Below are 53,812 nucleotides of genomic sequence, written 5' to 3' on the forward strand. Positions count from 1 at the left end.
CCTCGTTCAATTTAGTAACCTCGTGCAAGTTAGACCTGTTCCCATATTACATATATGTATTAATTTTAGTCAATTTACTTTTACCAAAAACAATAGGAATATACAAGGACTATTCCTTGGACAAAACAGGTCTCAACAAATTTAATTTCGGAGACAAAGTTAATATTAAATTTACTTATTTACACAAAGGCAACGACGTTTCACCCCTTGGGGATCTTCAGGCCTGCAAAATAAAATAAAAATATGACGATGGATAACTAAAAGTATATAGTAATGCAAGACATTATAATCAAATTCAAATTAAAAATCATAACATCAATACAGTATTATTACTAGATAATTAAATTAACAAATTAAAAAAAAAACAATAATAATGAAAAAAATAATAAATTTTAAATAGCATTTATACTTACAATAGTTGATATGTTTTATACAGATTTAGATTTAGCTTATAACAGCACAAAACAAAATTTCATTTAACAAATAAGGGTACAAGCAAAAACAAAAACAAAAATAAGTGATAAAAGTTTTAAATACGCTAAGTTTTAAAATAAAATTTCCTAAAGTGTGGGCAGGTGTAGAAGAGCTCCTGTCTTTTGTTAAAAATTCGTTTCTTGTTAGCAAGTGCTATTTCAATTTTTTCCAGGTTGCAAGTCTTGCAGATTTTACCTATATTTTTTATTTCTCTAATCTTATGCATGATGCTCCACCTTAAATCGTAGCAAGTGTTATTGTTTTTTAATCTCCAAATGTACTTGGAAAGTTCTGTTCCCTTGTTATTTTCATTCCTAATATCACTAATGTGTGCATACCATCTCTTTTTGAATTGGCCTCCCGTGAATCCTATATATTCTTTTGTTTCGATCTGACTAGTGATTGTCGCCTTATATACAAAATTCTCCTGCAAGCATTTGCCACTTAAGGGACAGGAGTCTTTGTCGCGGCAGTTGCACGTCTTATTCTCTTGGTCGTTCTTATGATTCAATTTACTTAGTATCTTCTTGCTGTGGCCTTGTTATTAATGATTTAACATTTTCATACAACAATACGATATTTTGCAATTGCTTCTGTTGAAGATTTTTTTCATGCTCTCTGTTTTGAAGTGTTTGTCAATTAGATCTAAGAATTTTCTTCCAATGTTAGTTTTAACTGAGTTGCAGTATGGGGGATTAAAGAACATAATTTTTCTTGTTCGTTTACGTTTCTTTGTGTCAACAGGGTTAGTTTTGTTTTCATATTCAAGTTTGTGTTTGAAGTTTGATTGGAGTAGCGCAGCTTGATAGCTGTGCTTTGCATTATCAAAGGTTCTTTGGTCTGTAGACAGCCTATTTAACCTTGTCTCTATCATTTTGGGTAGGTGTTTCTTGATTATCGTCGGGTGGTTAGAATTATTGCTGATATATCTGATTGATGAGTTTTTTTTTTCTGTATGGCATATGACAACTGTTGGTTAGGTCTAATGTGATGTCCAAGAAGTTGCATCTAGTCATACCAATTTCCATTGTGATGTTGAAACCGATGTCTTTAAAGATCTTTATCGTTTGCTTTTTTATGTTCTCAAGGTTTTGGTTGTTTTTGTGCTTGATGATTGCCAAACCATCATCCCTATATAGGTCTATCTGGTTTGGCATGTATGTATTCCCTAATCTATCAAGAATGTATAGGCCAATAAGGTCGCATAACTCAGCTCCGAAGTATGACCCCATAGGGACGTCGAAAGATGATTCTTGATTTTTCTTGGTCCACACTTTTCCATCGTAGGTGAGTACTGAATTACATGTGTGGGTTATGATGTTCACTTCTTCTTCACTTATCTCTGTAAATTTTCTTGCAAATTCTATTGCATTTATAAGGTGTGTCAGGTTGATGCTCGGGTAAAACTTTTGAATGTCAAAGTTAACAAAGCATTTGCTCGATTTTTCATTTATATTATTAAACCATTCTACAACTTCGTATATATTCTTCCATTGGATTATCGTTGTCTTCTTCTTTATTTGATTTACAGTATTTTCTAATATGTTGTTGCTTATTTTACCTAGATGATTCTTGCTTGGGTTGATAGTTCTGCATTCGATGTTGAGTGGGAATCCTTTCTTATGGTCTTTAACTGTAAGGAACGCATCTACTGTAGAGAATTTAGGTATTTTCTTGTTTTTGAAGCTGAAACATTTAGAAGATATTATTTCCTGGGATTCTTGGTTGATTTTGTCTATGATGTTGTTATCAGACACTCTGTATGTAGAAGTAAACAGTTTTTCATTAGCCTGTTGTATGACTTTGCGCTTGTGTTGTACATATTTCTACTTTTGTCTGCGAATACAATCAGTTTATCTCAATTGAATAAATTTTTCAGGTTTTTCCTTAAGTTTTGTTGAAATTTGGGTATGAATTTATTGAATTTAACTTTGCGGATCATGTCAAAGAGGTCTTTTTCAAATTCCTTTAATTCGTTGCAAAATTAGGCTGATTTAGAACTTTTGAGTATAGATGTTTCAAGATGTGTGGCTTCAGATAAGTCATCTTTATTATGAAAAAACATTTTCCATCTCATTCTATTTATCAATTTTGATGCCGCTTCGTATAACTTTATAAGATAATCTTTTCTGTGTGAAAATTGTATATCCTTTAAACCAGTGCTTCTGAACCTTTTTCTAATGGCGGAACCCTTTTCCAAAGTTAAACTTTTTCGCAGAACCCCTAATTTTAATTTTACATAAAATGTTTAATTAAATAATTGTTCTTCTTTTAATTTCGAAAGGCTTCGCGAAACCCTAGGGTTCCGCGGAACCCCATTTCAGAAGCACTGCTTTAAACTATAGTCAAATGTAATTTTTTCTAAGTTATCCATCGTCTGTGCTGTTAGAATAAAGAGTGCTCAGTTCGTTAGTGAAGAGCTTAATAGGTATATGCAAGTATTCCTTGGGCACAACAGGTCTCAACAAATTTAATTTCGGAGACAAAGTTAATATTAAATTTACTTATTTACACAAAGGCAACGACATTTCACCCCTTGGGGATCTTCAGGCCTGCAAAATAAAATAAAAATATGACGATGGATAACTAAAAGTATATAGTAATGCAAGACATTATAATCAAATTCAAATTAAAAATCATAACATCAATACAGTATTATTACTAGATAATTAAATTCACAAATTTAAAAATAAACAATAATAATGAAAAAAATAATAAATTTTAAATAGCATTTATACTTACAATAGTTGATATGTTTTATACAGACTTAGATTTAGCTTATAACAACACAAAACAAAATTTCATTTAACAAATAAGGGTACAAGCAAAAACAAAAACAAAAATAAGTGATAAAAGTTTTAAATACGCTAAGTTTTAAAATAAAATTTCCTAAAGTGTGGGCAGGTGTAGAAGAGCTCCTGTCTTTTGTTAAAAGTTCGTTTCTTGTTAGCAAGTGCTATTTCAATTTTTTCCAGGTTGCAAGTCTTGCAGATTTTACCTATATTTTTTATTTCTCTAATCTTATGCATGATGCTCCACCTTAAATCGTAGCAAGTGTTATTGTTTTTTAATCTCCAAATGTACTTGGAAAGTTCTGTTCCCTTGTTATTTTCATTCCTAATATCACTAATGTGTGCATACCATCTCTTTTTGAATTGGCCTCCCGTGAATTCTATATATTCTTTTGTTTCGATCTGACTAGTGATTATCGCCTTATATACAACATTCTCCTGCAAGCATTTGCCACTTAAGGGACAGGAGTCTTTGTCGCGGCAGTTGCACGTCTTATTCTCTTGGTCGTTCTTATGATTCAATTTACTTAGTATCTTCTTGCTGTGGCCTTGTTATTAATGATTTAACATTTTCATACAACAATACGATATTTTGCAATTGCTTCTGTTGAAGATCTTTTTCATGCTCTCTGTTTTGAAGTGTTTGTCAATTAGATCTAAGAATTTTCTTCCAATGTTAGTTTTAACTGAGTTGCAGTATGGGGGATTAAAGAACATAATTTTTCTTGTTCGTTTACGTTTCTTTGTGTCAACAGGGTTAGTTTTGTTTTTATATTCAAGTTTGTGTTTGAAGTTTGACTGAACAATTAGTATTATTTAAAAAGTAATATACTAAACTTAAATAACTAAACTTTTATTCTACATATTTTACAAGGTTTTTCTTATAAGATAATTATGTCGAATTCGGAAAATACAACTTGACTGTTAAAAATAAGTAAATTAAAAAAATAGTAAAACTGATTTAGTAAATTATAATTATTAACTAAAATCATTTTTTGTAATTTTTATTTACAGCGATATGATAAATAAACCGTCACTATAAGGTTATGATAAACCTTACTTTTTATAAAAGTACAATCTAATTTGAATAATTTGTTTTAAAGTTGCTCTTAGTTTATTCTGCTTTACTTTTTAATGGTTGGCATGTAAGTATTATAAACTTAAAAGAAGATAAAATTATAAAACTTTTTACCAAATGAATAAGGTAAAGATGAAACTTTTAAATGATGAAACTAACTTACAAAGAAGAAAAAATTTAGTAACTTTATATTTCTAATTACTTAAATTTAAAAGTTTAGAGTACAAAGAACTCTAAATATCTATTTTTTATAAACTAATTCTAGCTGAAAGTAGCAACGTTAACATACTTTTAACTTTAAGATTGCTATGCTGTTTGCAATAAAAATATATAACAAATTGTTACGTAATTAGTTAAATTTGAGTTCCTCTAAAAAAAAAAAAGATATTTTATAAGTAAAACTAAACAGTAAAACTCGAAAATAATAATACTTGAATTTAAAAATTGTTTATAAGTTTTTTTCAGATATTTTGAATAAAAAAAATTATATTCGCAAATTATTTTTTATCGTAAAAATATAAAATTTGAAAACAACATAAAATGTAATGTATATATACAAGCATAATATTGAAGATTATTTTTAACTATTGTTTATCTCCAATTCATTGTTTTTATAAATTAGTTTAGTCTACAAGCAAATATAAATTATTACGCGTCTTCTAACTTTAACTTAATGTAAGAGCAATGTTTTATAACAATTTTGTGTATTTTAAAGCTTTAAGCACTATTTGTAAGTTTTTCAAAGCCTGCTTAAATTGTATTTAAAACTTGAAATCTATATAGTTCTAGTTGTGGTATTTGGTTTACATCAGCATTTTAAATGTACTTAGATATTAAATATTTAAGTCTACCTACATTTTGAAATAGTAAGTAGTAAAAATATACTTTTTTTTAAGTGGTAAAAAAAGGAAAATTTTTTTTTTTAGGTTCTTTTATAAAGCCCTGCTCAGTTGTTTACTATGGTAGGAATAAAAATAACATTACAATTTGTACAATACAAAATATTTACAACAGTTGTTATTAAAAACTAAACTTAATCAACAAAAATGCTACTTATCGAAAAATTTAGATCAAATAAATATTAAAACTGTCTAATCAAAGTATTTATATCTTGAAACTTCTTTTAGATTTTTTAAGTAAAAACGATGTTTGTTTACTTTGTTGTAAATTGGACTAGTATCATCTTATTGTCTTTACACAATTAGGACTAATGACTAACTGTTCTGATATAGATAATATTTTTATGGCGCTATTTATTAGTTATTTGAGATGAGCCGTAAATGCGAAACTTAACATCTTTAACGGAAAAAAAGATTGAATGTTTTTTCTGTTGTATTTTATTTTTAGTTTTTCAGAATAATATAACGTGGTGTCTTTTTAAAGACAAAAAGTAATTTAAAGAACTATTAAGGATTTTGGTGCACTAAATAAAAGTACTTTGTCTGAATAAACTGATCATATGTAAAAGTACTAAATAAATTCTAAATTATGAATTATAATACACTTCTTAACTTTTTGTACAACGGTTGTAAAAACTTATTACTATCATCAAAACCTAACTGTTCAAAATATAGGTTTAATTGTTTGCTAATAAAAGATCCTAGTGAAATAACTTAACTGGAATATAAATAAAACAAATTGTACAGTAATCTTCCTTTATTGTACCAACATATGTTTCTGTGTGTTAACGAATCAACACACTTTAATTGGGTTCTGTAAAAAAAATTATTACTGTAATGAAAGAATAGAAGCATAGAATAAAGTAGGTTAAAATAAAATATTTTCTACAGATGATAGTTAATAATAGGTAAAATACTTTAAAATATTAAATCCGACTGTTATAAAACTGTATAATGTTTGTAATTATTAAGTCTAAAACAAGTAAAGTAAGCTAAAATACACAACAAAACAACAAATTATAATATAAACAAAGCACTCACGTTAAATAGGAAGGATAACTGACTCAAATTTACTGTTGTTAATCAATGAACGAAATACATTCATTACATCTATTAATTACGTCACAATATAAATGAGGTTATTTTAACTATTTAATTTGTATTGCAGAGTTTGTAAATTTAGTTTTTATGTTTGTAATCTATTTTGAACAAAAATAAAACATCAACCATTGGTTAGTGAATCAATAAAATTTAATAAAACTTAACAACTGAGCACACAACCAACGGTTCTTCTTCAAATAACACCTTGGCGCTTTCTCACCTTCCATGTTTTTCATTCACCTTTCACATACAAACACACATTAACTTAACATATATTAATATAATTATATATCCTAAGTAATATATAGTTTTATTCATTAATTATTTATATATCTATTTCACACAAGTCACTTTCTATTCTCCGACATTTCATATATTCACTTACCCTCCTACTATAATTCATCACACCTTTATGTGTAAAGTTCCAAGTTTAATTGGAAGCCTGTATTCAAATCACAGATAAACCGTTCTTTTTTACCTACTACGCCCAAGAGAGCTAGTAGGTTTTTTTTACTGCAGGTTTATACTTAGCATATGACCACCTTGTTATTTTACATTTTAACTTTCATATATAACACAGTTTACTTATTAAATATTTAAAATATCTGTATGGGATGTTTAATTTAAACACCCGACTGCTACTTTATCAATCAATCAATTATTATTTTTTTTTTTTTATATTTTATAATTATTAAACACAGTATATATGTAATTTAAGTCATTGTGATTTTATGTATGTCTCTGCAACTTAAATATCGGTCAGTACTTTGTAAGCTCAATAATAAGTTTGGTTTTTTTCATGTTTTGATTTCTCAATTTTTTTTGTGTTTTGATTTCTTAAATTTTAATTTTTTTCATTTTTGATTTTTACATTTGAACTAAATCTGCTTCCTAATTGTATATAACTTTGATTTAATCTTTACAAGCTTTTGATATATAATATACATGTTACATCGAGTTTCCGTGATTTTTACTGTCTTCGCCGTTGTTAAGTTTTACTAAATTTTATTGATTCACTAACTAATGAATGTTTTACTTTTGTTCAAAATAGGTTACAAACATAAAAACTAAATTTACAAACTCTGCAATACAAATTAAATAGTTGAAATAACCTCATTTATATTGTGACGTAATTAATAGATGTAATGAATGTATTTCGTTCATTGATTAACAACAGTAAATTTGAGTCAGTTATCCTTCCCATTTAACGTGAGTGCTTTGTTTATATTATAATTTGTTGTTTTGTTGTGTATTTTAGCTTACTTTACTTGTTTTAGACTTAATAATTACAAACATTATACAGTTTTATAACAGTCGGATTTAATATATTAAAGTATTTTACCTATTATTAACTATCATCTGTAGAAAATATTTTATTTTAACCTACTTTATTCTATGCTTCTATTCTTTCATTACAGTAATTATTTTTTTACAGAACCCAGTTGAAGTGTGTTGATTCGTTAACACACAGAAACATATGTTGGTACAATAAAGGAAGATTACTGTACAATTTGTTTTATTATCAAAACCAAAATTTAATAAGTTTTTAACGGTAAAATTTTGATTTTAAAACCAATTAAACAGTAGACTATTAAATTTATTATTAAAAAAAAAGAAACTTTAGTTATGTGTTACTCCTACTGTGTTATCTTGAGTATTAATTCTTTCTATAGTTTAAACAACTCTACTAGTCCTTTTTAATGCATTTAATACCTTTTTAATTGCAATTACTAGAAATATCCTCATTTAATATGCCTATATTGATTTGTTAATGGAGATATTTTTTATTATGAAGAAATTGATTTTTATAAATAATTAAGGCCATAATACCAATTACAAGTTGATATAATTTACAAAAGTAGAATGGTCAAGTATTTGTTTAAAAACTGCATTCAAAAGTAGTAGCAAAAAAATATTTTACTTAAAAACTGAAACAATAAGAAAACAAAAAAAAAGTAACGCTTAGTTTAAGTGCAAATATAAAGTTCGATAAAAAAAATGTTTTTATCTTCAACGTTTTTAAAGATAAGAACATGATGTATTTCTTAATAAAATTTTATGTATACCGGTTTTATTAAAAACTCCTCACAAAATAACTGAACCAAGTTTTCGAGGTTAACAACATTTATTTTTGGATGTTTTAATTTAAGAATAAGTAACAGCTTAGTTTAAAGAATTATAGGAGTCTTATAAATTTCATACCTCCTTTTAATATATATAACAATTAACTTACTTATATACTAGTTGTGTCAAAAAAATTGCTGTTATGTTATTTTAAAGTAAGATTTATAAATAATTCGCAAATCGGTCCAGGACACAAGTCAATTGTTTTTACTAGTGATTTTTTTCAATTTGAACAAAATGTTGCAATAAACTGGTAGATTTTTAAACCATCGTTTATTTATTTTAAAGTAAGTTAGCATCTATAATATAAAGTTGGTTATAGTTATAAAGTTTTCATTATTTCATCATGTAGATTTAGAATACAAAATATTTAAATTTATATTTATTATGAGAAACATTTCAAAAAGTAAAAGTTTATTTAGGTTATAAGCAGAATAAAGTCTTTAACTAATTTTTTCAATGTTGTATAAAATTCTTGATTTAAAATTATACAATGTATAACTGGGTATTTAGTTTGTAAATTTAAACCTACTTTAAACATAAAACATACTATGAAAAAGATACATTTTACAAAAACTAAATCTGTATAATAATTTATCAGTACTATGAAATTTCTATAATTATGTTTTTATTAATTATAATTATATGGTTTTTTTTTATAGCCTTATTTCACCTAAACAATTTGGTTTTTTCCCTAACCGAACAATTTCAATAATTAGACTGCTTTCACTCATGGTTGGTGTCTTTTTTAAGCAATAAGTCTACTAAAGTAATTTATACAGATATCCAAAAAGTTTTTGACTCTGCCTCTCACTTCAAATTAATTAAAACATTATTGCAGTACAACATTCATAACAGTCTAGTTAGTTGATTCAAAGAGTGTTTAAACGATAGAACTCAAAAAGTAGTAACTATTAACACATTTTCAGAATTTTTACCTTTTTTTGTGAAATTCTTCAAGGAGGAGTTATTAGACCACTTTTATTCATTATTTACGTAAATTATATAGCTTCAGAAGTTAATGTTAGCAGCAAAATTAACCTCTTCGCAGATGATACAAAACAAAAATAATCATTTTAACACAACTTTACCAAGTTACTTAGATAAAATTTAAAATTGGCCAAAGGAAAGAAAAATAAACTTAAACCCTAGTAAATGTCAAGTTCTAAAAATTCAAAAAAATACTACTATGTCTACTTTTGACTTAAAAATAAACAATACAAACTAATCTTCAACTATTGTGTTTAATATTTTGGAATTTTTATTGCTGAAAATTTAAAATGGAACCACCATATTAACTACCATTACCGGATTGCATCAACTACATCTTTTTAAGTTTTAAAGAGCTTTAAGTCTACAGATTTAAACATCTTTTAAAAGTTGTTTTTCATATATATTCGTCCTACTTCTTGAATATTACACACCAGTATATTTTCCATACTTAAAAAAAAATATATCAACCATATAAATATGTTCAAAAAAAATATACCAGATTAATTTTCAACCGCTGCAGTATTTATTATACGTCTTACCTTGATAGACTAACAAATTTAATATTAAATCTGTAGAATACAGAAGACTTGAATTTGATCTCAACACTTTTTTTAAGCTAGTTAAAGGTGAAACTACAATTAATATACGACCAATTTTTGAACCGTATAAAAGTAATTACTTTATGAGAGGAAAAAAAAAAGGACATGCAAACACTTTTTCAATAATGACGCTTGGCATAACTATTTATTTTATCGGTCAGTTGAAATATGTAACAAACTTCCATATGAATTAGTTTCTTGCAAAAAGATTAAAGAATTTCGATTAAAGTTAAAAAATTTGATTTAAATAAAATGTTTGCTATTAAAATTAATAAGTAAATTTTATTAAGCGTTGATTCAATTTTAAGACTTAGTTTAATACAAAGTTTTATTTTATTAGCAGCGCCTTTCCTCTTTGATAATGAGTCCCTTTTTAATGTGTTCGATGAATATTTATCTGGCAAGTCTTTTGTTAATGTGCCTGGGGCTTTGGGTTTTTTGTTTTTGTTGTTGGTCAGTGCATTTAAATATTGATGTTTCTTTTTCACATGTTTTTGTACCTTAATTCTGAAATTGTACATTTTCGATTGTATTGATTATGCCTTGGCAAAGCAATATAAATAAATGAAAACATCGTTTTAACAAATGTGCAGAACAACTAAATTTTGATAGTTATGATTGGTACATCGGGTTGATGTTTGTTCAAGAAGAGAAATGGGTCTTAAACTTTATGTTGCTGTTTTGTATTTTGAAATTCTAGAGTGTTCTAACTGACTTGGATAAAATTGATCATATTTTGATGTAGAAGTGATTCACTAAGCTGCCGCGTTCTGCAACAAAATCACCGAAATGATTGACTTGAGCGTCCCAGTTTTCATTTAGTGAGAGGCTGGAAGTTGATATTGGAGTGGAAAACTGTGTGACTCTTTTTGTTGTTGTTGGATCTGACGGATAATTGAAAGTGTTAATGATGAAATTCCTTTTAAGGAGGAGAAAAGATAAAAGTTTTCTATATCAAAGCGTAAATAAATTAATTAGTATAAAATTGTGTGTTAAAAGTTTTGCTACTTATATTAATCTATAAATTTAAGACTAAGTTAATTTTTTTTTTTTTCAACAAAATAACCTTGTTTTCCTATTTTTATTCTTCATCTCTTCGTTATGTGTCTTTCAGTTAAAGTTGCCTAGGTTTTAATGCCTGGGTCCATCGTATTGACAATAAAATTGTAATAATAACATATAAAATACATTTCGAAAACAAAATAGATAAACTTAATGAATTTAAGTATACAAAACACTCTCATAAATGATTTGAGTCTTATTAATAATGAAAATAGTCAATTCATTAATATTATCTTAACTTTTTTCTAAATAGTTATTGAGTAAAAAAAGACAAATTAGGTACTTCATTAAGTTGATTCAAAAATATACCTACAAGAGTTTAAGAATTAAATAAAAGTGATTCTATTAGTTTTCTTTTAAGATTTGTAGAAGAACTGTAACAAAAGGTTTTGGAAATAAAGTCTTGTATAGTTTTGGCGTAATGTAAGCCAAAAGTTAAATACTTATAACATTTTTTGAATAACACACCGATTAAAACTATTTTTAAAACCTTTATTTCGATTACAGTGTTAAAAAAATTGTTTTGATAAACTTCTAATAATTTTTTTTATTGCAGACTATGATTAAAAATGCAAAAAAATAAGAAGGTTGAGGGTAACTTTGAAAACTACAGAGCTTGAAAAGATCCTTTAAAAACAACTTTAAATAATTTCAAAAAAAAAAAGTTCTTCCATATTTTTTTTTTTCGAATATAGTTAAGTTTAGTTTTTTTTGACGTCAATTTTGCCAAATATAAAAAAAAAAGACTGATGGGCAAAACCACAAAATTTTAGAAAGTTCAAAGAACTTAACTTTACTAATTGTGACTGCTTATATAAAAACTTCACGATAAAAGAGACTTTAACCAAAATTTTTGTTTTGTTACGTTATTTGTACCTAATTAAAACGAAAATATTTAAAAAATGACTGATTTTAAAAAAACTAAAGACCCTGTCAATAGAATGAATGTTTTATTTGTTAAAATTATTCCTTTATAAAAAAGGGTTCTCCGATAAAACAAAAATATGAATGCTTTTTATTGTAAAAATTTGGTAACTAACTAAAAGTAAATTTTATTCATTTCTACTTTCTAAAGTTTATGACTTATAAAAACAAAACGGTCTAAGTATTTTTTTGTTATTCAACGTAAACTTTTATATAAGTCGTGAATATTACACTAAATACTATTTTGTTTTTATATTTGTGTTGATAATCTAACTATTAATATTTTACTTCTTCAAATTTACTTTCAATTCAAAAAAATAATAAAAGCAACTAGTATCTTGGTTAAAAGTATAAAAAATTATTTAAATTTATAAAACAGATTTTATATAAAACTTTATCCTAATAGCCTTTCTTTTTCATTGCCTAAAATCACGTATAATCTAATAATGAATAGTTAATAATAATTATTATAATGTAAAAGAAAGTATAATATCCCGGACAAGACGTTAAAAGGTTACCATTAAGGTGTACGACTCGATAACCGAAAGGTTCTTCGTGCACTAGGTCCTAGGACCAAAAATTTTGAGCGTCTTTTTTTTCTTTCTTTCAATAAACTAACACAGTGTATAACTTTGGTTTTACTACTAATGCAACAGTAAGTATTACAGCTAGTGTGAACTTAGTTCAATATGTATCTGACATTGCAGTAATTTGTATTTTTTAAAGTATACTTTAAGTGTTTGTTTAGTTTTTTTCATTTTTGAATTTATCCTTGTAAGGAGTAAACAAGTGAATCATCAGATGAAAATGGAGAAAACTCCAATGTAAATAAGGATACTAATTCAGATTTCTCGATTGATGACTCCTATTTGAAAGTTATTGACCGAAAAAATTGGCAATATTTCAAAAATATAAAGTTTTCTTTAAAATATTAGAACACTAAACCATATAGTTTATCAAATTAAGAATGTTTAGATGTATTAAATTAACAAAAATCCAAAATATCCTTTTTTTTTTCTTTATGCTTCAGAACGCTTGACAATTTGATTTACAATTAACAAAAAAGATAATTCGAGCATGACATTTTAAATCCAACAAACAAAAGTTTTACATGTATTCAGTGTTCATTTTGTATAACAACATTATCACTCTGGCAACCCTGGGCTCTATAACTAACCCAATAAACCCCTAACTTAAGTAAAACCATTGATGATTTAAGCTAAATAAGCAAGCTATAGAACTTTGTATGAAATATGCTTTATGAGCATAAAACATATAAAAAGTTATTGCTCTCCGAAACGTTTTAAGTTTCCCGATGAACTACTTCTATCACAGGCTTAAAAAGGAGTCAGATTTGTAATAGTTTTGGGTAATTTTTTGACTTTGATGGATCACTCGGTATGGTATCGGGAGTGCGAGATGTTTTCATAGCAAACTTTTTTCAATGGGTTTTAACGAAATGGTCTTATTATTTAAATTAAGTATTCTCTTAGATCTTTGGACCAAACTTTTAGAGAGTATTTTTGTCGTTCAATAAACAACATAACATTCAATTAAATATATGTTTTATACAATGACATTTATATACAGTACTTTATTGTAGAACAAAATGGTCTTACTAAATTGAGTCTAACGATTGAATATTAAGTTTTAATATATAATAAAACTACAAATACAAAAATAATGTTACGATGCTCAAGTCACTATTATTTAGACGGCTTTTTGCAGTTTTCACCTTTTAATTATGTTGTAACAGTTGGGTGCTCACGCTGTTTTCTTGTAGTAGCGCAGCGCTTTGTTTGACACGGGACGTGAAGCGCTGGTATTGTCGATTCAGATCAGTCAGCGCGATGAGATTTAAAATAACGACTTCAGAATCGAAAAGTGTGCAGTAGAAATAGATCTATTTATAAAATACTAATTGCTAGAATCAGCTGAAGTAGAGCCTTTGGTTGTGGGTTTGTATACAATTGTAAATAAAGATGTTAAAGACATAAGTAATCATATTATGATAATCAGTGATAATCAAGCATATGATAATCTAGCATTTTATGGTGGAATTCTGTCTGTCAGTTGCAAATCTAAGGCACTTCTGATTGAGTAAAATTCTATTAAATTTTCTTTAAGTTTCGACTATTATTTTTTTGAATATATTTTTTATAAATTTGCGTAAGGTAGGTTAGGGATTGAAATAACCTTTATAAAGTTTTATTTAAGAATTTATATGCAGTCAGTTTATTTGTTTGGAATAACATAGATGTCCTTTAAAACTATATATGTTTGCGATTTTACATTAATGGTTGCTTTAGTCGTATTGATAAATAATTTTCCACACAGCTTTTTGAGATTATTATATTGTATTTTTTTAATGTCAATTATATAAGTTTGAATAAAATTCAAATTATCAGTTAGCTAACTTTTGATTTTAGTTACTGAAAAAACAACTTTAAGAATACTTTTTAAATTTAAAAATTAGTTTAAAACATAGAGTACCAAAAAGTTTAAAATAACTACAACAAAATAAAATAATAATAAATAAAATAAGTAACTAAAGTGTATCGCTAAAAAAATGCATGTACATTTTTGTGCAATGTGCATTGTGTAGTGCATAAATAAATCAGTCTTAGTTTGATCCTTAATTTTTTTGACTTAAATTTGTCTTAGACAATGACTTTAGATTGTATCCAAGTGGTGTAAGATTCGATAACCGAAGGGTTTTTTCGTTCACCACGTCCTAAAACTAAATATTTTAGCGCTTTTTTGTCGTGCAATAAACAATACATACTTACAAACACTTGCCAAACACTTTGAAGCCGTTTGACTCTGAGAATAAAGTTTAAAGTAAGAGGGAAATCCCCATTGACGGCAAACTCAGGCTAGTTGTAAATTATCCTTTTAGAGTTTACAGTCAGGCAAGTTTTTTGTAAAAATTACTTAATGTTTAATTAAATTTTAATAGTTGGCTATTTAAAAGCAATATTCTACAAATTTTATCCTTAAAGTTAGGTTTTCCGTAGACTAAGACCACTCAGGCTAATTATAAATTTGTAAAAATCTCAGACTAGTTTTTTTTTTCAAAAATAATAAAGTATAAATTATATTGGTTTTTTAATTAAATATTTTTACTTTAGTCCTTCCATAAAGAACCTCTTAAGGTCTCTGACTTTGTACCCTCATATCTCAAAAACTAAATTAAACTTTACAAAATGGTAAAAAACAACTGCTAGCCAAGTAAAGGATATTTAAAATAAGATCAATATGTAAAAAATTACCTTACCCCCTATGCTTTAACATTAAATTTGTATTTAAGTAACATAGTCTTATAAATCTTAATGAATAACTTGAGGCATATAACTTTTGTATGTTATTTTAAATTTAAAAATTACAATGATATATATTAAAAAAGATAAGAAATATTTTGTTATAAATTTCTTAACATTTATTTTTTTTAATAGGCTAAAATATTTTTTTTAATATGAGCTGTTCCTCTGAAAATCAAGTGATTGCTGTTTTTGTTAGTAAAAGTTTAACAAAAGAAGAAGCTAGCATTATTATAAAAAGCTTGACAAAAAAAGAGTACCCAGAAAATAAAAGCTGGCAAATTGATAATAAGTATTACAAGACTAATGTAAATATTTGTATGTATGATAAAAATTTTACTGACTTTGTAACTGAAAATGAAGTTGAAGCAGCAATTGTCTTTTTTAATTCTAAAAAAGACAGTTTATCAGATATAGAACTTCTTACCAAAAAAGTTGATTGCTGGTCTCCTTCTATAAAGTTGATGATTTGTGAAAGTTTAGATGATGATAAAGATTCTAAATTCTTACACAGGCAACCTGTGATAAATTTGTGCTTAGAACAAGAGTTTGAGCTTATTGAAATGAAGCCAGAATCTGAAGAGTTTGAAGAAGATGATTATGGTGTTTGCAGATTAAAAAATGCTCTTGAAGCTCATACATGGCCTCAAATGATATTAAAGAATTCTAATTTTGTCAAAAATTCTACTATTAGTAATGAAATAAGCACAAAAAAAGAAACGGAATCGAATAATGAAGAAAAAGAAATCCAGGATTCAACAAGTGATGATAAAGATATAGAATCAGATTTAGATTCATTTGATGATTTAATGTCTAAAATGTATCTTTTCAAGGAACAACTACATTTGAAAAGCCGTGAGGAAAGACTAAAGTTTGCTGAGGATGCTGTAACAAGTATATGTGAGAAACTTTTAGCTGAAGAAGATGAATTAGTGTGAAATACATTTTATTTTATATAGTCAAAATTTATTTTTGTTGTTTTTTTGTTGAATTTTTGCTCAATAACTATAACAAAACATTTACCTTACTAAAAAAAAAGTTTTAGTTACAGCTATAGAAAATGCAGATTCTGGCTAGATGAGCACCTTATTGATAAAAAAAATTATATGCTTCTATTCTTGATAATTAAATTTTTCTAGTTGAATGAACGAATCATTTATAATGTTACAGGGCTGTTATTTACTTCAGCTAGTTTAACTAATGTTTTACCATGTATTTTTTAAAGTTTGCCAAGATTACTCAATTTGATTTTTGTAAACCTTAGCTAATTTTTAACTTAATGACTCTAAAATTTTGCTTATAATTATGTTCTTTTTTTAATTGATTTATATTTATAGTTATACAAATCTGAAAATAAAATAACAGTTTAAATTCTTCTTTTTTTGTTACTACTACTATAATTAGTTTTAGTTTCTTTGTTATATGCTATAATTAAATTCTTGCTATTTAGTAATGACTTAAGATGAATTTTCTAATGTTGAAAAAAAAATGTTTAAGGCTTTATTTTAGTTGTATTAGTTAGTTTTAAGATATTTTTAATTGAACATTTTAGAACTAATTACATAAAACTTTTATAAAGTTGCTGTTTATTTAAATGATCTTCTATTAAGGTCATGGGGGTCAAAAAAAAAATTTCATAAAAATTAACATTGACACTTATTTAAAAGCTGAAAGAAAAAACTATAAGAAACTTTTTACAGTACAAAAAAACGTATTATTTTTGAGATATAACCAGTTTTAAAAAAAGTTTCTGATACAACTGTATGGAATAAAAAAGTTTTATGCATAATTTTCTCTCAATTTTTAAAGTTTAACTAAAAATTTATCTCCTCTCTTATTTATTAAGTAAACTACAAAAAATGTTGTTTTCAATACAATGAACAATTTGTAAGGAATCAATTTAAATGAATTTGTTAAAAAAAACACCTAAATTTTATAGAATATATTTCCTAGAAGTTGTTCAAGTTTTATAAAAATATAGACGGAGATAGTTATAAAACAATTGCTTAAAAATTGTAGGAGGAGATAGATTTTTATTCAAATACACTATTTTTGCCTTTTTAGTTTGCACCTTCCATATGAAAACAATCAAATTCTCCAACTTTGAATGCTTAATCTTAAAAGTAACACTGATTTAAAAATAAAGTATTAAATATCTTGTAGCTTAAAATGTGATACAAAAAATAAGACTGACTTAAAAAAAATACCTTCTTTATGGTCTTAAATTGTAACTTGTAAATTTATACTTTTATTGCTTTTAAAATTTAATTAGTGCGTTTTGTTTTATTAGTTTATAATTACTATTTACATTGCCTTCTTATTTATAGGTTTATTGATGGCAAAATAATTAAAAGAAAAAATATTATACTTAAAATATTGAAGTATTTTATTAAATTCATGCAGTCTTAAAATTAGGTGTACACATGATATACTTATTTATTTTTTTTTCTGATTACATGTTTTATTTTATTTAATACTTGATAAAGTTTAAAAAATAATATGGTTATGATTCATATTCTAAAATTTGTACTTAACTTTAAAAGAAGGTCTTTTATATTAATTTTCTTTTAGTAAAGTACTCATAATTAGTTGAAACCTATGTTGTCTGTTGCTGATCTTTCAGAATCTTTAGGGGTTCCAATACCTGGTGTCAAACTTCTGCTTTCAGTTCTAATAAGTAAGAGTTTGTTTAAATACTAAAAGTGTTAAATAAAGCCCCATTTTTTCTATTAAAGTTTTAAGATTTTGATTGATACTTTACGGAGTATAGTCAATAAAAGTTAGTATATTTAAATTTGATACTTTTTCTTTTAACTGTTTGCTATTGTCAAATTGATATAAGTAAAAGGGGCCCAACATTTTTTTTACAAAATTAACATAGACTCTTATTTCAAAGCTTAGAGTATATATTTTAAGATACTTTTTATAGAATAAAAAATTCAATTAACTTTTGAGATATAACAAATTTTGTAAAAAGATTCCAATACAACAATACAACAATCAATAATTTTCATGGCTAGTTTTCTCTGAATTAGAAAAATTTACTAGAAATCTATCTCCTCCTTCATTTTAAAACCAAGTTACTTCAAAGTTTCAGTACTTTTCAATATTGAAAAAATCTTGTAGGAAGTAGATTTTTGAAAAAAGGCATTAAAATAAATTTAAGACCAAAATTTTGATTAAATTGTTTTTGTTTATTTTTTTTTTACAAATAATTAAATATCTGTTTCCTACAAGTGGTTTGAAATTTTTTAAAGATTACTCTGAAAAAGTTTAAGATTAATTGCTCAAAAACTAAAGGAGGAGATAATTTTTTAGTGAAATAGTCTTTTTTTGGCCTTTTAGTTTGCTCCTCCCATATAGAACCAATTGAAATTTGATCGCTTATATCTCAAAAGTTACTTTGAATTTTAACAAGAGGTAAAAAGTAACAAGTAGCTTATTTATTATGTAAAAAAAAAGTATAATTTAAAAAAAAATGTTTTGCCCCCCTCTATTCCTTTAAATTTATTTTCAAAAGAAGTTTGGTAAAATATAACTATTTTTTATTATTTTATTGATTTTAGAGTTAGCTTTATACCTAACTGGTTTATTATTCTTTAAAGTTTTAGTAGTTGAAAATTATTTGTAACAACTGTTTTATTTAGTTATAAATAAATATTGTTTACTCTTTGTATTTCAAATTTCTTGATTTTAACATTGAATAATTCTTAAAAGTAATTTGTTTATTTGTAATGAATTTTATATATTAACTAAAAATTTTAGGCTATTTTATCTCCATATTTCATCACAAGTTTGTTCATAAATTTTCACCTAAAATCCAACACTACTACTTTATCATATCCTCTTCAGTCCTCTACTATTGGAACTACGGTTTGTAAAAACTTTGTATCACCAAGAAAATTAGTTTGTATTAAATTATATAAATGTAAATACGTTTTATAATGAATAACAAAGCATAAATTTTACAAATGAAGTTACTTATAATTTTCTTTAATAAGATTAATTGAAGTTTTACTATATACATGACAGGTATTGATATTCAACATGCATACCTGTGTGTAGTAGTACAATGGATTTTAATAAATTCATTAAATGGAAGCCTACTTTGTGCTGTAATTTCCTTTATTTTTCAAATGGTTAGCTTTGATACTGTAAACTAACTAGTTTAGTTCAATTTATTAGTGTTTTTATCTCAATCACAAAGCGTGTTGGCTTTAAATAAGTTAGTCTGGTGTTAAAACTATTACAAAACTTTTTTAATTTATGCACTAGTGTTTTATTTTAGACTCAAACATCAAATCAATTATAAAATAGTTATTTTCTTTGCTTATAGCACTATTTAACTTAACTATTTTATTGTATAACTCACTCACTTTTTAACCCTGCAGCTAAAGATATTTTAGAGATATATTTTTGATTATTTAATATTAATGTTCTATGTGTTTAAGTGCTAGTCTAGTACTATATAATGATAAAATAGCTCACTTAATTATTTAATAGATTGAATTTTGCTACTAACATATTTTAAAAGATATAGGCTAGATTATTTTTGCTCTTGTATGATTTTAAAAATTAATAAGTAAATGATATGAATCTTTTCAGACATTTTATGTAATATAATTAAAAAAGTTTGATTGTTTTTTATTAAAATTACTTTTTCAACTAAAATATTTTTATGTTTAAATAAGTGAAATAAAATAGATATGATTAAATATTTTTTTTTAAATCTTTATTTTTATATAAAGTTTATGCTAAATGTTGGTTTAATTTTTTAACTCTACATTTACTTTACATCATTCAGACATACTTGATTCTGGGCTACTATTCATTCACATCTGATGACTACGACATTAACTGGCTCATGCCACATTGCGTGCTTACATTGAGATTAATTGGTTAGTTGTTAACATACTCTTATTGTTTGGAAATTTTAAAGTATTTCATTTGTTTTACTACTTTAATTTACACTCTTTTTATACATAAAAGTTTTTAATTATTTTTTGGCGTAGTATTTTGAATTTAAGTTACTTATCAGGGTAACTGCTATGTTCTTAAGTTTTGTATATATGTCAAACTATCAATTATTGACTTCTGTAAAAAATGGTCTACTTAGAAAAACTATAAATTATTTTTTTTATAAAGTTTTCTGAAATATTTTACCTATTCTAGTTAAATTGTTGAGATAAAAGTCATTGTAAAATAAAGAGTTTATTTATTTTTAAAGTTCAATGTAAAAGCTAATGAAAAGTTAATCTTTAAAATTAACAACTTATAAAAACTTTATGTATGCATTAGTTTGTAATTTTATTTTTTATTAAAGAAACATACTAAGTACAAAAATAATTTTTTGCTATAATAGCTACGTTTATTACCTGCAATTGTTAAGTTAATTGAAATGTACAGTCATATATTCTAATGATAAGATTATTAATTCCTGTATATTTATTTTTGTTTTAAACTATAAAATTGTTAATAAAGTTTTTTTTGTCTACTGATTGTAAATTATTTAAATACATTCATTAATACTTGAATTAATTTTCAAAAAACAAGTTTAAAAAAATTCAAATAATTAGCTTTAGTAGAGGAATAAATTTACACTCAGTTATTTATAGTTATTTTTTTCTTTTTATTTGTTTTAATACGTGTAACTAATCAACAAAATTAATTTAAGCTTGTTCAAAATAATTATATACTTTAAGAAACTTTAGCTATACATAGTTTAAGGTAAAATAATTTTACAATTTTTTAGGTCTTTGTTTTGACGTCTACGATGGACATAAAGATGAAGTAACGTTCTTTTTTTTTTAGTTTTTATATTAGTCAAAATGAGTTAACAAAACTTATAATACTGATAAAGTTGAACTATTATTTTATTGGATGTCGTTTATTTTTAATATTTTGAGTAATGTTGTTAAATATTTTAACTATACAATTAACACTGTAAATAGATTGTTGTTTATGAAAAGTTTTCAACTAAAATAGCCTTTAAGTAGTTTGAATATTAAGTTTTGTACAAAGTATTTCTAGTCATATTTATTACAATTGTTTACTACAATTACAACTGTAGTTTTTAATATGTGAATGTTATGGTTTAAATTAAATGCTAATTTTATCAGTTTTTTATTCCAAAAAATATAGGTTTTGATTTTCAGCTTTAAAATAAAATAATATCATGTTTAGAACACATAGTTTTTGCTTGTTTATTCAAAATGATTTTGTCAAACTATATTTCAACATAATTTGTAAACTAATATATATAAAAACAAATTTTTCAGTAATCTTCCTTTAATGTACCAACATATGTGTGTTAACGAATCAACACACTTCAACTGGGTTCTGTAAAAAATAATTACTGTAATGAAAGAATAGAAGCATAGAATAGAATAACTATTTTATTAACTATTATCTGTAGAAATTATTTTATTTTAGTGAAAAACATGTATAAATCCACTTTATTCTATGCTTATATTATTTATATTCCAGGGAAGTTACTTCACTAGGACCTTTTATTAGCAAACGATTAAACCTATATTTTGAACAGTTAAACTAATATATAGTCATATTAATTTTAAAAGTAGTTAATCATAAAACCTTTTGAATTATTAGGTAAAAACATTCATTTAAATTCAAGATTTACAAAAAAAAACATTTTAAAATTTTATTTTTGACTTTGAAAATAAATGTTAAGATTAAAAATACTTAAAGTTTCTATTGAAACAAACAAGTAAAGATTAGAGTAAATTTTTTGTCACACTTTCCTAAGTACTTTATTTGAATTTTTTATAGATATTACATCAAATGTAAGTACTTTTTTTTTGTCGAAAACTATCGAGTTTTTTTAATAAGATACTTCAGAGGTACCAATAATGGAACTAAATGTAAACTTGACAGAAACATGTTACAAAAGAACAAGAAGAAAGAAAAATATCTGACTTACCTGGCCTGATAGAAGTTCTGGCATTTTCTTTTTTTCCCACTGGATTCTTAGTTGGACCTCAGGTTAGTTTTTTTTAATGTTTCTAAGAATTGAATTTATATAAAAGCTATCATTATTTTGTTATAAAACAAATCATATCAATTGCTACAATATAAAATCAATTATTTTAGTTTCCACTTTCTCAAGTTCGTCTATTAGTAGAAGGAAATCTTGTTAGAAAGGATGAGAAAAGGTAATTTTTAAAGTTTTTTTTTAGTTAATATAAAAAAAAAAATTTACAAACTATTTTAACTAAAATTAAAATTTTGTTGTTTTTTCACTTTGAAAGAATCTGTATTGTAATATAGTAGATCCAAATTCTTTTTGAAACGTTTATCAATTGCTTTAAATAACATTTAATTTCAAACACATTAGAAAATTTTTAGAATTATCAGAGTAACTTAAGCTATCTTTAATTAGTTTATATATTTTAAATTTAGATGAAAGTTCAGTGACTTAATAAAAGTATGTTAGGTTTATAATAAAATTTTTTACAAATTTACCGTTATATTATAGCATGAAAGTGAACTATTGGTTTTAACTAATTGTTCAACCCAGGGGTCGGTAGCCTTTTATAAGTCTTAATTTTTCTTGAAAAAATTACTCGTAGGCCACATTGTGTGATAAGACGCGCTGCAGGCCACAGTTATTTTTGATAATTTAGTTATCAATATAAAGGTACTTTTTTACTTTTAAACCGGAAATGTGATAAAATAATCAATCATAAATCTTTTATATTTTGCGAATGTTGAATTATGTATCGAGTTGTAAGTTTTTTTTACACATATTTTTGGTAATAAATAAAAAAGTTTTTATCTAAAAAGTACATCGCAGAGCTCCAGATTTTATTTTGCTGGAGCAGTTTTCCGACACCTGAATTAACCGGTAATCTTAGACTAATTTAAGTTCACTCTGACAGATTTTTGAAGCTAAATTTTGACAACTGTTTACAAAATCTTGACTACAAAGTAAATCTTATGTATTTTAATAAATGTTAATTTATACATAATAACCACAAACACCTTTTTGTTTGTTAGTTGAATATAACTGAAATTAGTTTTTTTTTTGTTACTCATAATTCTCATGCTTAACCAAACATTATTCTTCAGCTCTAAAAGGTATGTAGAAGCAGCAAAACAATTGTTTCTTGGAATATTCTTTCTACTTTTGCAAACTGTAGTATCAAGCACCTACAATGAAGGGTTTTATACAACGCCTGGATTTAATGTTAGTATTATTTTTTTGTTTATAAAACCCTATATAAAATAAAAAGTAATAGTTTAAAATGTTAGAAACTATAAATGATTTTTTTATTTATTATATTTCTAAATTAAGGCCATAGGGGGGGGGGGGGGGGGGGTCCGACTTTTTTTTTTACAAAAAATAACTTTGGCTTTTATATGAAAGCTTTAAATACAAACTACAAGCCTGTTTTTATAGAATTTAAAAATATCATTTAACTTTTGAGATATTTTATTTTTTGTAAAAAGTTTCCGATACAAAAGTATGGATCGTAAATTTTTCGGGGTCAATTTTCTCGGAAATTTTAAAACTCACTAAAAATCTATCTCCTCCTTCATTTTTTGACCTAGATACTTCAAATTTTCAGGAATTGTTCCTTTTAATATTTTGAAGAATCTGAATGTTTGAATTTTTGAAATTTTGAAAAATAAAAATTTTATCCACAAAAAACTAAAAAAAAGGGTAGTTTTTTGACAATAATTTTTTTTTTACTCAAAATTTAAAAAATTCCTACAATAGATCTCTTTAAAGTTTAATGATACACATTCTGTAAAAATTTGAGAAAGATTACTCAAAAAATGAAGGAGGAGATAGATTTTTAGTGAAATAGCCTTTTTTTGCATTTTTAGTTTTCGCCTTCCATAAGGAACCTATTGAACGCCCTTTCTTTGATCGCTTATATCTCAAAAGTTACTTTGAGTTTTTTTAAGCGGTTAAAAGTGTCTGATAGCTCAGATTAAATTCTACAAAATAAGATCAAGTTGTAAAAAACAAAGTGGACCCCCCCCCCCCCCCCCCCCCCCCCCCTATGGCCTTAACACACTTTTTTTTGTAATTAGAGTACTTTAGATCTTTGTTTTGTACTTAAGAATTCGTAAGTGTTTTAGTTTTCAAAACTGTAATTACATTAACTAATTTAATGTTTATTTTTTCAGAAACTTTCCTTAATTGAACGATCTTTGTTTGTAGCAATTACTGGATACTTCACACTGTTAAGATATATCACTGTATGGATGATTAATGTTGGTTTATTTTTTATATGAAGGTTTTAAAAACAAATGTTATAAAAGCTTATAAAGTTATTTTTTTAATCTAAATTCTTTTAATACAGCTTAATTTTTTTTAGTTTAAAATTATGATGATATGATAAATTTGTTTAACAAAAAAAAGACTAATTATTTAGTTTTTGTATAATTCATTTAAGTCTTAATATTCTGAGATTAATTGTTCTTTGACCACACTAGATGTTTTTATACTTACAACCTTTTATATGAGTTTTTTTTTAATGTAAGTTATAAATTTTATGTGCTAATAAATTTTTTTGCATTGTAAGCAGAAAACAGTTATAAAAAGCATTATTTCAATAATACGCAGTTTACTTTCTATGTTCAAAATATTAAACCCATATTATATAACTAATTATTAAATGTTTATCCCCTTTTTACTACTTACTGATTTCTATTTTTGTACAAGTTTTAAATGTGTTATATTTTTAATCATTATTCTAAATGTGTTACTTTAGTAACAAAATTTAATTGAATAAAACACAAAACTGAAACATTTGAAAATATTCAACCTAAATTAGGTAGGTTTATCCTTAATATTAACTTTAAGAAGTATTTTGAAATACATATTTTAATGTGTTGTAGATATTTGTTAATTACTTTTATTGTGGGTATTTTTAGATTGAATCTAAGTATAAGATTAAAAACTACATAAAAACATCTTAGCTGTAAAGCTTTACACTTAAACTTCTTTTTATCTTTATAGGAAGGTTCCTGCATCATAATTGGCATTGGTTACAACTATGATGTCACAAAAGAAGTAGGCAAATGGGATGGTGTTCGAAACGCTCATATTTGGAACTTTTTGTTTTGTTGCAACTTCCAGGGTTTGATTGATTGCTTCAACATAAACACTAATAATTGGGTGGCAAGGTTTTTTTACTTTTAATGAGATCTGTTTTTTTTAACCATCAGATAAATAAATTTATTTTTTTTAAACATATGCCAACTTAATGTATATGATTATACCAGATATACCGTAGTTGAATCTTAGAAATCTAAACAAGCAAAATTCGTCGGGTAATCAAAACAAACTGCTTCTGTACGCAAATATTTTATTAGGCTGACGATGTTTCACTGCAGAAAACTTTTACGACTCTGTACACTTGTGGGCAGCGAAACGTCGTCAGTTTAATAAAGTATTTATGTCAAAATCAGTTGTTTTGTATATAATTATTTTATATAGATAAATATATTATGCATTAAAGTCAGCAAGGTTTGAACTTTTACAAAGTTTTTGAACAGATTGAAAGTAGTTTTTGTAAAATGCTAAGATTAAAATTTACTATACTTTTTTTTAAAGACATGCTTGTTTGATCTGTGAAAAAGTAATGTTTTATATAAAAAATTGTAAAGAAGTTTCAACAAAAAAATACAATTATAGTAGTAAAAATCGTAAATAATTCAAATTAAAGAAATTCTAGATATTAAAGGTCTATAACTCTAAAGATTAGCAAATGATCATTTAATGATACCAGAATCTTCACAAAAAAGTTTAAACCCTGTTAGATAAACAGTTTGTTGAACAAAAAACGCACTGAATAAAAAGCCAACGCTACTTTAGCTTTAATATCTGCTATATGCATTTTTCGAAGCTGGAATATAACTAAACTTTATGATAAATTTTTTGTAGGTACGTGTTCAAAAGAATGAGGTGGGCAGGAAACCGGCTCATCTCCCAGTTTGCTACTCTGTTCTTCCTAGCAGTGTGGCACGGTGTGCATGCCGGCTATTTCACGTGTTTCGCGTACGAGTTCCTGCTTATGAGTGCAGAGCGCCCAGTACGTTTTTTGTTAAATGTTTCTGTAAAGATTTCTCTTTAGTGAGTTTTGCTTGAAATATAAAAATGAGCTGTAAAGTTGAGTCTTTTGTTGTCAATATAAATAAGTTTTTGTAAAAAACAGACAAAACCTTTTTTTTTTCTATATCAGCTGAAGAATTTCAATGCCACTTTTTGCTATCATATTTACAACCTACACTTCACTTTTAATTCACTTAAAATTATTTACTTTTAATAACTCATTGTAAAACATTACATTAAGTTAAACATTTTAATTTCATTTAAAGTTAAGAAATAATTAACAATTTTAACCCAATATATCTCACAAACTTTATCAATCTGTGTACAATCCTTGTTGAATATATTTGTGTCAATAAAAAGAATATTGTGTCCTATAGGTATACAATTATGTAACAGGCCAGGTGCTAAAGAAATTCAATATCAAAAACGAAAATAAAACTAGAATGTATAATAAAATATGAAATATTTGTCTTTTTTACTACGTCTCAACACAAATACTTTAGCGTGTGAAAAAGTATTTATATGGATAGTTCCATTAAAAATAAGCAAATATAAGGTTGAACTACTCAATTGCAAATTCAGTAAATGGGTGTTAGAAATAAGTCTTGTAGGAGTTACTATATATTTTTTACTTTACTCATTTAACTAGCTATACTATTTCAGAGATTACTTAAACAAGGTCTCTTAATTTTTTTTTTTTTTTTGTGGTGAAATAATATTTTTTAACTTCTGTTAACTCTGAAGACAAAACTGCATACAGCAACTTTACTTTTTTTTTCGCAATTCAAATGAATTGTTAAGTTAAGTGTTCAAAAAGAAAGTAATTTTGTTAGAAAAAAAATACTTAATACAAAAATGCTAAATACAATTTTATCCTGTTATTTGTAACAGGCTTAAATATTATGCTAAATGATATACAACCAAAAACCATATGTTATTATTAGTTTAACTCAAATAAAAGTTTTTTTTTGAACTAGAATAATGTTCTTAAAATGCATGTTTTAAGTTAATAGTTAAACCTAAATAAACTTTATTTTCATTCATATATGTTTTTGACTTATCTCAAAATTTTAATGGAAGTTAACAACTTTGAAATTATTTAGTGGGTTATGCATTAACTCATCGATTTTGTTTCACATATAGTTCCGGAACATGATGGAGTCAACCAGTCTGGTAAGCTCAATGAGAAAAAATTCCAAATTGAAATACGTTCCGTCATTGGTTGGATTTTGCTACTTTCACTTGCTGTGTGGTTATTGCGTTATTGATTTCGTTTTACTCAAATGGCATCGCTACAAACCGGTTAGTTATTTTGTACAGATTAACTTTTAGGATCATGTAGCCATAAAACCTAGAAAAAACCTGAAGTTAGACAATTTAGGCAAAAAAAAAATTAATTTTAAACAAAGATCACTAAAAAACCTGTAATTTTAATTTTCACGTGTAAAATAGTGAAGTTTTGATTAGATATGAAAAATCTACCATATGCATTTTTTTGTATTATTTAGAATTCTATTAACTATAAAATACATATAAAGTAGCATTACTGGATCTTTTCAATGATTTTTATATACTATTTAAGATATTATTTTAACTTAAATTTAATTCTTTACTGAAAATGGACAAAAAAAAATTGTACAAACCTAGAAGAAATTCAGAAAACCTATAAAATTTTCACAAAAACCATAGTAACCCTGTGTATAGTTCGTTTATATTTTAAAGTTTAGTTATCAGCGCATCTTTACTTAAAATGCTTTTTAGTTTTATACTTTAAAATTATTTAATTTTCATACTAGTTAGCACTTTACCTAGATTCGGAAAATTGTTATATCTTAGAATTTTAAAAATAAAATATTTTATGATTACTAAAAGTAAGTTTTTTGTTGATAAAGAGTATTTTTTTTAACAATTTTAGAATTGGTTTAATGTGAAAATTTAAATAATATTGCTTGAAAACTGTATGATAAATGAGAATAAGTTGTTTTATTTAATTTTTTCTAGTGCACCTTCCAGAAAAAATATATTTTAACCTGTGTACCACAAAAACTGTCAGGGTTTTCATGCTGTAAAAATAATTAGTAGCTAAAAAATACAAAAATACTATGAGCTTATAAAATTGGCTTCATTAAGATCTTAGTGAGTTTAAAGAGTTGAAGCTTGACTGTTAATAGCCTACTGCGCTTTATTTACAAAATACAAAATAAACCAGTGGTTTTATGTGTTATAATTTTATTTTAGAATATTGATAATTTAGAGACGAAAAATTTATAAAAAAAAGTTCTTAGTGCTTCAGTTATCAACAAGCAGATACAAAGTTATGTGAAATTATTAAGAATTAAGAAAACTATTTACTTTGATGATAATTATACACAGGTTTACGACGCTCTTTACTGGCAGGGTCATGTATTTTTCATGGTAATGCTGGCTATAACAAAGATAACTAATATTTTATCAAAGAAAAAGAAAAAAGAATAAGTTTTTAGCGTCCTGATACAAGCTGTTATTAAATACTTGACCTTTTATTTTAACATTTTGTTCGCTCTTGCTTGAATATTTTTATGTATTTGCTTTAACACAACAAATTTTGATTTATTTTTGATATGCTTTAAAAAAACTTTAATCAACAAAAACTATCAACTGTATAAACAAAATGACCTAGTTTATTAATCAAAGTTTAATTTAACACTAAACTTTAAATCGTGTTATTAATTTCCTGTCACATTGTTTGTATTCATGGTTGCCACCAGTTTAGTAAACTCTTTTTTAAATCAGTAAATTTAAACTTTTTTAAAGTCATTAAGCGTTATTTTTAACATTTTTTGTATTGAATTCAATTTAATGACCTACATTATTAAGTTTTTTTTTTAAGTATAAGATTACTTTATTTTAATAAATTTACACAGAGTTTATTCTAATACAGCCTTTAAAACAAGAAACATAGCCTAGTATATTTTTAAATATTTTGTTGCAAATTTCTTTACGGTTGTTGTACTAAAAAAAAATAATGTTTTTAAAAGTTGTTAAAGTAATAGTAACAAGTTTTATTAAAGCCTTCTTAGTGTAGAATAAAATTATCAAATTTCAATTTCAATTCTATATTTTTTGATACTTTGGTGGCAACCATGTTTATAATACTATTTAGAAATTGTTCACATATTTTGAAATTTATAACGTCTATGTGCAATCATGCCAAACTGACCAAGATTGTTGCTGTATTAAAAAGGGTATGTATTCCATTTGTTTAAAGCTGTAAATTTTAGTCAATTTTCTACCTTTTATATTATCATGAAATTAAAAAAAAGTAACTTATTATGTAGTTACACTTGTGAATAAATTTTATCTTTAGAATGCATTTGTTTGGTATATTAAATAAAGTTTTTCAACAAAAAAAATACTCAGTTAAGTTTTTTTTAGTCAATATTAAAGGCATGCTGAAGCAATCAATTGTATAAACTTCAGGTTGAAGTATAGATATCTAAAAAACTTTTTTATATAAAAGTATTAGTTATTGTCAAAATAATTTTAAGTTTTATATTTCAACTTCTAGTTTAAACTAAAATTTTTTTACTGTTTAGTTTTAGTATAGTAATATAACTAGTATCTATGTTTGAAGACTTGGGTGAAGGAAAAACTATGTCTTTGATACAAAAACAATATCCAAAACTTCTAACATTTTATTAAGATATTTATTTGTAAAACTGTTTTTGTGTTTATACGGATATATTAAGGTATAACAAAGTTGAAACACTTAAACCAGCAATGATAGGTTTTTTCGATTAAAAATAAATGAAAATTTAAAGGTTTGCTATCTTAGTCGTAAAAATATCCTATTAAATTTGTATAACAATGGTTAGTTGACAAGCTTTCATATAAATTTTAAACATTATCTTTTTCAAATTAATTTGAATTATTTAAATATTTACAGTTTGGTACAATGCTTTTATTTGACAAGTTATAAAAATATGTACGCTTTGTTACTTAAAAACCTGTAAGTATAATGTTCTAGTTGATGAGAGTTATGAAAAAAAAAATTGTATCAAATACTTTTTTTTTTCTTTCTACTAGCTATTAATAAATAAACTTCCACTAATATCGATAGCAGTATTATTGAAAACATAATAAGCTCGTGTTGTACCTAAAAGGTAGCTAAAAACTTTATATGCTAATTAGCTGAAAGTTAATAAAGCCATGAAAAGTTACACACATAAGCATTTATAACTTTTCTAATTATTATACAAAGTTAACTGGTGTAAATAGAAACAACCAAAAGTTTAAAAAACCTGCAATGTATGTGAATAGAACGTGATTTTACAAATTCTAAAAAAGTATCCAAGCAAATTAGTATTTGAACAAGGCCAAATAAAATTATTTACAAGCTGTAGAATGTGCTTGTTGAAATTTCTTTTAGCACTTGGGCTATTGGTCAACGGTTGTTAATGTGCATTAAACCAGGTACCACCAAAACAACGATTTCGCTTATGCAAACTAGAATTCACAGTTTTATTAGTAAATAATATTTTGAAAAACATAATTTTTTTCGAAGTCTTATGCGCGATATATATATTGTTTATTGAAAGACTAAAAAACGCCCAAAAAATTGGCTTCAGAGCTAGGTGTACGAATAACCTTTTGGTTATCGAGTCGTACACCACTTGGACACAGTTAAACGTCCTGACAAGGATTTAAAAAGCTTTAATTATGGAGAACTATTATTCAAGCTATTGTTTCTACTTTTAAATAAATAATAATTACTAATTTAGTTATATCTCTTTTCGATACGTTATAGTCCTATACTAATATAGCTATCGGATTTTATTAAACACGATAAAGAAATCAAATGTAAATATATTGTCAAAAGAACCTGTTTGTAAAAAGACATTTTCGTCATCAAGCTACACACAACTTTTTCACTTTAACTATTTTGAGCTTAAAATAAATAAAAACATGCATTTTATCATTACGATCTTGTACTTTCTAATATTTAAGACAAAAACATGTATAAGAAATATGAAACCTAACTCAGAACAGCTTGGCATGACATATATATGGTAAAACAAATTTTTAATCAAAATAATATGCTCTTGCCTTTTTTAATTTTAAAAACAGTTAAAATCTTTAAGGATCTAAGTGCCTCCAGAAAAAGAATAACATAACGAAACCTAGATCATGTTTAAGCAAGTTTTTTTATATTTATAAAAATTTTGTTTGTTTCTAATTTAAAAAATGTTTATCATATTTTTTTTTAAATAAACACAACTTGCTTTGTAATAGATACATTGACTTTCTTATTATTATACTCTTATCTAATTTCATTTTCTGCCTTAGCTCAGCGAACTGTATCTATAGTGACTCGTTAAACGACGAAATTAATATATTTTTCATTTAAAATGTACTTAGTTTTATATACACCGATTGTTATTTGAAAAATATTTTTTAATGTAATCAAATATTTTATCTATTTAAGTTTACCATTCATTTTACATTAGTATCTTTGTTATTACTTTCTTTTAATAAATGAAACAGCATGCATTGTGTTATCAATATCTAACTTTATTCCGTTTACAATAAGTCAGTCTGAAATTGTTTTAAGCTCTAAACTAAAATTGGCAGTTTTTTTTAACATAGCGACAGTAAACATTGAGTTCTATATTTTATGATAGCTTACTCTTATTTGCATTATTTTGTTAAAAAGTTTAGAGTTTTAGACAGACAATTTAAACTATCGAGTCCTATCTTTCTTATTTCATGTTTACTTAAATATTTATCAAAATAGCGTATGATGCTTTAATTAAAAATAAATTAAGATAAAATTAGTTTTTTTTTATACTTTTATCATACAGCTTTAAAAAATAGAGGTAGATAACAGGATCTTAGAATAAAAAACTGCAGCTGATTAACTTCAGTAGTTAAAAAAAACTAAAAGCTAGTGACTATATGAGTAACTATTTTTGATAAAAATATTTCTAATTTCAGAAACTATGAAAAACTATTAAAGCAATATATTTACTTTTATTTTATGAACTGACTAATTCGCAAGACTATTAACTATCAAGTACATTTTGTTTTAACACTTAAAGCAAAAACCACTCATACATCGATGAGTAGTTAATCAAAAATGTGTTTATGTTACAAACATTTTCTTCTAAAGTTTTTCAATGTACATAAAACAGGTTTAGTTAAAACTTGTTTTTTAGGTAGCAAAGTTAATTAGACTTCTATTTTGCCAGCTCAGTAAAACAAAAAAGATATCTAAAACAAAAATAAGTTAAATAAGTTATTAAGAAGCTTCCTATAAAACAAAAATTTTGGCTTATCAATAACTGGTAATGCGTAAAATAAACCAAACATAAGTTTTTGGAGAAAATAAACTGATTCTAATTTTAAAATAAGACAAAAGTTTAATACTAAAAAATAAAGCCTTATTTTAGTATAAATACAATAAACTTAAACATTCAAACTAAAAAATTAAGATGTTAAACAACAATTTACAATTAAATTTATTTAAACCATACATCAAAATAAAATTTGAGCTGTAATAACATAGATAAAAATAACATAACTTAACATATTGAAAGATAGTTATGTTTTAAAACCAATGGACTTTTAACAGTTGTCTTATGCAATTGATTATTTGAGTTAAATGTAATGCAGGGTTCAGGTTTAGTGACATATTTTTTACTTTTTCTAAAGTGTCGATCAGACTACTTTGGTATTATAGTATTTAGTTTTTTTATATACTTTGATAAAGTTTTTTGCCGACTTTAACTTAGCTAGTAACCGTCTATTTTTTTAATGATTTTAAGTATATGCGAGTAAACTAATGTATTCTTAACCTACACTTTTATTGTGGATAGTCATTTTAAGCCATTAAAAAGGTAGGTTATATCTTTTTTGTAACTGCAGAATTTGTTTCCGTGGTTTTCTTACTTTAAATTATATAATCGTTCGATTCAATTATGCTTAACACGCACCTATAGGATAAATTTGGCTAAATTCAACCTAAGAAAATTAAGTGAAAAGTTATACTCTAATAAAAACAAAATATTTGAAACATTGCTGTTTTTTTTTGGTTTGTTTTAATAGTTTGAGCATTATAATGTGTTAGTTAAGACTATAATTATACAAGTTTTTAAGTAGTATACAAATGAGTTATAAAAATAGTTTGGTTGATTATATTTGCTTAGTTTGTCAGAAAAAAAATTAAAGATTTTTATTATATCTACTACTCATTGCTATAAACTAACAAAAACCTTAATGTATAAAATTAAAATTAGTTCAGAAAACTACCACTTTGAGTTTAGTTGGAATAAGCAAAACTAATAGGTATTAAAATACTTTTTACTGAAGTTGCCGTCACACTTACTTTATTGTTTCAGTTAAGTTTGAAAAAAAACAGTAAATAGTTTTTTGTTATCCAATTTATATCAAAGTCATTTTTCATAAAACTCTTTTTTTTCTTTTTGGTAGCATTTATATAGTTTATTGAACAAAAAAAAAAGACGCCCAAAACATTTAGTCCTAGGAACTTATGCACGAAAAACATTTTGGTTATTAAGTCACAAACTACGGATGCCTTTTAACGTCTTGTCCAGGATTTAATCTTAATATTTAGTCTAAACCTCTACCGACCGATTTCTCAAGGTTTAGTACATAAAAAAACTTTATAAAGAAATGTTAATCTTCGTTATTGTAGTGTAGGTTGCGTCATAATCTTTGCATCTTTCTTAATAAGTTTCATAGTTTGCTCATATTGTTAAACTTAAGGAAATGACATACTGCGCAAAATATTGATGAACACTAAAAAGTCATTTTGTGCAAACTTAAATAAAACACGATAGATTATTTTTAGTCGAGTACCTCACGACTTAATTATCTTTTTAATAGGATTTGTAATGCTGTTTCTAAAGTTTTATTTGTAATTATATTGAAATTAAGTTGATAGATTCTTAACATAGCTAATAAGGTGTATTTTTCTGATGGACTTAAAAAACGTTAAATATAAACTAATTTAATCATTTAATACGTTAGCTTATTTTTTAAAACGTTACAAATTGTTGTATTAATATTTTTTTAGTCTTTGTTAAAATATATTTTATAAAGGTTTTCAACGAGATATTTTTATCTAACAGTACTTCTTTTTTTAGTCAGGTTAAATCAGTGAAAAGTAACTTTAAAGTTTTTTAAATTAATTAAATTACTTAACAAAATAAAATTTCTGATCTTCCGCTTAATAACAAATATCTTTATTTATCGTATGTAATTAGCTATTTACTAGCTTATTTTAATTCATAAAAAGCTTTTTTTACAAACAAAATTTAGTAATGCTATTTTACAACTATTTTTTAAACTTTCAGTACTTGTAAAAACAATTGCTAACTGTGAAGCATTGTTGACTAGCAATATATGTTTTTAAAGATCTACTGTGAATATAAACTAAACATTATATTTTGATCATTTGTAGCATGATATATAATACTTGCAAAATTAATTCTAATTTTTAGTATAATCTTAAATACTTTATGTCAAGAAAAAAATTTGAATATAAAACAAAATATTTCATTAAACTTAAGTTTATAAACTCAAATAAGTAAATAAATAAATAATATAAACTAATTATGATAATATTGTTAATTAATAAGACGTAACTGATCGAAATAAAAAATTCAAACATACACAGCTTTACTGCTGAGCTACTTAACTTTTAATAATTTAGTTTTATTGTGGTTTAGCTCATCATTACTTGTCTAATGAACTTGGAGTTTCAAACCAAGTTTAAAATATCCACTTGTAGCTTAATTTACGCCAGTTTGCGCAAGCTCGTTCAAAGGATGTTTTTCTAAAAACTAAACTTTAACATTATCTTGACTTGAAAATATTTTTCATAGTTCTGAAAAGATATTACAAAAATAAAAGTTTTGTGGACTAAGATTATTAACAATATTACAAAAAGCACATAAACGTGTATAATATACACTTTATATCAAAAAAAGATTTCTTAGATTCTAAAAAAGTTAACAGATAGTGTTTTATGCACTCAAATTGTCTATTTAAAGTTTAAATTCATTTCGTTTATAGTTTTAGTTGATGTATACTTTGTGGAATTTTTTTCTTTCAATTCATTCAATAAATTTAGTAGAAGGTGCTATATATAGCATAAAACTTTGTCTATAAACTGTCAAAAGACAAAACTAGAAAATTAATAGTGAAATTTAACTCTTTTTAAGTTAAAAAGATTATTAGAAAAATAGCATACATAATAAACATTTAAAAAAATACTACTGAAAGTCTAATAACTTTTGTCCTAGAGCGATTTTTATAAAAAGTCATTTGATAAAATCTTAGTCTGTATCATAACTTTTATTTTAAATGACTTTAATTCATACAATATCTAAATATAATAAACCCTTTTTCTTATTCAGAATAATTTTAGCCCACTGTGAGCCTCTACAAAAAAGTAAAAAATAAGTAGTGAACACGACTATATAAAATATGTGCAACTGTTTTCACACAACATCAATAACTTTCTAGTAATTTATTTTAAGTTGTTTTTACAGTTTTATTTCGTAGAGACATTATAGCTTAAAAGCTTATGTTAGTGGTGCGCATCAAACCTCGAAATAAAGGTATTATGTGTACCTGAAGTTATCATAAATTTACGATAGTAACTTTACCAAGTTATATTACTCCATATCAGGGTTTCAAAAGATGGGTGATATAAGGGAGCGAAAAGGTAAATGGGTAAGTAACTGTTAAAGGGAGGTAAATTCTAATAAAAGAAGCCATTTAATTTTGAATATCTACTTAAGGTAGCGAATATTGAATTGAGTTTAGAAAATACTGCTCAACATTTTTGTAGTTAAATTTTCAGATTTAAATTTTTTTTATCTCTCGTCACTCACTGCTTAAGGAACTTGCATATTAATAAAAACACAAAGTTTTTAAAATAGAGTGAGTTAATGCTTAAAATCTAGTTGTATTTAAACTTTGCATTGGTATCAAACAATTTCAACAAGTTAAAGAAGTCCAAGACAAATTCTACATAATAAAAAAAAATCGATACATTTTATTTGTACATTATTGTCAATGATAAAAATATTTATAAGTACTTTGAGAAAATACACTAAAACTTACAAAAAAAAAAGAATTTAACAAAAATAGGAAGAAAATGTTTGATTTTACTTTTTTTCTTTTTGTTGCTTTCGCTGTTCGTACCTTTGACGCAGCAAAGCGAGTTTAGCATCATCAGTTCGTTTGGCAAACTTACTTTTTGTTTCTTTATCAGGCTCTTTTTCGGCCGAAGCAACTCTTTTTCTACTGGAGGTATCATGTGATCTTTTCGGTGAATCTTCATCACTGCTAGAAGAAGATTCTTTTCTATCTTCTTTTGAGATTTTAGGACGTTCTTCTTCAGAGTCAGAATCATCGATAGAGAAGTCTGAATCAGCATCCTCATTTACATTGGAATCTTCTCCATCTTCATCTGAGTCGCCCGATGATCCACTTGTCTGATCTTCACTAGGAACCCTGAATAATTTCGATAAAATTTAATAAATTAAGAATTGAAAATAAACTTTAAAAAGTTATCTGGCGTTGATTGTCAAAAACTTATTAAATCAGCTGAATCTATTGAAACTGTCTTATTTTTAGTTAAGCTTTAGTTATGTTATAGTTTTAATTGACAGTTTATAATTACAACTATACAGCATTCGCTACTTTACAACTGTATAACTATCAAGACTATGAAGATAGACTTTTATATATGGTGTTTATAACTTAAATTTAGTTTTTATATATTTAACTAAGCTACAAGTTGCTTTTAACTTGTCTGTAAAATTTTAGATAAGTTTATGACATATAGATCACAATAGAAAAGTTCAATATGAACAGTCATTGAAACAAACTCAAGCTGCTTGTACTCGCCATTTAACTTATACTTTTTAATAAAAATATAACTAACTTATTTTTGGACAGAGGGGGTGGGTTTGGCTTTTCCTCTTCACCTGTAGCCTGACGCATAAAATGTCTGTAGAAGCCGGTCATATCCTTCTGTTTGCGCACATCCATCATCTCTGTAATGATAACAATTTTGTTATGCATCCAGAATATTGTACTTATTTTATTTGAAACCATAAAGTTTGTTTCAAAAAAGAATCTTCTATTTATCTATAGCATTAGTGCAGCACGGTATGTACCTGTGCACAGTAGTGTGCAAAGAAAAACCTTTAAAGCTGATAAAAGGTTTTTATAGAAGATTCATTGTCTTTATCTATTCATAAAGAAACAACTGTTTGCACTTAATTTATACATTAGGACACTCAAAAAATATTTTAAATGTTATATTTTGATAAATTATAACTTTTTTAGACTAGTGTGCACCAAAATTATTTTTCAGTTATTAAATGTGTACAGCTTTTGAAAAGGTTAAGAACCACAAAACTTAAGTATAAATAAAAATGTTAAAGCCTTTGCAAAAATGTGTAATTTTTATTTTAACAACTTTTGAAACTTATTATTATGCAAGTAATTGTTTAAATTGATAACCTTAAAATTGTATAAAAAGTAAAATAAGTACACCACAATCAATAATATATACTATGAATAGAATATTTTCTTTCATCATGCTGCATTTTTGTGCTAAAAATAACACCTTAAAAGTTTGTTGTAACTCCACATCTGTCCATAACAACTTTTAGCAAGTTAATATAGATCAACAAACTGTAGATCAGGGTTTCCCAAACTCATTTACTAAATCGCCCCCTTTTATAAATCTGAAAAATAATCGCCCCCCACGATTTTAAAAACTATTTTTCTCTTGAGTACAAACTTTTGAGCCTAAAAAATTGTGTTCGAAATGTAATTTAGTCTGGTATTTCTTATGCACGCACTTTTGGGCTGTGTTCAAAGTAGTTTACAGGGCTTGAGAAAATAAGTTACTGTTTTTTTCTTATAAGCCCAGTAAAGTGTATTAAAATACTTAATTATTAAAAAGCCTTGTGTAATCAGTTATCAATCCTGATGAAATATGAACTGTTTCAAAACTAATTAAACTTTTAGGGTAGTGGTGGACAACTGTTGTAGTCTGCAATTCATATTTACTAAAAAATCTTTTCTAGTTTTAACTCGTAAAAAATGTAATTGCAGGCTGCATAATTAAAAAAATTAAAAATATGAAAATTAAAAAACTCCAGCAAAATTGTAATAAAATGATTTACTATTATTGTGATCTAGGAAATACTAAAGTAACTGAAAACCAAATTTAAAGTGTATTTCAAAATCATAAGCATCATAAAACTAAATTTTGTTTACTTTGCACAAGTAGTTTTCAAGTTACTTAGCGGGTCGAAATTTGATTGGATCTGGACCTTACGTTACCCATCTGAAATCTTAACTGAAACCTGACATTATAACTATCTCTCATTTAACGAATTTCGGACATTTAGAAGCGATTACTAAGTAACTTATTTAAGCCGCACAAAATACTTAAATTATTTTATAAATAGACATATTCTAAAACTAAATACCAGAGATTAAAAAACTACAAAAGAATGAACAGCTTATTTTACACATAATGAAATAAATATTGAAAAATCATTGCTTATATAGTTTTAGGAAGTTTGACCGACTGGTTTATTATCTCATGAATAAGGATTATATCAATAGCTTCTGTCAATGTAGTAAAATTATTAATTTCAATGCTAAGATATATTATAAGCAAGTTAGTTGTAAAATTAAAAATATAATTTAGAAGTTTTTAAACTATATGTTTTGTAGTAGAACACCATTAAATAGTATTTGACTCGGAATAACCTTTAGGAAACTAAACCTTAATTTTAATTTTTTTTTTCTTAATTTTAATTCAAAAAAATCATATGTTTTACAATTAATTCTGTGAACAGAAAGTAATCAATTAAAAAATTCTTTTAATTATGTTAAAACTTTATTTTGTAACTGTAGCAGTCTTTTTGATGGATTAATTAATACTGTTTAATTTTATTTTTTCTCTAGTTATTAGCCTATAACAATTTACCAGAAGAAAACAGTGAAAAAATAAAAGCTAGGTTTGAACTATTAAAATAAACAACAATAATAAATCAAGCTAGAAAATAAATTTGAGTTTAATAATCTTTTAAATGAAAAATTTGAAGTCATTTCAAATAGAGACATCAAATCTATACTCTTTTAAAACCAAAAAAATAATTTTTGAAATAAAAACTTTAATTGATATCAAGGTGTTTTTTATTTATACAGATTAAACAAGTAATAACAAAAATATGTCAAATAAATTTCTTTCAAGCGAATACTTTAACTACTATGCTATAAAAACTTTTAAAGTAATGTAATTCGACAAATATATACTACAAAAATAACCAGGTCAAAACAAAGCTATTAACATATTTAAAACATAACCCATTTTATAAATACAGTAGACTTCCTCTTCAGTTCGCACTTTGAACAAAATCAAAAAGTTTAAACTCAAAAATTATTTATTTTTTTTTTACAAAATGTTATAATTAAATATGTTATATGCAATAACGTTATGAATAAACATGAAATCAACTAAAACATAAAACAAACATTCATAAAAAAAAAAGAAATCTATAAAAGCTATTAAATATTGTGCATTTCTTGTTTTATTAATAGTTAGTTAGTAATAGACTTTATTTAAGTTAAATTTAAGAAAATATAAGTTTGCACTTTTTTTTGGGTAAAAAGTGCGAACTCAAGAGGAAGTCTACCGTAATTAATATTTATTAGGCATTATGCACAAACCTGTTATAGAATAAATAACTTAAAAGAATTTTTAATATAAAAAGACTACTTAAATACAATACAAACCAGGTTAAATAGGAAGTATTTTAAAAGATCAAATAAATAAAAAAAAACTTTCATAAAATATTGTCTGCTACTGAATTCTAACATAATGCGAAGGATGAGGTTCAAGTTTTTCTAATCTGATTCTAAATCAGTCAAATAACGCTTCAAGTCACCTCCTTTACAAATATCTAGATTATATATTTTGCTTAAGATGTTGATAACTAAACTGAAAGCTTTCTCAACAACATAGCTAGGAGGAAAAACTATACACAATAATCTAAATTCCTCTCAAATGGTTGGATACTTTTGCCTTAGTTTTTGTTGAGTCCAAAAGCTTTCATATCGTTCTTTGGAAAAAAATACTTTAAGTTCAAGGTCAGTTTGTAAGTCTGAGAGGGTTTCCTGTGAGTCGTTTACTTCAAAAAGATCTGCCACGAAGGGATCCATATTTTTATCTATATGATAGCTTTTTTGTGTCAAATCGAAATTTTACTACTTAATATGCTGAAGTAGTTAAAAATTCCAGATTTTTTAGATTTTTTTTTGTCTAAATTGTCAAATTCCAGGTTTTTCTAGGTAAATTGGCAACCCTGTATAGTTTTATTTCGAAATCTAACTTAGTGACTTTTCAAAAAACAATTGGAAATATCATGAGGTGATAGTTAGTATAGAAAACATAGATTTTTACAAACAATTTGTGATCCTAAATAACATATATGTAAGGTTAAAAAATAGTGAGAGGAATTCCGATCGTCTATGATCTATAATATTGTTAAATAAGAAAATATATGAATGAAAATATGTAATTAACTTGAAAGTAGGAGTCATAAGTACTTGACTTTTTTTTCTATATTTTACATAAACACAATAAACTTTTTTGTTTAAGTTTTACCTCAGGGTCAAATATTTAATAGCAAGCTAAAATTAGTAAAATAGCAAGATAAAAAGTAAAAATTTTATGACAACCCCAAATTTTAAAATCGCCCCCTTTTCGCCCCCTTACTAGTTATCGCCCACCCTTTCGCCCCCTTACTAATTATCGCCCCCCAAATTACTAAAATCGCCCCCAGGGGGGCGATATCGCCCACTTTGGGAAACCCTGCTGTAGATGTATTTAACTAGTTTTAGTTATAAAATGATAGATTTTACAGACATAATCCTAAAAGATGTCATGGTAACAGGTTTAGCCGATGAGGATATCCTTAAGAGGTGCTAGGATGGGAAAGTCTAGATGAGAAAAATGTCAATGAGACAATCGGTTTTATTGAAGGAAAAGAGATGGCACGTGATGCAATGTCAAAACCCGCTGTTACAGCATCAGTTTTCTCATACAAATCCTTAAAGAAAACCACTCAAAAACCAAGTGGTAAAACAACTTGTAGCATATGTAATAAACCAACTGATAAATTTGTTTGGAGCAGTAAAATTATGAGGTATATTGAGTGTTTCGCCTGTAAAAAATGCTGGATAAAGTCCCGTAAAAAAGTTTATCAAAGTCATCAAAATTATGCTGATGAGTCAAATTCACTTCTAGTTGGTGGATTGTATACACAAAACTTTGATGGCTTTTGCAGCCGAAATCGTAGAAAAAATATGTTCGAGCGGAAAAACGCAAAGAATAAAAAGGAGGTACAGGGACAGAAAAACGTACTTTTACACACTGGATCGCGACGAAATTTAAAGAAGTCATTACCTTACGTCAGAAAGAGTGTTATGACCTACAATAACCCGCAGATCTCAAAAATGTGGCTTGACGTTTGGAATAAAAAGGAAGAATCTCTCAGTATTTGTTTTGTTAAGTCTCTGCAAAATATAAGTGAGAACACAAAATCTTTGCCACCAGTGAATTGCGGTGATCATGTCGTGATACTAAATCGAACAGGTAACTTTCCTAGCAAGTGGGGGAATAGTGGAGTGGTGGTGGAAGTGAAGGACTGTCATCAATGTGTTGTCAAAGTTGATGGATCAGGTCGCTTAACTGCTCAAAACCGTAAGTTTCTGAGAAGATTTACCCCTCCTGTTTGCAAATCTCTAAGTAATATCCCTTATCTGAGAAAGGCAAACATACCACTGTAAAAGTTTGTATTTTCTGTAAGGTTGAGAAAAAGATGTCAAGAAAAGTTTTAATGTTCTATGTTTTTATAGAAGGAAGATTCTTTTTGTGAAGCATTGTGTAATTTCCTTCTGTGCTAATGGTTTTCTTCGAAATTGATGTTGAACTGGAATGGCTCGGATTTGCTTTGATCTATATTTTCTTGACTTATATTTTCTACAAAAAAGCAAACAGACAGCCAAAGTTTACTGCGAACAGATATGTGTACGAGATGAGTGTGTGAAAGTATCGGATTATTTTCAGCGTTTCCGTGTAAGACTTATCAGCAAGACTAATCAGCAAATTAAGAAGTTTCAAGATGGTTAGATGAATGACGTGTGGTTTTGTTTTTTAAAGCTGAAAAGTTCAAATCGGTGAAGTAATTAAGTTTTTAAATGCTTGTATTCAGCAACTGAGTGAAGAAAAGTAAAGATTAAGTCTCAATTTTTTGTTACAGTTTGTTTGTTTAAGTTGTAGTTTGTTTTAACAAATCATTTATTAGTGAACTAAGTTAATCGTAATTTTTGAAATGTTTTTGTCTTTTTGAGTATAATTTCGTTGAACTTTAGACCTGAAAAATAGTTAAAGTTGTAACAAATTGTTTAAAAAAAATTTTGTTTTGCTAGGTATATTTGCCGTTTTATCTCCTTAGTAGATAAAATCTAGGGAGAGATGTAGAAGTATTTACCTAGTTTTAGTTATGTTTTGTGTTACAGACTTTATCATTCTTGTAATTAGTTTGTGAATATATTCAACCAAGAAAGATATATTTATTTACAAACCTTCAAGAGCAGCTTCACGGCGCTCTTCTTCTTCCTCCAATCTTCTTTCTTCCTGTCGCTTCTTGTAAGCACTTGTTACAAATTGCTCCTTATCACCGAACATGTCGCCCTCCTTCTGTCTCTCCCTGTCTATTTTCCTCTCCTCCACTCTCAGCTGCTCTTTTTTACGCTTTTCGGCAGTTTTCATTAAGGCTTGAATATACTTTGGCTGTTAAATTTATGACTTGGTTAAATACTACTGACATAACAATAACATTTAGTATTTTTTTAATTTTAAAATATTATTTAATTAAACAGAACTTCAGTGCAAATTGATTAAAACTAAAGTTCTTAAACTCAAAAACCATTACACTAAGATTAAATTACTAATTTTTAAATTTACTTTTTTGTCTTTTTTCTTTTTACCACTTGAAGAAGAACCTAAGTTGTTGTCATTTTTAATTGTATCATACACATCGTCATATTGGTAAACAGTTGGATCTTGTTCCAATGCCTTTTGCATATCTAGGACTGTCTATAAAAACAGTAATATTAACTTACTTTTTAATTACAAAACATCAAATTTTACTTTGATAAATACATAATTTAAAAAAAAAGCTGTTAAAGACTAAAGCTAATGTAAATTATAAATAAATAAAAGGGTTTGATTCTTTAAAGTAAAAAAATAGTCTGATCTAAGTTGATTAGTTAAACCTATCCATAATGTTTTCCAGAGAAATAATATAAAAATTAATAAATTTTACACAAAACAAACTAAGCTGAGTACTTAATACTCAAATAATTTAAACTAGCCTGACTGGGCCTAAAATTATCAGATAATTTACAACTAGTCTGACATTTTAGTATAGTAACTAGAATAATTACAATGGACAAAAACACTTTTTTCCAACAAGTTGGCACCCATACATGTTTTTAGTAAATTTTGTCATTACTTATAAAAGGCTTTGGAATTCTGTTTAGAGTAACTAATGTTTCTGAACAGAAAATGTCAAAAAACTCTAAGACTTTTATTTGTTCACAGATTCATAAAATGTTTGTAATTAAACTATATTGATAATGATAGAAATTAAATTAAAAATAAAACATTCATTTTCAAAATAAGTAGTCTAAACATAAAAAAAATAGTATGTAAAAAAATCAATTTACCTGTGCTTTCAGTGATTTTTGTGTAATATTTCTATGACGATTAACTCTATCTATTTTCTTATTAGTATCTTCATCACTGCTATCATCCCCAAAAATATTGCCACTAACCATTTTAGGATTTTTCTTTATTAATGGATTTGTTTTCTTTTTCATAATTGTCAATCCATACCTGTACAAGCAAAATATTTTTTGTATCTAGCACTATAAAATAATTTCACACATTTTTTTAAATTTAAATTAGGAATTTTCTTTTAGAATAAATAAGTACTACTCTTCGTAAACATAAAATAACAAACTTTTAAGTCGTAGGGAAATCCAAGATATTTTTACAAAACTATTATTCCCTATTTTTAAAATCTAAGCTTTGAAGATAAACTACAAGCAGGGTTGCCATTGGTTTTTGAGAAATTTCTTCCAGGTTTTCTAAATTTCTTTGAGGTTTTTGAAAGTACACGTTTTTAAGTCTGTTTTTAGCTTAAAGCTAAGTTTAACATTAAAAGCTGTGTTAAATAGTATTGAAAATATATTGTTAAGCTACTTTAAAAGAAGCATTTTCTAAAAAAAAATTGAATATGACAATAAGTTTTTCTATATGCTAGGATATTGTGTCAAATCAAAATTGTACTATTCAACATGTAAAAAATGTTTAAAATTTTAGATTTTTTAGTTATTTTTGTTCAAATTTCCAGGTTTTTTTTCAAAACTTCTCAAACTTTAGCCTAAACTGTAAAATTCAAGGTTTTTTGAAGTTTTTCCAGGATTCAAGGTTTTGTTGCAACCATGTACAAACTACACTTTAAAAATTGAGATATAGTTGGCTTTGCAAAAAGTTTCAAATACGAAAAAATTGAGGAAAACTTTTCATTTGTCAACTTTTTTGATTTTTGAAAATTTACTACAAACCTGTCTCCCAAAATTTTAAACTAGTAAATGACCTTTATTTTTCAAGAAGTGAATTTGTATGACTCTCAAAATTACATCATGTAGAATTTTGAAACCAATAAATTTAAGAATCAAGTTTTTAAATAAATGTATAACTTTAAGAATTACAAAAAGAAACTTACCTCATTTTTTAAACTGCACATAACAAATGATTTTAAACTTAAAAATAGTTTTTGAGATATAAAAGTACAAAGTCAATGAGTTTTTAAAAGAGCACAAACTAAAAAGGTAAAAGATTAAATAAAATCAATCTTCTAGGAAGATCATACCTTGATTTTTTTATTTTCCCACTCTGATCTTTTTTAACTATCAATTATTGTTTAACATTGTTAGTTTTTATGGATAAGTATTTTAAACAAAATTTTAATTGTATAATATAAAATAAAGTAATTAATATTGTATAAATTATATTAAATATGTTTTTATCTTTGTTTTAAACGAAATGAACTTTTTGTGTTATTTTAATTTTTTGATTTATTTCACTATGTGTCTTTCTGTTTAAGTGGCCTAGGTTTTGATGCCTAGGTACATCATATAGACAATTAACTTACAATAATAATAATAATAATAATATAATATTCTTGTTACTAGTCGTTATGAAGTCCATAAATAGACAGTGTATGTTTATACCTCAGTTCTACAAAAACTTTAATTTATATTCAAAATGTTACTAGCATTAAGTAAATTGAAAAGCTTCATTTATTTTTTTATATAAATTTTTGTAAATCGAAAAGTGTTCAAAATTTATAAGTTAGTGTTTTTTAAATAAATAAGTTATAAAAATTATTAACCTAAATAATTTAAAAAATTAAATCAAATATTATAACTTTGCAAACAGTATAACTGCCAAGGACGTTTATTTTTTAAATAAATGAAAAATATAATTTGAAATCTAACCAAAAAAACAAATTTTGCTTTAATAATAATTATCTATAATTTTTTGAATATAAAACATAAAACATTCTTAAATAAATAATTTCTTGTTATAACATATTAACATACTATATTAATTGAAAATTAAATACCATCTCATGTCACTAACACTGCTTTAGTATTTTATAAAGCATATTAATAAATTAAATTAAAAGCACAACTTTAAAAGCAAAATACTTACTTTTTTTTATTGTCACTCATATTTGTATTCAAATGTTAAAATGCTCCTTCTAACAAAATCTGAAAATAACTGCTTTATTAATAACTTAATTTTATAACATGCAAATAAGTAATACAAACATGAAATATTTATACACATCTTGTACACAACTAATTAATATGTAAAAACTAAGTAATAGTGACATTATTTTTTTTTTAGTTTTAAAATGTAACCCGTATAAAATATGTTCACTGTAATACTTTAGGAGGCAAAACTTAAATATTAAGTATTTCTCAAAAATTCAGAGCTAAGCTTTTACAAACATAAAAGAGTTTGTTTTTTTATTCAACTATGTGTGAGTAGTATAAACATTACAAGTTTACAAACAATTTGATCTTATTATAGAAAACTTTTGTTTTTGACATCACTTAAACTTATATGTTTTTATTCTTTGAATCAAAACTCTTTCCACTCTATAAGTCAGTCTGAGTTTTAAAAGAGTCTTTAGAAAATTTAAACTGGTCTTTCAATTTTAGATTTTTTATTTTAAGACTAATCTCTGTTAGTCTGAGTTAAATTGAGACATTTTTAATATCAAACTAGCCTGAGTGTTTTGCAACCCTGATGTTGTGTTTTAAATTGAATTCAATAACTCTTCTTAAAGTATATCTTTATCTTTGATGAAGGACCTAAATTATACACTTTGAACATTTAAAGTTAGGGATAAATTTTAAATGATTTAATTTTAAGATCAATATATTGTGAGAAACTTTAGTTTGATAACAGTGTGTTTCTGTTGGGTAGAAATAAAGGCCAGAGAAACTTTTACACAAAGGGTCACTTTTGTACAAAGGCACTTTTACACAAAGACAATATTGCACTAGGGGTCACTTTTTCACAAAGACATTTATGCACAGGTTATTTATTTATTTTTTTTTTTTTTTACTACCATTGTTACCCCTAACCCTTACCCTTGGTCAGTAACTTTTTTTTGTCCTTTTTGTTTATTTATTAATTATTTTTATTTTTACTTTTATTAGTTATTATTTGTTTTTCATTTTTGCAATCACTGTTACCCCTAACCCTTACCATCGGTAACTTTTTTTTTCAAGTAATTAATTTTTACTTACTTATTTTTCTTGTTTTTTTTTTTAAAGATAACTTTTATTAGTATTTTTTCTTTTTATTTTTACTATCACTGTTACCATAACCCTTACCATTGATCGGTTACTTTTTTTTTGTTAATTTATCTTTTAGTATTATTTATTCTAGAATTACTTTTTAGAAGTTTTTTTTTTTTTTTTAGATTTTTTTTTGTAATTCTAATTTTTTTCACTCATGTGCAAAAAAGTTATCTTTTATTTTAGGAAGGCGTATTTTACTTATTAAATTTATAATTTTTAGAGGTATTTTTTGACATTATATTCAATTTTTTATATAAGCAGGGCTAGTAATTTATAAAAAATAACTTATAAAAGTTATTGTTATAAAATACAAGAAAAATAAATAATAAAAAAAAAAGAAAAAAAGCTACCTACAAAAGGTAAGTTTTTTAATTCTATAAAAACTGGCTTGTAGTTTGTACTTTCAAGGTTTCATATAAGATACAATGTTGTTTTTAGTAAAAAAAAATTTCGACCTCCCCTATGCATGGTTGCCACAGATCAAGCTGAGAAAAAATTCCTGACTTGTAACTAAAATTTTCCTGACTTTTCTAAATCTTAACTCTTAAGTTAAACTTATTCTAAAATACATAATCAAACACTTGAAACTGTATAAATCTTTTAATCTTATTTTTATACAGGTTAAAACAAAAGTTTTTTTTTGCTTAATTCGATCATCTAACTTCCACTACATCACTTGAACCATATGTGTATGATTGATGTATTTTCAATAAACAGCTCTATCAGCAAAATATAGTCAGACTTAGCATAAAGTTGTAAATTAACCTAAAAGTAATAATATCTAAAAATATGAAATATTTATCTAAAACATATAATACTTATATAAATTGTTCACTTTCTTAAATAAAATACTACCTAAACCATGTAATATAATACCCTTAAATTAAAATCAATTAGAAAATAATATACTTAAGTAACTGTAAAAATTACATAAAAAAGTAAACTATTTATCTGTTATAGAAAATATTTCCTCTTATCATTTAGTATAAAATTTGAAACAAATAAATCTACTCTTATTTATTTTAAAAACTTAAGTTATTCTACAAAAAATTACAAATAAGTTAAATTACAATAGAATATACTTCTCTCATAACTTATTATTCAAGTTTAAACAACTTAAAAAAATTATAAAGAGGTACAGTATACACATAAACTTGCTACATAAAATACTAAACTTAGTGCTTATTTATAAAGAACTTAATTATTTACTTAAACAAAAAACACTTTAATTCTTAAATTCTGCAAGATAAAATTTTGTGTATATATCACAGTTTCACTATGGAAAAATCCTTGCCACAGACAGGGTTGCCAAATGTTTTTGTCAAATTTTCACCAGGTTTTCAAAATTTCCTCTAGGTTTTTAAAATTGTACGTTTTAGGGTTTATTTTAAGTTTAAATTAAGTTTAAGGTAAAAAACTGTGTTTAATAGTACAAGATGGAAAAGAAATATTGAAGATTCTTTAAATGTGTTTTTTGTTAAAAAATTTTTGATGATGACAAAAAAAAATATTAATATGATAGATTTTGTAATTCAAACCAAAGTTTTACTACTTAACACATGTTAAAATTGTTAAAAATTCCAAGTTTTTCCAGGTTTAAAATTTTTTGGTAACCCTGCACAGATCATCAATACTAAAAAGCATACAAAAACTGCTTGTTCAAGTAGGATAGTTGTTCAATACGTTAATAGAAAAATTGTGCAGTTTTATAAATTGGAATTTTGTAAATTTAAACTGCCAATATCTAACTTTTTCTTAAAATTTATTAAATTTCCTAATTTTTCCTGACCTTTTTTTAAAACCCCCATTTTTCCTGACTTTTGTATTTTTTTTAGTTTTTCATGACTTTTCCTGATTTCTTGACAATTCCTGACCATGTGGCAACCATGGTGACCATGTGTACTATGATGACAAAAAATTAACTTAGTTTGTTAAATACAGGGTCCTAAAGACTTTTTGAAAAATTTCTCTAGGTTTTCTGAACTTCTTGCAGGTTTTTAATAGAACAAATTTTGGTAATTATCTACAATGATGTTGCACCAATATCAAGCTGAAATAATACTGTATTTGATTTCTTATTTAGCCATAGTTTTAGGCTAAAAATTTATATTTTTTTAAATACATAAATAAAATTAAACTTATTCATCTTAAAATAGTTGAAAAAAAAAATTTTACATCATAAAGCGATTATATCATTTCAATAACTTATATCAAATACAAAATTGTAAAGTAGATTGTTTATATATTTTAGTTTATATAGCTTGTTTGAAACACAGTATATTTTTAGATTAAACATATAAGGCTTAAAAAAATGATTTTTAGCTTAAAATTATTGTTAAAAGAGACATCAAACATTATATAATTTCAGTTTGATATTGGAACGACATCATGCATGGTTGCCACAGATCAAGCTGAGACAAATTTCCTGACTTTTTATCAAAATTTTATTGACTTTTCCAAATTAAATTAAATTAAATTTATTCTAAAGTATATAACCTAACACTTTAAACTATATAAAGCTTTCAATCTAATTTTGATACAGTTTAGACAACAGTTTTTTGCTAAATTCAATCATCAAACTTCCATCACATCACTTAAACCATCTGTGTATGATTGATGTATTTGCAATAAACAGATTATCAGCAAAATACTTGTATTAGTACCTTATTAACACAGCTTGTCTGAAAAAAGGCACAATTTTTTAGCATTTCCTAGCATAAATGTATCTAAATAAACGAAACGACATATAAGGAACTTTTACAATTAAAACCTTAAATTAATAACGAACTTTCACTACTAAAATCTTAAAACAATAAGGAACTTTTACAGTTGAAACCTAAAAACAATAAAGAAACACAATTTTTTAGAACTTCCTAGCATAAATGTATCTAAATAAAGGAAACGACATATATTATAAGGAACTTTTACAACTAAAACCTTAAAACAATAACAAACTTTTACAATTAAATCCTTAAAAGAACAAATAACTTAATCAAACACTGTTTTTTTGTATGTACTAAAATTTATTTTCTTTGTTTTATTATTAACACTTCAACCTCTTTATCTAACAGAGATATGGTTTCCTTCATCTGGTTTGCATCCCGGTTCATTTTCTTGGCAGTTAAAATAATTTGCCTCATTTTATTTAAATCGTTCTCATCTGCTGTGGGCTTCATTTCTTTTCTTTTTGAACTCATTTATTTCTACCTCCAATTTTGCTGTCTCTGATTCCTCCCTACCCTCCATCTCTTCCTGCCTTTCTTCTTTTAAAAAAGCTTCATACCTCAATAAATTTAATAAACTCTATATTAAAAGTATACTTAAACAAATTTAAATTATAAAATATTACTTTAACACTAAAACCTAACACTCTAAAAAATACAACATAACTGGAACTTGCAGCAATTACCAACATCTGCATATCTTTCAAGACGCTGATATGGTTCTAGTTTGTAAGCATACATGTAATCTTTAGATATTCTTCTGGATGTAATACTTTCTTCTTTCATGTTATCTTCAAGCAGAGCTTTGTTAATGCTAAACCCTTGTTCCTCCTCAGCCTGGCCATTGTGCAACACATATAATGATTGCAACAATTTTTCGAGAGAAGATTTGGTACAAACTTCTTATGTTTCAAAATAAAACTGGTCCAAATGATTTTTACTTTGCTTGAAACTTTTAAACTTTAATACATTCATTGGGCAATTTATCAAAGTTCTAAATTGATCAATGCGATCATCACCTTCAGTGTTGGAGCACATTTTTGCTCTGTTAAGGAGTGCACAATATTGACAAAATGCTTAACAACAATTTTGACACTGAAAACTTGAGTTATTCTACAGTAATTGCAAATAATAAGTAAACTTCATCTTGGCATACACCTCTCTTATAACTTATTTTATAAATTTAAACAACTTTGAAAAAATTATTAAGTATAGACATCAACTTGTTACATAAAATACTAAACTAACTGCTTAACTATAAAAAACCCAATTATTTACTTCAACAAAAAACATTTTGATTCTAAAATAACTCTATATAAACTTTTGTGTACATATCACAGTTTTACTATGGAAGTGTCCTTGCTACAGATCATCAATACCAAAAAGCTTACAAAATCTGCTTGTTCTGAACTAGGGTACTTGTTCAATATGTTAATAGAAAAATTTAGCAGTTTTATAAAGGATATTTTACTAATTTATACCAGATAAAGGCATAGAAAATTAAATAATTTTTTAAATTTCTAGAAAAATTTTATCAAATTTTTTGACTTTTCCTGACTTTTTTTCAAAACCCCCCCCCCCCCCATTTTTTCCTGACTTCCTGACTTTTCCTGACCATGTGGCAACCCTGATCATGCTAAGTAATTACCATATTTTTTTTAACAAAATGTTTATAAATACAAAAAAACAAATTATGATTAATTTTTCATATCTAAAAGAAATTTCATTTTAAATGTAAAAATAGTTCAAAATTCCAGGTTTTTTTTTTCGAAATTTTTCAATTTCCAGGTTTTTCAAGTTTTTTTTACCTAAAATGTCAAATTTATGGTTTTTCCAGGATTCCAGTTTTTTTTGGCAACCATGTAAATATATGTTTTTTTTATGAAAATAAAAATTTTTATGTAAGTCTATATAATTTTTTATTATCTAAAACAAAATTACAACTGTTCAAATTAAGGTATTAAAAATTATGCAAAATTTCTTTTTAAGTAAAACATCAGACTTATTATTCTCTCTACAACGACAAACGCTTTTTGAACAACTTTTTATCATAAATTTACAAACATCTCTTGTATAGCTTACAAAAGCAACCAAATAAACTATTGCAACTTAATAAATCTGTAAAAAAATCTACATGACATTGAAAAAATATTATTACACAGAAATTTCGTTTTTAATAGAGATGATGGAACTTTAGTGAGGCAGCTGCAAAATTTTGTTTAAACTATAGGTAATGCTGCTAAAAGCTAATGTTAACGAAATCCCCTAAAATGTATAAAAAAGAATAGTATGTTAAAGAAATGGTTTATATTTACGTTCCATCTAGTTTTTATTTGAATATTTAGTTTATTTTTTTGTATACGAATAAAGAAAGAAAGAAAAAAAAAATTGTTACTTAAACTGTGGTCAGTGGTTTAATGTGGATACATAATTTTTGTCATCGACCTGCACACCAGTTGCTCGTAATTACTTTTTTAAGCTAATTTTACAAAACTTTAAAAAAAAACACGTAAATATATTTATAATATATTATAAAAAATTAATTGTATATATACTTTTATATAAATACGTCAAGTATGAATTAAGATTATAAATATTAAAAAAAAACTTTTTTCTAACCCATTACTGCCAATTTCAATCATAGTTTATATTTATCATTGTTACAAGTTACTTACATTACAACACCGTCTCCTGCTTCTCCCTTAGATATTTATTTTTACGATTGTTTATTTATTTCTTAACGCATATTTTTGAGGTTTATTGAACAAAAACAAAAAGTTGCTCAAAAATTTGTTTGGTTCTAGGGCTGGATACAAAGAAAGACCTCTCGGTCATTGAGTTGCATACCCAACTTTTATCAAAGTTATAATGAGTTAAAAAATAAATAAAAAACTTTACAGTACATATGTTTAAATTTATTTACGAAAGAACCTTTCGGTCATCTAGTCGTACACCAAATGCTTTATTATACTTGCTATTACGAGCTTATTTAATTTATAAAATTTAATGTTTTTCAACTCAAACAAACAGCAAAAAAGAAAATTTGATAAAAATAAGGTATGTTATATATTTATTAAAAAGGTTGTATTCAAAATATACTGAAAAACTTGTTAATAATAAACAAAGAAAAATAGAGTCTAAGAATAAAACTTAAAAAAAAACAGTAACACAATAAAATTTTAGACCTAAAAATTTATTTTAACTTAACTTATGAAACAGTTTAATAAACAATCCTAAAAGCATAACGAAAATACTTGAAACATAATTAAGTTTTAACTTCTACAAATAACGTACAAATGAAATAAGCTAAAAAATGTTATGTAACATTTTATCATTATTTTATTTTAATAATTCAATTATTAATCTTTTAATCAATAATGTATTTGAAATAACTAAAAAAATTGTATTAGAAAGAAAAACAAATTTTGTCTATTTATTACTTTAAAAAGATGTAAATTTAACCGAAAAATTTAATTAAAAAAAATACATAAATAGATAAATAAAAAGCATTGCAGAATTTACACATTATGCACTTAATAATAAAAAAAATTTAAATTATAATAAAAAAAAAATTTTTATTTAC

At 25.4% G+C, this 53,812-nt stretch overlaps 2 protein-coding genes across 2 annotated transcripts; one reads left to right on the forward strand and one right to left on the reverse strand.

Annotated features, from left to right (window-relative positions):
- The first annotated feature begins 17,906 nt into the window (after positions 1 to 17,906).
- LOC145832024 (lysophospholipid acyltransferase 5-like) lies at positions 17,907 to 29,356 on the forward strand. The gene is made up of 13 exons (XM_082939396.1): positions 17,907 to 18,043; positions 19,132 to 19,239; positions 19,399 to 19,505; positions 20,171 to 20,264; positions 21,119 to 21,156; positions 22,261 to 22,368; positions 22,477 to 22,538; positions 23,455 to 23,572; positions 24,523 to 24,609; positions 25,358 to 25,524; positions 26,285 to 26,432; positions 27,596 to 27,754; positions 28,826 to 29,356. Exons 1-13 carry the CDS (start codon positions 17,965 to 17,967, stop codon positions 28,925 to 28,927), a joined length of 1,377 nt encoding a protein of 458 aa, XP_082795522.1. The 5' UTR covers positions 17,907 to 17,964; the 3' UTR covers positions 28,928 to 29,356.
- Positions 29,357 to 36,480: 7,124 nt separating this feature from the next.
- On the reverse strand, positions 36,481 to 46,413 carry LOC145844287 (nuclear speckle splicing regulatory protein 1-like). The gene is made up of 6 exons (XM_082951679.1): positions 46,344 to 46,413; positions 44,288 to 44,456; positions 43,524 to 43,655; positions 43,142 to 43,349; positions 37,410 to 37,521; positions 36,481 to 36,976 (listed from the first exon to the last, which is right to left on the reverse strand). Exons 1-6 carry the CDS (start codon positions 46,361 to 46,363, stop codon positions 36,628 to 36,630), a joined length of 990 nt encoding a protein of 329 aa, XP_082807805.1. The 5' UTR covers positions 46,364 to 46,413; the 3' UTR covers positions 36,481 to 36,627.
- Positions 46,414 to 53,812: the final 7,399 nt, after the last annotated feature.

This window comes from Thalia democratica, chromosome 1 (assembly GCF_965202585.1).
Source record: "Thalia democratica chromosome 1, ktThaDemo2.hap1.1, whole genome shotgun sequence".
NCBI classification, from domain to species: domain Eukaryota; kingdom Metazoa; phylum Chordata; class Thaliacea; order Salpida; family Salpidae; genus Thalia; species Thalia democratica.

Excerpts from the sequence above, each read along its gene's own strand:
- LOC145832024 (XM_082939396.1), top strand. The coding sequence starts at position 17,965 with ATGTTGTCTGTTGCTGATCTTTCAGAATCTTTAGGGGTTCCAATACCT. Across the intron at positions 23,573-24,522 it reads ATACAACGCCTGGATTTAAT|AAACTTTCCTTAATTGAACG; the intron begins GTTAGTATTATT and ends TTATTTTTTCAG. Across the intron at positions 26,433-27,595 it reads TTATGAGTGCAGAGCGCCCA|TTCCGGAACATGATGGAGTC; the intron begins GTACGTTTTTTG and ends TTTCACATATAG.
- LOC145844287 (XM_082951679.1), bottom strand. The coding sequence starts at position 46,363 with ATGAGTGACAATAAAAAAAA. Across the intron at positions 44,457-46,343 it reads ATGAGTGACAATAAAAAAAA|GTATGGATTGACAATTATGA; the intron begins GTAAGTATTTTG and ends TTGCTTGTACAG. Across the intron at positions 43,350-43,523 it reads AAAAGAAAAAAGACAAAAAA|CCAAAGTATATTCAAGCCTT; the intron begins GTAAATTTAAAA and ends TAAATTTAACAG.